This window comes from Pinus tabuliformis, chromosome X (assembly GCF_031772625.1).
Source record: "Pinus tabuliformis cultivar Carrire ecotype Pingquan chromosome X, CPIR1, whole genome shotgun sequence".
Taxonomy (NCBI): Eukaryota; Viridiplantae; Streptophyta; class Pinopsida; order Pinales; family Pinaceae; genus Pinus; species Pinus tabuliformis.
The window spans coordinates 734,987,938-735,060,026 of record NC_142308.1 but is presented as its reverse complement, the minus strand read 5'-3'; the positions used below and the strand labels follow the sequence as shown (position 1 = coordinate 735,060,026).

The window sequence follows — 72,089 nt, the reverse complement described above, 5'->3', positions numbered from 1 at the left end:
CTAGCCTGGGTTTAAAATGCATAAAATGTACAATATTGCATTTTGTAAATAAATTAGTTCAATAACGCATTCATTTTAAATATTAACCCGTAGCGAGTTTTTCTAACATTTTTCCATTTTTAGTTATGCAGTCAAATCATTAAGTATCGGTTTAAGAAATATACTCCAATTTCCAAATCAATTACTAATCTTAAAAACCCATAACATTCAAGTGGCTGTAGTTTAGAAACTTAAATTCATAAAAATAAAACCAAAATAAAAATTGATGTTTAAAATTAAATTTTAAATTAATTAATATATTAAATATAATTAATTTAATTAAATTAAAATTTAAAACAAAAAAAACATATAATAAAAAATTGTTCCGATCGCATCGGGGCTTTTAATCGGATCGGAGGATTTAAGCACAACCTATTTAACAGAGGCCCCAACACCACACTTCCCTGATTGCGAAAAGGCATTGAGGCATTTCAAGGTACATGGCAAGTTAGTTTGATTTAATATTAAAAGAATTTTTTATTACCCGATCGGGAGATCGGATCGGAAGCTTTTCAATGTGCCAAAGTTTGTGAACCTCCATATCCCCGATTCCCGGATTGCGAAAAGTCAAAGGGGAAAGGGGCATTAACCAAGTTTTTAAAAATTCATGTTTTGTTTCAACTCATTCGTACGAAAGAGTTAAAAGGAAATGGGTTAATGGGGTAATATTAATATAATATGATAAATAATATTTAATATTAAAATTAATATTTTATGATAATAAATTTTATATTAATTAATTTAATTAATATATAAAATTTAATTAAATTAATTAAATGAAAATTTAATTATTATTAATTAGTTATAAATAGTTAATTAATTAGTTATATTAATTAATAATGTTTTATTAATTAATTAGTTTAGTTCATAATTAATAATTAAATTAGAATTCTAATTTAGAATTAGATTTTTAATTAAAATTTTGATTTTTAGCCGAGCAATAGAATTTCCAGATTCATGCCAGATTTGACCCATCAACTTTGGAGGCTCATAAATTGAGTTATACTTGGCCAAATGAGGCCCAAAACGGCTCATTGGAAAGAGAAAATCAAAGAGAACATTTTGGAGGAGGTTTTACTAACATATTTAATCATTTATTGGGTCAAAAATCAGGCAGAAGATCAGACTCCGAATTTTGAAAACAAAATCAATTTTCTGAGTTATTTTCTTCATTTTCAATTGTCCAAATCTCTTCTAATTGCATATCCATTAGTTCATAATATCTTTGGCCAATCAAACCATCCCATGCATCAATTGAAAGCTTACATTTTATTTTCAAGTATTTATTTAAATAGAATTTGAATGGATTTGATTTAATTGCCAGAAATGATATTTTGATTCCATCTTAATTTATTTTGATTTCTTTTGCAGGAAAACAACGGAAGAAATATGGAGAAAATAATCTCAATCAATGAGAATGCTCCAGCAATTGAAGATTAGGATTTTTGAGCAAGTAAAATTGGATTTAGCAAATTTCTCTTCAATAAACTCTTCTTTCAAGAAATCTTTGACAAATATTATAAATAACAGATTGCAGAATGTAATTTGAGGGCTGCTCTCCTCTGCAATGCTAGACTTCTAAAAGCACTACTGTAATAGGAATTTAGAGTTGTAGGATAGAGGAGAGAAAATCTCAGATCTGGGGATTATTGAGGATTTTTCCTTTGTATCTTGAATTATGTATGAGGGGTAGAGTTTTCACTATTGTGGCTTTAGCTTTGAAGGCAGAAGTTCAAGCAATGTAAAGGACTGTTGGAGACCAAGATTAGAGAAATGGATGCAATAAATTGGTATTTTTAATACTACTGTTTCAAATATCAGTTTCATTTTTATGGTAACAGGAATGTCTAATTTTATTCATGTTTTTGCACTATTGTCAATATGGGTAATTTGTCTCAATCTTGTTATTAGGTATCTCTGTTCTTATGAATTAAAATCTGATTTCTGAATAACTATTTACTGAGAAATCTGTCTTATAAAACTGATTTATTGAATGGTAATGTGTTGTGAACTATTTCCACATATCGTTATTCAACTATTGGATTTACTGATTTGATAATTAATATCATTTTTATGAACTACTTCTTGAATGTTGTTGGTTTATTATTTCAGTTAAGAGGTCTCAATGGGATGTGTTTTGGTAACTATAATATCAGTTAATTGAACTGCTTCATTAACTTGATATTCATTATAAACAAGACATATTTAAATCTCAATACTTTAATTATCTTGCTCTTAGTTGGGTTAGATCTATATCTACCTAATTAAGATAGGATTTAGATTAGTTTCTTTTGCTTGCATCATAGAATAAGCTTGCATTTCGAGTAAATTCTACATTCTTTTAAGTCCTCTCCTCAAAGAGGCAAAACTTTAGTTGTGGCTTGGCTGAACCCAAATCAGCTTAAGGGTCATTCTCTTGCCTGATCAGCAAGAAGAAGTGATCTGATATCCCTGTCCATTGGTATGTAAAGATACATCATAAACCAATAGCAATAGGGAGAAGGTAACTGGACTTAGTTAAACCAGTCGGAGCTACCACACCAAACGGAAAAGGAGCTGCTTTAAAGTCCGGACCGGGTGGTTATCCCCCAATGTTGTTGCAGCGATTTTCGAGGCATCAACATTTTTGGCGCTAGAAGGAGGACCTGAGAAATTTGTCTATTGGAGTCTTTTCAATTTTAACATTTTGTTTATGGCTCCTCTTAAGCTTCCAATTTGGAGTTGTATCCATGGACGTGTATCCTCCAATACCCCACCCAAAGTGGTAAGACTCTTGTCTCAGATAAAATTCAATGGTAAGAGAAATTCTTCTGCTTTTAACCATGTCTTTCAATTTATTCAAAACATTTCAAATTATGATTTTCAAGAAATTGATGAAGGCATCTTATGCAGAATTTTTACCCTTACATTTGCGGCAAAAGCCAGAAGCTGGTGTAGAACTCTTCCAGTTGTTTCAATCCACAGCTGGGATCAATTTGTTACAATTTTCATGTGTAAATTTGACAGCTATGATTATGAACAGGTATGTGAAGAAATTGAATATCTACGTAGGTTTGAAAATGAGTCTGTTAATGATTTTAATATTCGATTTCATTTGAATTGCTTAAGATTTAAAGATGAAGATAAGCCTACGGAAGAAGTATCATTAGATTGGTTTGAATATATTTGTTCTCTTCCACCCATTCCCAATCCATATGAAATTAATTCAAGTTTTGTTTCATCCCCTTCTAATATAAATGAGAATCCCAATATGGATGTGTAAATAAATTGTGATGAAGTGGTTTCACAAAGCTTGAAAAATATTTCTATTCAAATGCAAGAAGACAACAACAACAATTTTGGACAAAAGCCGCCTTGAAATCTGAAAGCTACTTTGAAGTAAATTCGTAAAATCAAATCACAAATCAGCAAGTACAACCAGCAATCAAAATTCAAACTGTTGTACAAATTTCTGAATTTCTCCATAATGAGCAAATGCCAAAATCAGATAAGCAAAGCAGCGTTCTTCAAGAAAGCATACGCACACAAAGGAATGATCAGCAATCTGAAATTTACAATGAGCATAATGCACAAGAGTTCTCAAACAGAGACAATTTTAAATGCATTGTTTCAGGTTCACATTTTTCCCTTTATCCTGATATTTTCAATGATGGTAATATTTTTCCTCTTGGTATTAATGATATTTTAGAAATTAAAGAGGATGATTTAAATGAATTACCATTAAATTTTTATCAAGATAAAGAAACAATAATTGATCATTTTTTTGCCACTAATGAACATGAGATTTTTGTTCCTCCTTGTTTTGGTATATTGGATGAAATCGAAGGGAATTCCAGGCAATCTTGTGAAGTCATTTATGATGATTACTCTGACATTGAGGATGTTGATTTTTATTCTTCTCAAGAGAATCCTCATGATAAAATTCAAATAACATCTGAGGATGAAGAACGCTTCAATTTAGGAATTATCTCAACTAATCCTCATTTTAGAGCAGCAAATTATCTTCATGATTTCACCATTCAAGAAATCATTCCAAATTATGATTCATATGAGGATCAAACTCTCATTCCTATTCAAAATCATAATTCGTTTTCTATTTCACAAGTTGGAATTCGAAATTACCCAAATTTCATAATTCTAGCCAATCCTTGTGAAAGAGAAATTATTTCAAAACAATCCCAATTGTGCTGTAACATTAGTTGTACAAATAGTGATTTCATTTTAGTTTTTCTTTCACAACTATTTTTTTTAAACTTAGATTTATTTTCTGATTTTATTTTGCAAAATTTTCACACTTTTTGTTGGCATATTGAACACCTTACTATCAAACACTCAATTGGTGCATTGCCCGATTGAGAAATTGAAGTTTCATATTATAATCATGAGCATCAAAAGATATCAATATTTCAATTTCAATCAATGCTAATGTTCCATCAAAAGCTTTTATTTTTTCAAAGGAAATGTCAACAAGAGAATCTATTTTTGCAATCTGGCCAGCAATTCAATTCAATTAATAATTTTCCATTTCATTTGAAAGATTTTCATCCATTTTTCATTAATTCATTTGAAAAATATTTGGAAATTTTTCTCTCAAAGGAGATTGTTAATAGCTTAACATTTGTACATAACACTAACAATTTTTTCCAGGCTTTTGAATTTAAAAACTCATATCCACAATTCGGTCTGTCATCTCCTCTTTTAAACGTTTCCCAATCATTAATGAAAATCCATCCAGATTTTTGTGATCCAATTGGTATTGAATTGGAAACGAAATTTCATGAGAAAGAGATTTTAAATCAGTTACTAACAATAACTGTACATTTTGATTTCATATTTAATTTTCTTAGTTTAATTAGATTTGTATTTTTATTACTAACATTTGAACTGTACATAAATGCAGCAATTAAAATGAGAAAATGGCTACACTGGAAAAATGACTATACCTAGTCATTTTCATGTATATGGTTAGAATAGGAGTAGAATTAATTTAGTTAGCTTGTTTTATGTAGTTAAATTATTTGCAATAGTTCTGTAGATTAAAAAATAAAACAAAGCAATCAGCGTTCTCATACATGTTCAGTGGAAACATTTTTCCTTATCAGAAAATTTTAATTCTTGCTTTCCTTTTTGAAATTTCTTATAGCGATATCTCTACTCTGCCTATTTTGAATAATGTCTTGATTAAATTCAATTAAAGTTGCACTTGGTATCGATTGCCTCAAAGCCACTTTTCTTCATTTCGGGATTTTCTTCTAAGATTTTCTTTTTAAATTTATATGGTAAGGATTTGAGGATAAAAAAGCTTCATGACCCCATTATCCCATGAAATGTATGACTGTCTATGATAAGCTTAATTCTAATTCCATCATTATTAGTCAGTCCAACCTTTCACGGTAATCATATGAAGTTCATATTATCTTCCTCGGAATTTGCTAAAAGCTGACCTTAAGGATGTCCATTTTGCCAAGTGCACACATTCAAATCTGTTTTGATATTTTTCCACAATTAGTGGCTTAATCTCATTCTAATCTTTAGTTGATTATTTGATGCTGCAATACGCATCATATTCATTCACTAAAGACATTATTGAACAGTCGCTATAACAATATGCATTCTTCTCAAGTTATTCAGAATAAGCAGAGGTAATAAATTGTTGTCTCAATTCGAAAGGGAAGTTTATTTTTATATTTATTTCTGATAAATTTTCTGTTTTATGAACATGAATAATTGATTTCATTCAGGCTGATTGCACACTTAGAATTAGAATAAATAATGAGATGATTTTAATCAAATGAAGAATTTGAAGATTCATAAGGTAAAATTTGCAGACAATTTCCTTTCAGGTATGCATTTGCAAGTTCGTTCTCATCTCTTATTAGTTTCTCTTTTCCTTAGTTTATTTTTTATTTGTGTTCTGTTTTATTTGCAGGTTTTCATTCGTGTTCGAAACATGAAGTAAGCAGCAAACCCATTTCAAATTGCAACAGGTTCAGGGAAATTTTATTTTTGATTCATTAGAATTTGAACATTCTTTAACTTTGCTTTTATTCACTTAGAAAACACAATTGAAATTTCAAGGAATATCATAAGACCATTCGCATCATAAGGTTTCATCGGAAGTAGTTCTTAGCATTTCTTTTGATAACAAATTGTTCATAAAATACCTCCGATGTATTATCTTACTCATATGCCATATCGCATTTCGCATGTCAGAGCTTTGGAGTCAAAGTATACTTCCATTATTGTGAATCAACAATAATCGGCTTTACCGATATTGCGATGAACACATAATCCCGGACCCGATATGAAATTCAAATCAAAATCATAAAAAATATCGTGTCCGTTCAATCGCAATAAAAGTAAGGGCATAACTTTAAAAGGACCGATGTCTCAGATCCGATATGTTATCGAATTTTCACCATAAAATTATCAGGTCCACTCTTCATCGCATATCAGCGTATTGAGAATTGTTACATCATGCGCTTAATATTGTTGATCGCAATCACCGATTAGCCACGTCATTCATCGCATATCGGCATCACAAGAATCATATTGTGTTACATCGGGTGCTTAAGATTGTCGGTCGCCTATTAGTTATGTCATCCATCGCATCGTCGATATCACAATCGCTTCCTTGCATCTTTATTTATGGCCATATCACTATCCCAAATTTGCAATGCGCAATGTGCAATGTGCAAAATACAAATCGTGAGATGCAGTGTACGATCTCCAAATTGCAGCATGACTGTCCCCAATTTGCGGTATAACAGTTTTTCAATAGTGTGATCATATTTTCTTCGCATGATCTCATATCTGCAATTTGCTATTTCAACAGCCGATGCAATAGCTTCCAATGCATGCCTTTGAGCCATTAACATTTAATCGATATATGACATAGCAATAAAAGTGAAGTCTTGCAAATTAAACTTGAAGCATGGAGAAGAAACATGTTATTTGAATTATCCAATACGGCGATATGTTATTTTAAAAGCAAGCTTGGGAAACCATTATGGGAAAAAAACAATTGTTGACAAAATTGCAGCATACAAAAATCATTTCAATTTCTTATACATTTTAGAAATATATAATTCCATAATTAAAAATGGAATTCAAGACCTCTCTATATTCATATTCGAATTCTATTATCTTTGATTTGGTCTTGATTTTGGATTTTATAAAATCATTGAGTTTATATGAAACTTATAATATTTTGAGAAACATTCGTTACTGCAAATTCTCATTCTCATTTCTGATGCATTTCTTTTAATTTCAACTCCCTTGAGCATTAAGCATTCCATTTTTACATTTTACTGCTTGCTTTAGTGTAAATAAAATAAATAACAATTTTGGGTTGCAGGATTTTGGTTAGTTTGACTTCTTTATGTTTTGAATGCTAATTAAAATTAGAAGTCAGCTAGTTTGGAGAAACTGATATTTTCAGGTAAGATCAAAAGAAATTATCCAATGGTAAGATTCATGTACCCACTTTCATTAATTTCCATTTCGTTGCTTTAGTTTCAGTTTTGTTTTTCTAATATACAAATCTGTTTTGCAGCTCTTCATAAAAACTTTCAATCCTCTGTCGGATCATATTCTTGAAGTCCATACTCTTCTACTGGCTTTATTTCAAGAGGCAGCGATAATCCTCATTGAAACAGCTACACCAGGAAGTTTCTGAACCTTTAGTTCGTTTCTTTAAGCATTCCTTTTTAGAAAATGATTAAGATGATGCTTGGAAACAAGAAGATTCATATCAGATAGAAAGTATTCATTGTGGCTGAATTTTATAATCATTGTTATCTAAAAGCCTAAAACATTCACAACTCTGCAAGGTATGTTTTTCTAAATTTCAACGTAAGAAGGAATGATTACATGCTTATTTTCTTTTTCTTCATATTGTTGGAGACATTGGTATAAACATTCTTGTTTGAGTTTATCTTGCGAAACTTGGATTTTCCTTTCCATTTTTAGAGATTTCTTTGTTTTTATTTTTGTTCGCTGATTTCTTTTCTCATTTTAGCATAAGAATTCTTTTCCTTTGGATTTCAGTTTTGATTTTGGTGACTTTGCCATTATTTATATGGAAAGCCTATTTGTTACCTAACAATGGTCAGGATACGTGGAGAAAAATTGTTAATAGTCACCTATTGGCTTTTTCTTAAATCTCTTAGTAAAGTTTGATTTTCTTATTATAAAGGTAGACATACTTAAGGAAGAAATTACCAATTTAGAGAAGTTGGCAAAGTATCATAAAATCTGAAAATTTCTTTTTCATCAAATTGTAATCATTTTGAGATTTCAAAATTTTATTAAGATCTTTCAAAGTTTTATTATCAGTCAAGAAAAGTTATTTATAACCAAGTAAAGACACTTTACAGCAAAGCACCTTTAACTCTGAAATTGTCATTCTTAACTCTTAAGGAGTCAATGATTCTCCCTGTCCCAAAAAGTCTTATTTTTCTAGAGTATAATCCAGAAATATATTTAAACTTAAAAGATAAGAGGTCTCATCGTGAGCCTGCTTACCATGATCATAGGGAGAAAATAGGCTGACATTACCAACATTGCTAAACAAACCAGGGTAATGGCTTATGATTGCAAACAATTATAAGACAAGGGGTCTCATCACGAGCCAGCTTGTTCAGTCCGATTATAACCAGTGAATGGCATTGTCAACTATCTGGCCACCAAACCAGGACAATGGCTTTTAAATATTTATAATAAAAATAAAAACTAAAAAATTAACATATATATATGGATTTATTTCTAGATCAATAATTTTTAAAGAGATGGGATTCTGAATCATTGATGATTAAAAGGTAACCCTATCGAAACTATAGATGTTTGCTGGCAGCAATGGCTCTACCTATGACAAAGGAGTATATTTTAAAAGCTAAGCTGTAAAGTGACCCTTGCTTTATCTCTACAAGTAATTAATGACTGATAAAGAGTTTTGAAATATTTTAATGTATGAGGAATTTTAAGAAAAATTACAATCAGATGATTCTTGCTTTTATTCAGACTAATGAACCTAGTGAAGCATTTCAAGTATAATTTTCTCTTCTTTAATTATTTCTACTTTAATTTTAGGAAAATCTTATTCATATCAAACAGAGATAACTGGTTCTTCTCCCGTGTGTCGCCATTGTTGTGGTAAAAATACAACCCCCCCATTATTGATGTGTTCACTTCAATAATGGGGACCCTTTCTATTAAAATTTTGGCTAAACACCTTTTTGGATTTTTATTTAGTTGATTGCCCTACACTTTTGTTAATTTTTTGTTTTCTTTGAATTCTTGTTTTGATTGCTTTGTTAGAATCAATTTTTTATAAACTTCCCATTGACGCTTGTTTCACCTCATTTGGTCAGCTGGTTTGAAAATGGAACTCCTTTGAAGTCTCATCATTTATCTAGCCTGAGTTAAAAATGCATAAAATGTACAATATTGCATTTTGTAAATAAATTAGTTCAATAACGCATTCATTTTAAATATTAACCCATAGCGAGTTTTTCTAACATTTTTCCATTTTTAGTTATGCACCCAAATCATTAAGTATCGGGTTTAAAAAATATACTCCAATTTCCAAATCAATTACTAATCTTAAAATGCCATAACATTCAAGTGGCTGTAGTTTAGAAACTTAAATTCATAAAAATAAAACCAAAATAAAAATTGATGTTTAAAATTAAATTTTAAATTAATTAATATATTAAATATAATTAATTTAATTAAATTAAAATTTAAAACAAAAAAAAACATATAATAAAAAATTGTTCCGATCGCATCGGGCTTTTAATCGGATCAAAGGATTTAAGCACAACCTATTTAACAAAAGCCCCGACACCACACTTCCCCGATTGCGAAAAGACATTGAGGCATTTCAAGGTACATGGCAAGTTAGTTTGATTTAATATTAAAAGAATTTTTTATTACCCGATCGGGAGATCGGATCGGAAGCTTTTCAATGTGCCAAAGTTTATGAACCTCCATATCCCCGATTCCCGGATTGCGAAAAGTCAAAGGGGAAAGGGGCATTAACCAAGTTTTTAAAAATTCATGTTTTGTTTCAACTCATTCGTATGAAAGAGTTAAAAGGAAATGGGCTAATGGGGTAATATTAATATAATATGATAAATAATATTTAATATTAAAACTAATATTTTATAATAATAAATTTTTATATTAATTAATTTAATTAATATATAAAATTTAATTAAATTAATTAAATGAAAATTTAATTATTATTAATTAGTTATAAATAGTTAATTAATTAGTTAGATTAATTAATAATGTTTTATTAATTAATTAGTTTAGTTCATAATTAATAATTAAATTCTAATTCTAATTTAGAATTAGATTTTTAATTAAAATTTTGATTTTTAGCCCAGCTACAGAATTTCGAGATTCATGCCAGATTTGACCCATCAACTTTGGAGGCTCATAGATTGAGTTATACTTGGCCAAATGAGGCCCAGGACGGCTCATTGGAAAGAGAAAATCAAGGAGAACAATTTGGAGGAGGTTTCACTAACAGATTTAATCATTTATTGGGTCAAAAATCAGGCAGAAGATCAGGATCCGAATTTTGAAAACAAAATCAATTTTCTGAGTTATTTTCTTCATTTTCATTTGTCCAAACCTCTTCTAATTGCAGATCCATTGGTTCATAATATCTTTGGTCAGTCAAACCATCCCATGCATCAATTGAAAGCTTACATTTTATTTTCAAGTATTTATTTAAATAGAATTTGATTGGATTTGATTTAATTGCCAGAAATGATATTTTGATTGCATCTTAATTTATTTTGATTTCTTTTGCAGGAAAACAGCGGAAGAAATATGGAGAAAAGAATCTCAATCAATGAGAATGCTCCAACAATTGAAGATTAGGATTTTTGAGCAAGTAAAATTGGATTTAGCAGATTTCTCTTCAACAAACTCTTCTCTCAAGAATTCCTTGACAAATATTATAAATAACAGATTGCAGAATGTAATTTGGGTGCTGCTCTCCTCTGCAATGCTAGACTTCTAAAAGCACTTCTGTAATAGGAATTTAGAGTTGTAGGAGAGAGGAGAGAAAATCTCAAATCTGGGGATTATTGAGGATTTTTCCTTTGTATCTTGAATTATGTATGAGGGGTAGAGTTTTCACTATTGTGGCTTTAGCTTTGAAGGCAGAAGTTCAAGCAATGTAAAGGACTATTGGAGACCAAGATCAGAGAAATGGATGCAATAAATTGGTATTTTTAATACTATTGTTTCAAATATCAGTTTCATTTTTATGGTAACAGGAATGTGTCATTTTATTCATGTTTGTGCACTATTGTCAATATGGGTAATTTGTCTCAATCTTGTTATTAGGTATCTCTGTTCTTATGAATTAAAATCTGATTTTTGAGTAACTATTTACTCAGAAATCTGTCTTATAAAACTGATTTATTGAATGGTAATGTATTGTGAACTATTTCCACATATCATTATTCAATTATTGGATTTACTGATTTGATAATTAATATCATTTTTATGAACTACTTCTTGAATGTTGTTGGTTTATTATTTCAGTTAAGAGGTCTCAATCGGATGTGTTTTGGTAACTATAATATCAGTTAATTGAACTGCTTCATTAACTTGATATTCATTATAAACAAGACATATTTAAATCTCAATACTTTAATTATCTTGCTCTTAGTTGGGTTAGATCTATATCTAACTAATTAAGATAGGATTTAGATTAGTTTCTTTTGCTTGCATCATAGAATAAGCTTGCATTTAGAGTAAATTCTACATTCTTTTAAGTCCTCTCCTCAAAGAGGCAAAACTTTAGTTGTGCCTTGGCTGAACCCAAATCAGCTTAAGCGTCATTCTCTTGCCTGATCAGCAAGAAGAAGTGATCTGATATCCTTGTCTATTGGTATGTAAAGATACATCATAAACCAATAGCAATAGGGAGAAGGTAACTGGACCTAGTTAAACCAGTCGGAGCCACCACACCAAATGGAAAAGGAGCTGCTTTAAGGTCCGGACCGGGTGGTTATCCCCCAATGTTGTTGCAATGATTTTCGAGGCATCAACACGTCCGTATATGCACAGTTTCCATATATGCGCAATTTCTGTATATGGAATATGCGCATCTGCAATGCAGATACATGAACGACGTGCATATACGGAAGATATGCACATACATGAAAGTTAGGGATATACGGAAGACAAGCGCATATCTTCCGTATATGCGTAATTTCCGTATATACGCATATATTCCGTATATGCATAGTTTCTGCATATGCACAATTTCTGTATATGGAATTTGCGCATCTACGATGCAGATACATAAACGAAGATATGTACAAATTCCATATACAGAAATTGCGCATATACGGAAATTGTGCATATACGGAAGATGTGGGCATATACAAAAATTGGGCATATATGGAAGAGATGTGCATGTCTTCTGTATATCTCTAACTTTAGTTAATGTGCATATCTTCCGTATATGCACGTCGTTCATGTATCTGCATCGCAGATGCACAAATTCCATATACAGAAATTGCGCATATACGGAAATTGTGCATATACGGAAGATATGTGCATATCTTCCGTATATGCACAGTTTCCATATATGCGCAATTTTTGTATATGGAATTTGTGCATCTGCGATGCAAATAATTGAACGATGTGTATATATAGAAGATATGCACATACAGTAAAGTTAGGGATATACGGAAGGCATGCGCATATCTTCCGTATATGCCCAATTTCCATATATGCGCACATCTTCCGTATATGTAGAGTTTCTGTATATGCGCAATTTTTGTATATGGAATTTGTACATATCTTCGTTTATGTATCTGTATCGTAGATGCGCAAATTCCATATATAGAAATTGCGCATAAATGGAAACTGTGCATATACAGAAGATATGCGTATATATGGAAATTGCACATATACAGAAGATATGCGCATGTCTTCTGTATATCCCTAACTTTCCCGTATGTGCATATCTTCCGTATATATATGTCGTTCATGTATCTGCATCGTATATGCACAAATTCCATATACAGAAATTGGGCATATACGAAAACTGTGCATATACGGACGATATTCGCATTACGGAAATTGCGTATATACGGAAGATATGCACATATCTTCCGTATATCCCTTACTTTCATGTATGTAAATATCTTCCGTATATGCACGTCATTCATGTATCTACATCGCAGATCCGCAAATTCGATATACAGAAATTGTACATATACGGAAACTGTGCATATACGGACGATATGCACATATATGGAAGATATGCGCATGTCTTCCGTATATCCCTAACTTTCTTGTATGTGCATATCTTCCATATATATACGTCATTCATGTATCTACATCGTATATGCGCAAATTCCATATACAGAAATTGCGCATATACGGAAACTGTGCATATTCGGAGGATGTGCGCATATGCGGAAATTGGGCATATACGGAAGATATGCGCATGTCTTCCGTATATCCCTAACTTTCCTGTATGTGCATATCTTCCGTAAATGCACGTCGTTCATGTATCTGCATTGCAGATGCGCAAATTCCATAAACAGAAATTGCGCATATACAGAAACTGTGCATATATGGAAGATATGCGCATATCTTCCGTATATGCGCAATTTCTGTATATGGAATTTGCGCATTTGCGATGCAAATACATGAACGACGTGCATCTACGGAAGATATGCACATACATGAAAGTTAGGGATATACGGAAGACATGCGCATATCTTCCATATATGCCCAATTTCCGTATATGCGCATATCTTCCGTATATGCACAGTTTCCGTATATGCGCAATTTCTGTATATGGAATTTGCGTATCTACGATGCAGATACATAAACGAAGATATGTACAAATTCCATATACAAAAATTGCGCATATACGGAAACTGTGCATATACGGAAGATGTGCGCATATACGGAAATTGGGCATATACGGAAGATATGCTCATGTGTTCCGTATATCCCTAACTTTCCTGTATATGCATATCTTCCGTATATGCATATGTTTCATGTATCTGCATCGCAGATGCGCAAATTCCATATACAGAAATTGCGCATATACGGAAATTGGGCATATACGGAAGATATGCGCATATCTTTCGTATATGCACAGTTTCCGTATATGCGCAATCTCTGTATATGGAATTTGCGCATCTGCGATACATATACATGAGTGACGTATATATATACAGAAGATATGCACATACAGAAATGTTAGGGATATACGGAAGACATGTGCATATCTTCCGTATATGCGCAATTTCTGTATATGCGCATATCATCCGTATATGCATCGTTTCCGTATATGCGCAATTTATGTATATGGAATTTGCACATCTACGATGCAGATACATGAACGACGTGCATAGAAAGAAGATATGCACATACAAGATAGTTACGGATATACGGAGGACATGCGCATATCTTCCGTATATGCGCAATCTTCGTATATGTGCATATCGTCCGTATATGCATAGTTTCCGTATATACGCAATTTCTGTATATGGAATTTGCGCATCTGTTACAGGGAAAAGTGTCTATATAAAACTACTCTATCCCACTAAGGTGTGACAGCTGCCTTAGAAACAAACAGAGAAAAACTATTTCCGTTTTTCCTTTATGAATTATAGATAGAGAGGAACAGAGAGACCAATCTCTGTCTTGCGGTAATCTCCTGATTTGATCCCTCTCTTCTTTGATAGTCTTCAACTACCTGCTCCCTTGCACGCCCAGCTTCACAAAGTACCTGTAAGATCACAGAAGCATAGCACTATACAAAGACATGGATCTATAATCATAAACAATCTATGATCAGATGTAGATTGACTATACAAATGTAGCAAGCATCAATGACACAAAAGCATGGAGGAAAACTTGAATAGCTTTTATTGATAAACAAGAAAAGAGCCAAGAGGAGTTACAACCAGTTGTTCTAACCCAGCATCAGCCTCCCAGCGAAGAAGCCCCTCTTCACCTCAAACAAAGCTTAGATCACCCAACAATCTGATGTTTGTCTCAAGAACCAACAACAATTCCTTACAATATGAAAAATTCCAGCCTCCGGATCTCTGGGATGAGGGATCCATATATAGATATCTGTAAGGGGGATGAGTCAGCTTGTGATTTGATTAGTGTCCTCCCTCTGATAGTTCTTGCTTCCACTTGGAGATTGATGGTCTCTTACTCATCCTTGGTCGAATTCAGTGAGGCAAGTGTCACAGGGGAAGATTCTGGAAGCTTCCATTGCCTCTCCACCTCGCGGAATGACACTGCCATTTGTCATTTTTCGCCCATCGCACCCCATAGAAGGGATTTTTGAAATGCAACGCACCCACACAATGTATTTAGGTGAGATGCAATGCACTTAGCCAGTGGAGCAGCTGAAATGATTATGTTTTGACCAATTCTGAGCAGTTTTTCATGGAGAACTTCTGGGAGAAGCTGTAATCTGTTGACCTTGTTCCTTTAGGGGTTAGAACAACACTTTTACGGACTTAGGAGCCCTTGGTTTATGGACATTTCATGCTTGGGGTTGTAGGGCCCAAAAATGTCTATAACAGTTGCCCCCTAAAGCATGAGGTCGTTGATCTTTTGATGTTGGGGGAAATGCTTTATCATGAGGATCTGAAGTTCTTTCAATGCTGGGAGGAGACCTGTAATAAGATACAATACAATAAATTATCTTCATAATATTTTCATGATCTAGCTGAGGCGGGCATTCCCATGCTCAGCTTTATAAATTCATTTTCATGTACATGGGATAGACAATCGTTTGAGTGTAGACTGATGATTCTGATAGAGCCATCATCCTTTTGATTGGATGATTATCTGTGCAACAATGATGTACATTTGATGTCTTTATTTTCCCTGAATATATATCGCAGCCCGAATGGATGAAACTAGATCTGGGGTCTTCAATCTCGTTCGATCTTCACTCGGAGTGCAAGTCGATCCATGTGAGAAATGTTCTGAAGTCGAACATGGAAAGACATCGCTTGATTACCAGTCAATGATGTAAACTGTTAACAAGCGCGAGAAGAATCACCGATAATGATAATGACCCTCAAGGTATTGCAGTACAGTTCATGTGGTGTGAATAAAGGACTTGGCGTCGAACACCACGCAAAATATTTCGGTCGAAGGCCATTGATGTAAATCTGTCGCCGGAAGTGAGAAACTTGCCATTGAGGCATGCAAGCTTCAAAGTACAGAATGGGGTGTTCCTAGATCAACTTCTTGGATAATGAGCTGATGTCGACAAGAAGTGATCCGTCACAGAAGGGCCTTGATGAATCCCACATCAATGACACGGAACAGAGCAAATGATTTTAATGGAGGTGAAAACGATCTGGTGATATAAAGTTCAGGGTGGCGGTCATGAAAGAATGGAGTATAAATGTATGGTAGTGGGTGAGACACAGGTGAATTCTCTGAATGACTTATCTTGAACATATCGGCGACACTGATGTGATGGATTGGTAGCATTAACCCCAAATGTGGATAGTATGATGGGAACATGGTGATGTGACCGGTGAATGAAACAACCCAACCCGACTCGGACACGGAGTGGAAGTGTCATGTTCAAGAGCGACTTGCTACCAACAAAGTTTCTTCGAGTTTTCTTCCCAATTTTCCCCAGTCATTGCTAACCAGTATCTCTTTATTTTTGTCAAGATTGAGGAGGATAACATATGCTTGTTCTATAGTTTTCCCTTCGGGCAAACCCATCGCTATGTTTTAACGAGCCTAGCGATAGTGAAACTCGTTCTCGTCTATAGACAAGTTTGTCGCTATTACACTTTTAATGAGTTTAACGACAAAGATAACTTGGTCCTTTTCAATTTTAGAGAATCTGAAAAGGAACGTAAAGGTAACTCCAAAATTCCTTTTTCGTCATCTAATCCCTTAAGTCCGAAAAAAGTATAAAACAATACAGAAGGGATGAATTTTCGATACTTTTAACGTGCCAAACAAAACAAGCACTCGATCTTTTTGTGTAATAATCCCTCAGGTCCAAAAAGATTAAAATCTAGAGGAGGGATAGCGCTTCCTGTCCCTTTAACGAGCTGGAGAGGCCAATGGCTCGGCAATATTTTCATATTTTACGAGTCAGTTGAAAAGAGCTTAAAGGAGACTCGTCTTTTGAGGAACGAGTGATAAAATGGGTAGCAGCTGATTCCAGGTAAGGTTTGGAATTTTCAAATCACGGCAGTGTCACAAGGATGGCTAGTGAGATCACTCTTCGCAATTGTTCCTCAAAATGGGTAAACAATCAAATGGGGGTGAATGATCGGCCAATGAAAAAGTGGAGATGACGGTGCAAACGCGACCAAGGCTTTAATGGCTGAAGTACTACATTCACGATGGTTATTTACCAGGGGAATAGTTCATTTTTAACAAGCTTAAACGCGGGGGGAAACATTTTCTCATGGCTTATGTTTATTTTTTAACGAGCTTTAACTATGCGCTAAAACTACTCGATTGAATGGTCCCTTTTTTATTTTACCATAAATAGCTTTGTTCTTTCAAAGATTGTACTGTATTTTCAAATGCTTCATCAAACTAGTCAAAAATGAACAATATATGTTTGAAAACGACTTAGAACACTAATATTTTACTTTGAACTACGTAAAAAGTAATGAAAAAGTGTTTTTACCTCTCATTTTACCATTTCATTTGAACTTTGGTTTGTTGGAGCTTTGGAGGTGCTTTCCCCCTTTGATTTTCATCAGCTAATTTTGGGAGATTCTGTGGACGATTCTCGGCACCCTCTGGACCAGGTAGGAGCTAAACCTGAGCTCTTTCCTTTCATGGTTTCCATTTTTCATCCTGAGCTTGATTCCTAGTTTTTCTGAGCCTTTGGGGTTTGAAAAACTCGTTCTTCTTTCAGCGCACCCTCTGTGTATCGAAAGGTGCGTTGAATGTTGGCTTGTCTAAAGGCTATCTGACATGCAATGCACCCAGAGCACTACTATAGGTGCGATGGGCGCAGAGAAGGAATCCTGTGCACAATTTTTTATGGAAATTTTGCCTGTTTCTTACCAAAATCAGGGTCTAACTCTTCTCTTGTTTATTTTTTAGAGATCTTTGGAGTAAGATGACCATTACATGGTGAGAACGTGAGCATGAAGAAGAGGACATGCTTGCCCTACATGATCCGGTTACAGTAAACGCACTGCGGAACTGTGGCTTGTTGAAGTTTTTCCGCATTTCTAGCATGAGACAACAGATCAACTTACTGTAGTATCTGCTCGATGCTTGGGATCCTACCAACCAAGTTTTCCAGATCAGGGGAAAATCTATCCCCTTTACTGTAGTAGACATCTATTTCTTGACTGGCTTGTCGAGGCGGGGTGCCCCCATCTCTTTATCAGGTTCGGCCCGAGGAGGCGACTCTGTGAGGGATTATGTTCGCCGGTACTGCAGAGAAGGATCTCAGCCGAGTAAAGACGGCAAGATCATCATCCATGATGTCACTGACAGGTCCCTCAGGACTATTCTATTTACTTTTGGTAGGATGGCCGGTGGTGCGACTCTTCATGTAGCCAACCGATCTTATATGCAGTATGCCTTGGAATGCCTCCAACCGAAGGTGTTCAACTGGTGCGATGCAGTACTTCTTATGATGAAAGAACAGTTGACCAAGATAAAGAGCGGGAGGTTGAAGAACTTTGGGTATGGTTCTATTCTGACCGCCTTTGCCTTGGAGAAGATACCATTGATGCAGCCGCAATATATTGCACTCGATTTACCTTCACCTACTGAACCACGTATGCAGAGATGGGTTGACCATATGTCTAGGCATGCTGGTATGTCTCAGATTTCATTTTCTGATACCTTCTTTAGGTGGTTTGATCGTCAGGAGATGGTTTATTCCAAGTATCCATATGCTGGCATGGACTTCTGGGGTAATCCAGATCTAGTACTGCCGGATGGCGAACAGTGGGGCGCCATTGGTAAAATCTTTGACCATATTCATGTTTATTGTTTTTCATTTATAATGTCCTTGTGCTTTATTCTATCAAGACTTTAATCAAACTTATGTGTACATGCAAATGTTGGCCCTGTTCGTCTAGTAGCTCGCCTGAGAGTACTAGCTGTCGCCCCAGCAGGAGAGGCTGTCGGAAGGGCTATTCTTCACGACCTCGATGTGGCCGAGACTCTCACAGCATTACAAGAGCAGGTTGAGGGCCTCACTCTTGGTATTCCAGATGTGAGGACTGATGAGCTACCTTTGAGGTTACAGCGGCATACTACTGGTGTGCCAGAACGATGGACTCGTCTCTTACGCATGATCGCACAGGCTGTGACTTGCTATCACGAGCATCATTAGACTAGGGTGCCCCCTAGCATTTTGATTTTTTGGTCACTTGACCGATTTTGTCTTGGTTACAGAACATTATGTGTAAACCATAAACAGTTATATATATTTTTGATTTTCGGAGTTTTATTTTGGTTAAGTTACATGATCCAAATGCAAACATTGATGGTATGTTTCTTTTTATAAATGTTGCAAATGTCTATCTAACACATAATTTGCTAATGAGTCAGTTAATGTGTTTAAGTTTCTAGAAATATGTTGATATTGAATAAAATCAAATTGTCTTTCCAAAATCTTAACCCTTAGGAACATGTTATAAATAGCTGGATTTTGGACAGAATAGATACCAGTGAGTTGTAGTATTACAAGTTGTGAGTCTAGCCTGACAATTATCCGGCATATGCCATGTGTGATGGCATCAGAGAGAAGTTCTATCAACGCGCTATATTCAACGATGTTATTTGTTGATCGACCAATACATACCCCTCTGAAACTTAGTAACTCGCCGCTTGGATCAAAAATAGCCCAAGCTGCGGAAGATAGGTTCCGCGAACTACGACTCGCTCCGTCGGCATATCCAACACGACTCCAATAGGTTTGACATCTGCAACAAATGTAAAAAGTGGATTACTTGATTAAAATAAACACTTTAGCGAAAACAAAAACATAACAAAAGCATACAGGTTACCATTACGCATAGTAACGCTTGAGGTACAACCCGTTATGAGGTTGCGCCAGTGGAATTCCATCATAATCCATTAACTCATAGGCTCCTTTTGCTAACACCCGTTTAACAATATAGGGGCCCATCCATAAAGACTTAAATTTACCTGCTCCCAATTTATCGGATTCTTGGTCGTAAAGCAAGACCAAGTCACCTTCTGAGAAGACACGGGGTTTGACATTTTTGTCGAACTGCGCCTTGACTCGTTTCTTATGGGCTTCGTTAGCCAAAGCGGCATCACAACGGGTTTCATCCAATTGGATTAATTCCAAGAAACGAGCTTCTTCTTCTGAATTTCTGGGGAGGAGATCAATTGCGAGTTTGAGAGACGAGATTTCGCACTGGATTGGTAAGACTGCTTCCAGGCCATATACCAGTTGGAAAGGTGTAAACCCGGTTGCATTCCTTACCGATGTTCGGTAAGCCCACAAAGATGAGTACAGGATTAGGTTCCATCTTCTCTTGTGAACTCCAATCATCCTTTGCAGCATGCGTTTCAGGACCTTGTTGATTGCTTCAACTTGTCCGTTGGCTTGTGGATATGGAGTAGAGCTGTCGTGAGACAACCCTAGTTTGGCAGCTAATTCGACCATCATGTGACTGCGAAAATGTGATCCATGATCTGTGACTATAGCCTGTGGTACGCCGAATCTGGCGACTACATGATTGAAAAAGAAGAGGGCAGTTGTTTCACCAGTATTATCTAATGTAGGCATCGCCTTGGCCCATTTGGTAAAATAGTCAACTGCGACTATGATATACCTATGCCCCCCGGTCGAGGTGGGGTTCCATGTTATGAAATCGATGCCCCATTTGGTGAATGGCCCAACTACAACTATTGGCTGTAGAGGTGCGGGTGCTCTTGTGGTTTTGCTATCAAAAATTTGACAAGCATGGCAACTTCCGACTGCAGTTATGCAATCTTTGAACATTGTTGGCCAGAAGTATCCTGCTCGTAAGATTTTTTGCGCTGTAGCATATCCGGATTGATGGCCCCCACACACACTTGAATGACAATCATTTAGGACTTTTTCGGCCTCCTCATGGGTGAGGCACCTTCTCAGAACTGTATCGATACCACGACGGTAAAGTGTATCACTGACGATCATGTATTCTTTTGCTTGGTATCGATTAGATTTTTGTTCGGAGCGGGAGGTGTTTGGCCTGTATTTTTGGGTTTGGAGATAAATGATTATATCCCCATACCACTCATTGCTTGAAGATATTTGGACTTAGAAGGAGAAGATGATGCCACCTTCAAATCCTTTAAACTTTCTTGTGTGGTGGTCATTTTCCTGATAAACAAACTTTCGTCCACGATTGTTTCTTCGGATGTTTCATCGTTGGACGACAATGGGAGATCGCACAATAATTCTGCGAAAACTAGAGCTTTCTTTGACTTGGATTTTACAAATTCCAGATCAAACTCTTGCAGGATTGCTATCCATTTTGAATATTTTCCCCCCAGCAACTGTCGCGATAATATATAAGTCATGGGGTTGCAATCTGATAGAATGGTAGTTTTCCGAAAAAGGACATAGTGTCGAAATCTCTGTATCGCTTGAACAGCTGCGAGTGCTAGCTTTTCAACGTAAGAATATTTTCTTTCTGTATCATTTAAGTTTTTACTTAAATAATATATAGGACGTTCAATTTCATTGACTTCTTGAACTAAAACCATTGCGATGGTCGTATCCGCTGCAGCCAGATACAGGTTAAAGTCTTTTTGATAATGAGGAGCGTACATTAATGATGCTTTCATTAGGGATTCTTTTAAAGCATCAAAGGAAGATTGCGCAACCTGATCCCAGACAAAGGGTACTTCCTTTTTCAAAAGACGTGTATAACCTTTAGCAAGTTCGGCGTAATTTGGAATGAACCTCCTCAGAAAGTTCGCTTTCCCTTGGAATTTCTGAATCTGAAGCAAATTCCAAGGTGGAGGCAAATTTATGATTGCCTGGACCTTACATGGGTCGAGACGAATCCCGTCCTTTGAGACTACAAAGCCAAGTAAACGACCAGAACTGACGCAAAATACACATTTTTGTGGATTGAGTCGTATTTTGTAGTGTCGGCAACGTAGAAATATCGCTCTTAAATGTTGTGGGTGATTAGTCCGCTTTTGTGAATGAGCCGGAAGGTCGTCGAGGTATGGTTGAACGATGTTTTTGATGTCATGGAAGGCATAATTCATTGCCCTCTGAAACGTCGCCCCTGCGTTCTTTAAACCAAAGGGTAATTTTCGATATGCGAATGTGCCCCACGGACAAATAAATGCAGTCTTTGACTGGTCCTGTGGGCGGATATTTATTTGATTATACCTGGAGAATCCATCCATGAATGAAAATATTTCGCATCCGGCGCATTCATCAATTATCTGGTCGATGAAGGGTGTAGGGTAGTTGTCTTTTGGACAAGCTTGATTTACATCCCTATAATCGACGCACACTCTAATTGTTCCTTGTTTTTTCATAACAGGGACAATATTCGATACCCAATCGGTTAGAGGAACCGGGTAAATGAAACCAGCATGGAGAAGTTTTTCAACTTCTACCTTAATGGCAACGGCTTTCTTGGGGTGCACCTGTCGTAGCCGTTGTCGTACTGGTTTGACATCCGGATACATCTTAATTTTGTGTTCAACGATACTCGAGTCAATGCCTGGCATTTCGCTATACGACCAGGCAAAGACATCTTCGAATTCGCGAAAAAGAGCGTCATATATTTCCAGTTCTGAATAAGAACAACATTTGCCAACATAGATATTCTCTACAACATCTGTTTTGGTCGAGATATTTATGGCTATAGTCTCTTCAATGTTGGACAAGTTTCGCTCGGAATCCACTGTGTTTACAGTATTTGATAGAAAACCAAAAACTGAAGGATGATAAAGGTCATCTTGAGTATCTTCTCCACAATCCGGAAGAAGGGAACGATCATGGGAATCATTCCATGGTGCCCCTTCAATTACCATTGATTGGACAATTCCTTCGTCGGTGACATGCACTCGCGACCAAGGATATGAAAGGGTACAATATTCTTTAGACCTATCTATCCAAACGCTTGATGAGCGTTGATTTGGGTTTGCCTCCCATGCTACGAACACTGATTGCTACAATATTTCCGTTGGGCTTGGGGGCAAAACCATTGCATGATCCATGTCGATATCGTTTTCTGAGATCTTTTTAGAAGATATCATATTGCAGGTTCCTACCGACGCTACTTCCGCCAGGCTGATTGGAGGTGGAAGGGTGAAAGTTCCCATTAGTATAGGATCTTTTAGTAGGCCTACTCCGATATTTTGAAGCGAATGGGGGCTTCCATGGATCATGGGAATGCTTCCTGTAACTTGAGAACCATTGGGGAGGAAGTTTTGTTGATCGACGATTGTAATCCCTCCTTGAAAGGGAAATGCAATCTTCCTAAAATAGGTCGACACAACAGCCGCCATAGCATATATCCATGGTCTTCCTAGTAGGATGTTGTAATCGAGATTTCCATCGATTACTTCAACATCTATTTCCATTGTTTTCCCTCCTAGCTCAACTTTCAAGTTACTTAGAATACCATATGGGGTATATGTCCTTCCGTTGAATGCTTTTAATGTCGTCGAAGATCGCAACAAGGTTGGAGATCCTAAATTTTTCCAGCAACTCATCGACATAATGCATGTAGATGCTCCCTCATCAATAATTGTTCGATGAACAATTTTTTTGAGGGCTTTCATGTGAACAAGGAAAGCTAGTTGAGCTGGTAATTGAGGATCGTATCCTTTATGGTCGAAGGATACAAGATTGGAATCCTTTGGGTCTATCCCACCAATGGCTGATAATAAAGCCTGCCTTTGGGATGGGCAATTTTGTAGTACTTCAAGAGTCGACATAGTGGATGGCGATTGGGCCAAATCTTCCACTATATTATAATGCTGTGCCGCTCTAGTGCGGGAATTAAACGTCGACTTGTGTACTACTCCCTTTGGCAGTTTTATTGTCAATTCAGGAATGATGGGCGGCGCAACTTTTGTCGAAGTTGTTGTCGAACTACTAGGTTGAACTTGATCCTTGTTGTTCGACAACTGTGGATTCCCATAATATTTGTTTCTTGTCGATATCAAAGGATCATTTTGCTGTTTTGAAATCGACAACATTAGCACTTGAGACGGGGAAGCATTTCCACTTTCAACCAGATTTGTTCCTGGATTTGGAAACGGATCAGTTAACACTGCGGAGGTTTTTGAATTCTTGAATAATTTCTTAAGCTCAGCTATGTGTGGACAATTTGCAGTCCAATGATCCTCATCACATATAAAGCATGGATTTTTTGGTTTCTTATCTCCAGGACGGTTTGAAGAATATTTTTGAGGTGATGATTCCTCCTGTTTCTTCTTCTTCCCTTTTCCTTTCTTCTTGCTTCCTAGTTGTTTGGTTTCTTTGCCTTTATCTGTCGATACGGCATTTACTTCCGAGGCAAGAAGTTCACCTTTTGCATTTTGACCTGAAATCTTACGGCCTATTTGGATGTAGCCTTTGTCGAATTCGTGTCTGTTGTGCCAATCACGCCATCGCCGGCATGAGAGTCATTGTTTGATTTAGGAGGAAGAGGAATTGAGAATTCCGGTCTAGGGGTGTCAGGTATTTTATCGTAGAGCATGCCGGACTAAGTGTAAATCAAGTCCAAATATTGCGCACGAGTGATAACTTGCTCTTCTATTACGACCCCCCCCCTTTGCCACATCTTCCGTGATGGAAGGTAGTAATGACTTGATAAACCATTCAGCTAAGAGCTGATCGGGAACATAAGTTTTTACCATTCTACGACGACGTCGCCACTCATGTATATGATCAGATATGTGTGTGGCCGTTGTCTATTTGAAGTTGGTAAGAAGTTATGTTCCCGTTTCGTACCTTATTGGTAACTGAAAATGGGTTAAAAAGGTTGTGGCTAAGGTACTAAAGTTGTTGAACGAAGCTCTAGGCAATTCGATGTACCATTTTGTCGCTGGACCCATTAACGTCCTCTGAAAAAGGCGAAGTCTTATCGAATCATCGTTTAGGGTGTTTGATGAACACCATAGATGAAAGGTCATCACATGATTCGATGGATCTTCACCCGGATTTCCATTAAATTTAGGAATATCTGATGGAAATTTATGTGGAATCGCTGGCCACCAAGGGGCGTAAGCGATTGGATCATTTTTTAATCGATTTAAATCAGGTAACTCTAAAGTTGCCACAAAGGGTAACTGTTGATTCAGGTTAGGCGAAGCATACCCAGGATAAGATGGGATTGCCTGAGAAGTTGGTCTTTGCATACCGGCATAATGCATTTGATGCTGGTAACTTTGGTAAGGTTGGTGGGCATGACCATTTTAAAATGATTGATTTTGACCGTTTTGAATATACGGTTGTCCACTATTTGCAAAGATTTGTTGCTCAGAACCTTGGTATACTTGTTGGAATTGCGGTTGTTGGTATTGCACTAGCCATGGTTGTGAAGCCATGTGCTGTTGCCCGATACTAACAGTTTGACCAAGATGAGGGATAATTGTACCCGTCTAAACCTGTGTCATTCCACCAGTCGACGATTGTGGTTGAGTCGCAGGGTCAAGGGGATGTTGCATTACAACCTGAGAAACCTAAGGTTGGCATACAACAGGTAGTGCTTGAACTTGCGACACCGTCACAATAGTTGGCGTGCTTGGTATATTTGACATAGGTAAGAATTGTTGCATTGAATATACAACTCTTGACTGTTGAGGTAGTATTGGTACCCAACCGCTTGAGGTAATTCCAGTATAACCCGAATGTTGTTGTGAACTCCCGTATGGATACCCTCCCGGAGGGGATAATGAAAGGGTATACTGCCCCCCATACGGTGGTAATCCAGAACTCAAGGGAATGGTTTGCCCTTGAGGGACGGACTGCCCAAATTGACCTCCAAATGGATCAATTTGTTGAGACTCAACATAAGATTTTCTGGATATTATTCCGGATGAACAAATAGGAACAGACCATACTGTCGAAATGGCCCCTGAGTGGGCTCCTTCTAGCGGTTGAGAGCTAGTTAGGACAGATGGTATACCGGCGAACATTGTTGGAGTGATAGCAGGGAGTTCTGTCGTCGCTGTGTCAAATGACACAATCTTATATGTTGACGGTTGTTCAGACATTTCAAGTCTATCCAAAAGATTATTTAGCGATTCTACAGGAGCTTCCACTGGTCGTAGACTAACTTTTGATGAAGAAGGATATAGAGTGATCCCGACTCCAAATTGCGATGGAGTACTCGTTGGAGGATCTTCCACAATCTCTTCTATGGCAATCAGACCAGGTGGAAGGGGAAGACCGTTAGGTCCGTAGAATATTTCTGGTGCCGAAGAAGGTATGGAATCGGCAGCGACAGATGTTTGAGGAGCAAGACTCTCTGAACCGGTTGAAAATGGAACTGGTTCGGTAACACAAGTGTTTACTCTCAGAGTAGGATCAGTATCACTGTCCTTCTGTGGCTGCTGAACTTCTTCTGTAGAGGCAGGGGTTCCAGAAATGTTTGGAGTAATCGGAGTCTCTGATGTTGTTGGAACACTTGTTCTAACTTTAACAGGAGATTTGGAACCGGTTAAACGAGTTCGCTTTGTCCGTACTAGCTTCGATTCCGGAGACAAAGACGGCTGACTCGTAAGCCTCCGCGAACGACGGGGTTTCAATTGACTTTCTTCCACGATTGCGGATTACTCGATCAACTAAAATAAAGGGGATGTATGTTTCCGAATTAAATGAATTTTAGACGCTTTGACTCTAGTCTCCTTCGATTTTTAATGAGCCTAAAGTGACAAGTGCTCAGATGGACCTTTTCTGTTAAGGAGTCTAAAAAGGAGCAAAAGGGATTGCTCTGGAAATCTAGGTAGAGGGATTACCAAACCAATCGCAAAATTGCAGAATACTTTTTACGGTACGGCAGTCAATCTTCCCGAATGCTGTGTTCAGTGCATTACGATCGATAGGGTGGCAGACACGGCTTCCTATGGATAAAGGATTAAGCCTATTGGGGTCTCCTAAAATATACTTGACGGTACGTGGCAGCACAAGTCCATACTGGCACTTATCGTCTGAAAGTGGAGGAATCACCCAACCATCAGTGAGGACAATAGTTACCAGGCTTTACGACGTCGGAATACGTCTCTATCCTAGACTTCTAAATGTTGTGCGTTAAGTTCCAAAGCGTTGTTAGATTCATTGAATTTATTTTAAGTTGATCTTGTTTATGAAGTTTGCCTTTCAGGTTCACTACGAGATGTAGATGTAATTCCTAAAATTCAATCTAAGATGATAAACAACTTTTTATCTTCTTTGTGCAATGAAAATCCTAGCTACTAGGGAAAAGAAAGACAGAGTTTTTTCACAAAGAGCAAAGAGCACGCTCTAAATGCACTTTCCTAAATCAAGCTAATCAGACTGTCTATATGCAAATGCACATGCATGTATTTGTTTTCGACTTTCTTAGTATATGAATGCTAAAAAGAAAGTTGATGTACAAATCTGAATTTCTTTTCAAGCGACAAATATCAACAAGTTTCTTTTCGAAACCAAAAATGGAGACGATCACAACACCTTACGATTTTGAAACGAACACTTGTTCTTGACACTAGAAAATTACAAATTCAGACCAAAAGCAATAGTAACAGGATAATCGACCATCAACAGCAATGAAACTCTTTCCTATGATTGAAATCGACACTTGCGACAGTTTCAAATCAAAGGACGACAATACGATTATGCTACTTTTGCAAAGGAGAACTGTAAATGACTCAACAAACACACAAAAACATATGCAGTTCTTTTGTACAAAGGAGGCGGAATAACAACAAGGAAAAGAGGTTTCAAACAGAAATATACTGATCACAGGTAGCAAAATTCAGGAATAGAACTGGAAAGAATGAATCACAAAAGCCACAACTGCACAGAGCTAGTCTGATCAACGCACCTGTAACACAGAGAATCTGAAATGCAGCGCAGGTTGTCCACTCGGGAAGTGCACTGAAATTCAGAATCTCTGAACAGTACCTGCGTTAGGCCATAAACGAAACTCTGTTCAGGTTCCGGGTCACAGTTTGCAGTTCAGTTCTTGGGTTTTGGCTGAGCAAAAATCAATCAGTAATGCAACAATCAGGGGTAGATCTAAGGAGGATATAAGAGCTATCACAAGGGCAATCAGATGGTTTGTGAATCAGTTATTTAAATCATAAACAGATCCAGTAGATGGATTGAAGTAGCAGTTATCTACTTTGCATTTGTTATGGCAAATGCAGTTCGAATGCTACCTGTAAGTTTATGAAATAGACAACAAAGAATGATAAACAAACAAATTAATTATCTCCCCAGCGGAGTCGCCATTTTGTTACAGGGAAAAGTGTCTATATAGAACTGTTGTATCCCACTAAGGTGCGACAGCTGCCTTAGAAACAAACAGAGAAAAGCTACTTTTGTTTTTCCTTTATGAATTATAAATAGAGAGGAACAGAAATACCAACCTCTGTCTTGCGCTAATCTCCTGATTTGATCCCTCTCTTCTTTGATAGTCTTCAGCTACCTGCTCCCTTGCACGCCCAGCTTCACAAAGTACCTATAAGATCACAGAAGCATAGCACTATACAAAGACATGGATCTATAATCATAAACAATCTAGGATCAGATGTAAATTGACCATACAAATGTAGCAAGCATCAATGACACAAAAGCATGGAGGAAAACTTGAATAGCTTTTATTGATAAACAAGAAAAGAGCCAAGAGGAGTTACAACCAGTTGTTCTGACCCAGCATCAACCTCCCAGCAAAGAAGCCCCTCTTCACCTCAAACAAAGCTTAGATCACCCAAAAATCTAATGTTTGTCTCAAGAACCAACAAAAATTCCTTACAATATGCAAAATTCCAGCCTCCGGATCTCTGGGATGAGGGATCCATATATAGATATCTGTAAGGGGGATGAGTCAGCTTGTGATTTGATTAGTGTCCTCCCTCTGATAGTTCTTGCTTCCACTTGGAGATTGATGGTCTCTTACTCATACTTGGTCGAATTCAGTGAGGCAAGTGTCACAGGGGAAGATTCTGGAAGCTTCCATTGCCTCTCCACCTCGCGGAATGACACTGACATTTGTCATTTCTCGCCCATCGCACCCCACAGAAGGGATTTTTGAAATGCAACGCACCCACATAGTGTATTTAGGTGAGATGCAACGCACTTAGCTAGTGGAGCCGCTGAAATGATCCTGTTTTGACCAATTCTGAGTAGTGTTTCATGGAGAACTTCTGGGAGAAGCTGTAATCTGTTGACCTTGTTCCTTTAGGGGTTAGAACAACACTTTTAGGGACTTAGGAGCCCTTGGTTTATCGACATTTCATGCTTGGGGTTGTAGGGCCCAAAAATGTCTATAACAGCATCTGCGATGCAGATACATGAACGACGTGTATGTACGGAAGATATGCACATACAGTAAAGTTAGGGATATACGGAAGACATGCGCATATCTTCTGTATATGCGCAATTTCCATATATGCACATATCTTCCATATATGCATAGTTTCCGTATATGTGCAATTTCTGTATATGGAATTTGCGTATCTACGATGCAGATACATAAATTAAGATATGTACAAATTCCATATATAGAAATTGCGCATATACGGAAACTGTGCATATATGGAAGATGTGCGCATATACGGAAATTGGGCATATACGGAAGATATGCGCATGTCTTCTGTATATCCCTGACTTTTCTGTATGTGCATATCTTCCATATATGCATGTCGTTCATGTATCAGCATCGCAGATGCGCAAATTCCTTATACAGAAATTGCGCATATACGGAAACTGTGCATATACAGAAGATATGCGCATATTTTCCATATATGCACAGTTTCCGTATATGCGCAATTTCTGTATATGGAATTTGCGCATCTGCAATGCAGATACAGGAACGACATGCATATACGGAAGATATGTACATACAAGAATGTTAGGGATATACAGAAGACATGCGCATATCTTCCGTATATGCCAAATTTCTGCATATGCGCACATCTTCCGTATATGAAGTTTCCATATATGCGCAATTTCTGTATATGGAATTTGTGCATATACGATGTAGATATATGAGCGACGTATATATATAGAAGATATGCACATACATGAAAGTTAGGGATATACGGAAGACATGCGCATATCTTCCGTATATGCGCAATTTCCATATATCCGCATATCTTCGGTATATGCGAAATTTCTCTATATCGAATTTGCACATCCACGATGCAGATACATGAACAACGTGCATATATGGAAGATATGCACATAAAGGAATGTTAGAGATATACGAAAGACATGCGCATATCTTTTGTATATGCGCAATTTCCGTATATGCATAGTTTTTGTATATGCGCAATTTCTGTCTATGGAATTTGCGCATCTACGATGCAGATACATGAACGACCTGCATATACGAAAGGTATGCACATACAGGAAAGTTAGGTATATACGAAAGACATGCGCATATCTTCCGTATATGCGCAATTTCCGTATATGCACAGTTTCCGTATATGGGCAATTTCTGTATATGGAATTTACGGATCCAAGATGCAGATACATAAACGAATATATGTATAAATTCCATATACAGAAATTGCGGATATACAGAAACTGTGCATATACGAAAGATGTGCACATATACGAAAATTGGGCATATACGGAAGATATGCGCATGTCTTCCGTATATCCCTAACTTTCCTGTATGTGCATATCTTCCGTATATGCACGTCGTTCATGTATCTGCATCGCAGATGCACAAATTCCATATACAGAAATTGCGCATATACGGAAACTGTGCATATACGGAAGATATGCGCATATCTTCCGTATATGCACAGTTTCCGTATATGCGCAATTTCTGTATATGGAATTTGTGCATCTGCGATGCAGATACATGAACGACGTGCATATATGGAAGATATGCACATACATGAAAGTTATGGATATACGGAAAGCATGCGTATATCTTCCGTATATGCCCAATTTTCGCATATGCGCACATATTTCGTATATGCACAATTTCCGTATATGCGAAATTTCTGCATATGGAATTTGCGCATATACGATGTAGATACATGAATGACGTATATATACGGAAGATATGCACATACATGAAAGTTAGAGATATACGGAAGACATGCGCATATCTTCTGTATATGTGCATATCTGTCGTATATGTTAGCTTCTGTATATGCGCAGTTTCTGTATATGGAATTTGCACATCTGCGATGCAGATACATAAACAACGTACATATACGGAAGATATGCACATACAGGAAAGTTAGGGATATACAGAAGACATGCGCATATTTTCCGTATATGCGCAATTTCCGTATATGCGCATATCATCCGTAGATGCACAGTTTCCATATATGCGCAATTTCTGTACATGGAATTTACGTATCTATGATGCGGATACATGAATGACGTGCATATACGGAAGATATGCACATATAGGAAAGTTAGGAATATACAGAAGACATACGCATATTTTCCGTATATGCGCAATTTTCGTATATGTGCATATCTTCCGTATATGTGCAATTTCTCTAAATAGAATTTGCGCATCTACGATGTAGATACATAAATGAAGATATGTACAAATTTCATATACAAAAGATGTGCATATACGGAAACTGTGTATATATGGAAGATGTGCGCATATATGAAAATTGGGCATATGCGGAAGATATGCACATGTCTTCCGTATATCCCTAACTTTCCTGTATGTGCATATCTTCTGTATATGCACATCATTCATGTATCTGCATCGCAGATGCGCAAATTCCATATACAGAAATTGGGCATATACGGAAGATATGTGCATATCTTCCGTATATGCACAGTTTCCGTATATGCGCAATTTCTGTATATGGAATTTGCGCATCTGCGATGCAGATACATGAGTGACGTGCATATACGAAAGATATGCACATACAGGAAAGTTAGGGATATACGGAAGACATGCGCATATCTTCTGTATATTCCAAATTTCCGCATATGCGCACATATTCCGTATATGCACAGTTTCCGTATATGCATAATTTATGTATATGGAATTTGCGCATATACGATGCAGATACATGAACAACATATATATATGGAAGATATGGGCTTACAGGAAAGTTAGGGATATACGGAAGACATGCGCAATTTCCGTATATGCGCATATCTTCCGTATATGCACAGCTTCCATATATGCGCAATTTCTGTATATGGAATTTGCACATCTGCGATGCAGATACATGAATGACATGCATATACGGAAGATATGCACATACAGAAAAGTTAGGGATATACGGAAGGCATGCGCATATCTTTCGTACATGCGCAATTTTCGTATATGCGCATATCATCCGTATATGCACAGTTTCCGTATATGTGCAATTTCTGTATATTGAATTTGCGCATCTGCGATGCAGATACATGAACGACGTGCATATGCGGAAGATATGCACATACAGGAAAGTTAGGGATATACGGAAGACATGTGCATATCTTTTGTATATGCGCAATTTCCGTATATGCACATATTTTCCATATATGCACAGAATCCGTATATGCGGAATTCCTGTATATGGAATTTGCATATCTACGATGCAGATACATAAACGAAAATAAGTACAAATTCCATATACAGAAATTGCGCATATACGGAAACTATGCATATACGGAAGATGTGCGTATATACGGAAGATATGCGCATGTCTTCCGTATATCCCTAACTTTCCTGTATGTGTATGTCTTCCACATATGCACGTCGTTCATGTATCTGCATCGTAGGTGCCCAAATTCCATATACAGAAATTGCGCATATATGGAAACAGTTAGGGATATACAGAAGATATGCGCATATCTTCCGTATATGCACAGTTAGGGATATACGGAAGATATGCGCATATTTTCTGTATATGCATCGTTCCCGTATATGTGCAATTTCTGTATATGGAATTTGCACATCTGCGATGCAGATACATGAACGACGTGCATATACAGAAGATATGGACATACAGGAAAGTGAGGGATATACGGAAGACATGCACAATCTTCCGTATATGGCTAATTTTTGGTATATGCGGACATCTTCCGTATATGCACAGTTTCCATATATGCGCAATTTCTATATATAGAATTTGTGCATATATGATGAAGATACATAAATGATGTGCATATACGGAAGATATGTGCATATCTTCTGTATATGCGCAATTTCTGTATATGCGCATATCCTCCGTATATGCATAGTTTCCGTATATGCGCAATTTCTGTATATGGAATTTGTATATATCTTCGTTTATGTGTCTGCATCGTATATGCGCAAATTTCATATACAGAAATTGCGCATATACGGAAACTGTGCATATACGGAAGATACGCGCATATACGGAAATTGGGCATATATGGAAGATATGTGCATGTCTTCCGTATATCTCTAACTTTCTTGTATGTGCATATCTTCTGTATATGCACGTCGTTCATGTATCTGCATCGCAGATGCGCAAAATCCATATACAGAAATTGTGCATATACGAAAACTGTGCATATACGGAATATATGCGCATATCTTCCGTATATGCACAATTTTTGTATATGGAATTTGCACATCTGCGATGCAGATACATGAACGACGTGCATATACGGAAGATATGCACATACAGGAAGGTTAGGGATATACGGAAGACATGCGCATATCTTCCGTATATTCCCAATTTCCGTATATGCGCACATCTTCCGTATATGGACATTTTCCGTATATGTGCAATTTATGTATATGGAATTTGTGCATATATGATGCAGATACATAAACGACGTGCATATACGGAAGATATTCACATACAGGAAAGTTAGGGATATATGGAATATATCCGCATATCTTCCCGTATATGCCCAATTTCCATATATGCGCATATTGTCCGTATATGCACAGTTTCCGTAACTTTCCTGAATGTGCATTTCGTTTATGTATTTTCTTTGTAGATGTGCAAATTCCATATACAGAAAGTGCGCATATACGGAAATTGTGCATATACGGAAGATATGCGCATATCTTCCATATATGCACAATTTCCGTATATACGCAATTTATGTATATGGAATTTGCGCATATCTTCGTTCATGTATCTACATCGTATATGCGCAAATTTCATACGCAAAAACTGCGCATATACAAAAATTTTGTGTATACGGAAGATATGCGCATATACGAAAGATATGTGCATATTTTCCATATATCTCTAACTTTCCTGTATGTGCATATCTTCCGTATATGCATGTCGTTTTTGTAATTTGAAATTATTTTAAAAATTGGCATTTTGAAAACCAATATTACTACTTTCAAAATCCAAATTTACACTTCAAAACAGCTAATATTAACATTTAAAATAAAAACTCATAATGTTTTAGTTTAGATTTTACTTATTATTTCAAATTTAATAAAATTAAAGTTTTAAAATTAATAAATATTTTTGAAATCAAAATTCACAACTCCATAATTAAATTTTTGAAATTAATAAATATCTTTAAATCAAAATTCACAACTTCATAATTACCATGGACACTTTTCGAATTGAAAAACTTATTTTTGAAAGTGAAATTCACTTTTTTTTTTTAATTTAAATTAACAACTTTGAAATCAAAATTTATATTTTTGAAACAAAACATTACACTTAACGCTTTAGAAATCAAAATTCGCAGTTTGGAGGTTGGAGGTTTGAAATTAATGGAATTCACATTTTTGGATTCCACATACATACTTCTATCCATCAATATTTCCACTGTTAAAAATCAAAATTTCACTTTAGAATATTAACCATTTCAAAATTTAAATTTACAACTTTTAACTTTATAATTCCTTACTATTTCAATTGTAATTTTATTTTGGTAATCTTAATATTCCCTCTTCTCCAATCACACCATTAACCCAATAAAACAAAAAAAATCAATAAAAGTTAAAGAGGTTAAATAACAAGTACATGTTTATTAAATGGGTTGATTCTCACATGTAAAATCTATGGAATATGAACATAAACTATAAACTATAATTCATATGTAAATAAGTAAATGAATATTCTAGGGTTGAGGATGTGAAAATATATTTAAGCTTTCATATTTTTTTCGATATATATTTTGTTTATACTTAAGAGTCGTTATTGTATGGTAGCTTATGATAAAAATATCTACGGTTACATATTTGTTAAGAAACTTGGTAAGAATATTTTTAAAGTGATATTGGATTGTAATGTGTGGTTATTGTTTTTTTATCTAGTATCAAGTTTGAAAGGCATATGTATTTTTAGACAGATTAATCTTGAGGTGCAAGGTATAAGTCTTAAGATTACATTTTAAATATCAAATAAGATATAAATATAAAAGTAACTTAACTTATAAACTTGATAATTTTTAAATAATAAAAGCAAAATCCATTACAACTATTCATCAAAAGTAATGTAACATTGATAGAATATAACATCGTATCCACATAAGGATTTAAAATTCAATGAAGATATTGTCATAAACACAAGTATACATTTATGTATTTTTATTCAAAATAGGTCCAACTATACATGTTTCTTTTTTACAAAATAGAACTTCATTTCCAACATAAATAATGGAATTTCATGCCCATAAATGACATAATGGAAAAACAACATCATGATCGATCTAAGGTATGGGTCTATAAGTCACCCTCGTCCCTCTTGGCACTCCCAGGTGGATTTCCAAATTGATATCTCTGCAAAAAATTACAATAATCAATTAGTTGTAAAAATTGAAAGGCATATAATCAATTTCATTAATTCATGATGATATTTTGATCAAATACTCATTCTCACCGTGAGGATTTGAGGCAATGGAGAAGACAACCCTTCCTGGGTAGATGGCGGAGCACTTGGTGACGGATATAGGCATGGTTCAGGGGTGCTGGATAAAGGCATGGTGGATGTGAAATAGGGAAAAGGTAGTGGGTGTGGGCGATGATACACCCCCACCGGTTGTACGATAGTGGGAGTCACTGTAGGCCAAGGGATTAACCTAGGGGGGAAATTGGAATGTTAAGGGTGGACGATTCAAAAAATGAGAATGGTGGATGACTAAAGGGTAGGGGTGAGCATTGGGAAGGTATTACAGAGGTGGATAAAGGCATGGTGGATGTGAAATAGGGGAAAAGGTAGTGGGTGTGGGCAACGATACACCCCCACCGGTTGTACGATAGTGGGAATCACTGTAGGCCGGGGGATTAACCTAGGGGGGAAATTGGAATGTTAAGGGTGGACGATTCAAAAAATGAGAATGGTGGATGACTGAAGGGTAGGGGTGAGCATTGGGAAGGTATTACAGAGGTGGTTATAGGCATGGAAGAATTTATGGAGGAAAAAGTTGGTGGGTGTGGGCAATGATACATCCTAATTGGTTCAACAATAGGGGGGAGCACCCTTGGGGAGGATATTGGGGTGTTAATGGCTGAAGCAGTGTTCCCAATGCTAGGTCTTTTTTCAGTAGCATGTTCATCAAATAAATGAATTCGACAATTTGGAATGTTGTGAGATGTGGGTCCCTCAGCTATAACAATAAAAATAGTTCATATAGTCATCCAAATGTGTTGAACATGCTAATATATCGCATTTAACGTAAAACAATGAATAGCATGAAATTTCCATACCAATATTTGGTATAATAGAATCTTGCATTATCTCAGGCGCGTGGTCCGCATTTCTTTGTTTTTCAAAAGATGACTCCAATTGTTCATCCATTCTTTTTTCCTTGCATGAACTCATCCAACCCTTTCAAATTGTAGATTATTTGTCCCTGATTTTGACTTGCGACCACATCGCCTCTTTTTATTTACTGGACTCAAGAAACTATGTTTTCTCTTGGTAGTGATCTTCGATGGAGTTATAGTATTGAAAAACATTTTGTTGTATTCTTGACATGCTTTGTCTACCAAGTTGTTCAATGCATATGCCTGTTCCAAATTTGTAGGTATTATGGATCTCAATTTCTCAAGGGTTGATGAGTTAACACGTTTCATCTCATCACGTTTAGAGAATGCACTATCTTGTCGTACATTGGTCGATTCAACATTGTATGAGAAATTCTCTAAATTATCAATGCTTGTTTCATTATGATAATTCAGATTGGGAGGAGAATCAAAGCATGGCGAAAGCTCTGTTTAGATTTCTGGGACCAATATAGGTGTTTCATTGAAATAAAATAAAATTCTAGGCCTTTCTTTCCCGGGATCAGTGACACCAGGTGCTACATTTTCACCCAAAATAGTGTTACTCACTAACATCTCAACTTTCAATACTTGTTTACAGATATTTCCATTCAGGGCCCAATTGCAATTGCAGACGTGTAGATTAGAACCCTTATATATGACATTGTACCAAATGTCACGAGTATCCTTATTTTGGCTACGAACCCAATAGTCATTACTCTTTTCATCATGCACACAATCTTCATTTGGGATTTTCTTAGCTCTACACTTGGATGAATTCAATTGTTCCTGTATTTTTCTGGGTCATACAAAACCAGCTTCTTTTAAACGATGCATATGATTGTAATATAATACAACCTTTGTCAACAAAACATAGATTAACCAATCAACCCTTCTATGGCATGCATTGTTCTTCTCACATAGGTACCTTTCCTTGATATACCGATGGTAAGATTCAATGGCATTGTTCGTATCTTGATTTGAATGTGGAAAATTTATGTATGCTTTTGCCCACATATCTATAGAAAGAAATTTATTAGTTATATATTAATAAGTATACATATGACATGAAAAATAGAGTCATTAAAACTACCAATAAGAAGCTTACATATTTTGTTGTTGGCTAACCAAGTATTTCTAAAATATTCCAAAAATCTTTTTTGTTCACTGAATTCTTCAAATAAGCTTTCAACTTTCTTTCTCACAGATTCATCATCTTTACACATGTGCATGATTTCTCCTAAACCACAAAAAATGCTTATTTGGTTTTCCCTCCCTTGGACCTTGTTTCCAACTTTTTTCAACCATGCACGACGAACATGCCACACACATAATAATACTTTGCACTTGATTGAAGACCTGCAATAACATAATTTTTAGAGAGATTAGACATTAACAATATTTTTTATGCCTCTTGTAAAAATAATAAATGCATCACCTCAATGCTTCAATTTCGGCAGTAGCATCATCTGTGATGAAGGCAAGAACATGCCAATCTGGTCGCTCTTTGTTTCCAATTGCAAGTAAGGCCAACATCCATTTAGAAAGATCAGCTATAGTATTGCGTGATGATATCACCCAAGCTATTGGAACCCCATTGTGATGTTCGTCGAAAACCATTAAGGTGTAAAGTTGATACTGCATTACAAAAAATGTGCATAATTATATTTATATAAGATACATGCATTAATATGAGGTTAAATAAATGAATCGGATTTAGGATAAATATGTACTCACCCCGTACTTATTTGTACTAAAGGTTGAATCCATTGAGATAATATTATTGTGAGAGTATTTCCACATCATTGAACACATCCACTTTGTTTGTATGCCTATGATAAAAGGGATATTTTCAACAAGATCTTGTTTTTGGTAGAAGAAAAAACTCTCTGGGTTTTCCTTATACCAACACTCTACACTCTTTGGATCACTTTGATCTTTAACATACTCTAGCCTTATGATATCATTGTAAATGTTACTTATAACTTTTTTTGTCATGTATGTATCTCAAGGTATCCCTATGTATAACTCACCAGATCCATCCTTCACATTAGAGATGAACTTGTCCCATATCATTGTAACATTAAAACCTCTTTTAACGAAATGATGGACACTAGATCGCATATCCCAACTTAAATGTGGTGCATAATTGAATCTCATGGACCTATTGATTGCATCTGTCCCATGAAAAATAACATTGGATTTATCAATATGTCTACATGTAGTATATATTATTACAGCATCATCTGGTCTCATTTGAATTCGTCGCACAAAGAAGTGACATTGGCAACCAACTTTAATACTTTCATGTCGATTGCAGTTTGTCTTTCGATTTGATGATGCACTCCTAATTCTCCTTGTCGACTGTGGACCATATGAACACCAATAACTGTACGTAAAAAAATTACTACAAATTAGATATAATATTTATGCATATTGAAAAAATTATACGTATCTTGAAAAAGCATATAGAGACTCACACACTGTACTCCAGGAATGTTGAGTAATTGGTGTGTTTGATATCCTCTATTTTGTTACTTCGATGATTCTTAAGAAGAAATTGAGTGGGTGCACTTTCATTTGATTCCTCTCCACTTATGAAATCATCAAGGCGACAATATGGAATAACTGCAACTTAGTCCCCCTTAATCTCTGTCCATGTTAAGTCTTCTGCTGAAAATTGTATCATATCTTCCGGGTCTTCAACTTCCAACTCGTTAATCCTATCACACTTATTCATTCTTAATATACCTGTACAAATTGCATTGAAAATAATTTAGTTTGAGTAAATATTATGGTCTTGATCAATGCATAGCGTACTAAGCATGGAAGTCTCATTTTTTAGTAAATATTTTATACTTTTCATGTAAACCACTTTGGGATTAAGTAATATTCAGGGGATCTTAGATGACATTGTACAATAACTAAGATCATAAGAAATTGGGTCATTAATAAGCTTAAATATCTCTGACAAATTTAGACTAACCCATGTATGACATATGAATTCTTTCTGGAGGTGGGGCCACCATGTTATTGTCGAGGGGCGACTTGTGATGAGTTGCTGAGTTGGAATGGGTCAAAGGGAATTGCCTAACACTGACACATAAGATGGTGCGCTAATGGGTCCCTTCAAATAGGGATGAAAGGGAGAGACATAAAACCTGTCCCCAACAAACCCCCCAATATCAAGAGTAAAACCACTAAATTTTTTTGTGAATTAAGACAAGAGGAAATCCACTCTATTAAATCTTATTTGAGAAAAAAAGACACGGTGGTGGTGACTTAGTAATGTTATAGAGTAGGATAGGGACTCGACTAGGATAGAATAGCATCAACTAGCTCAAAAAGTCAAGACTCACCAAACCACACCTCATTTTGCAATCTAGTTCCTCTAGCTAAAAAGACAAAACCTATAACCATCATCCTTGAAGAATAAAGGGTGGCATTGATTTGCATATATATTGATCAAAGAGTTTTTGAAGGAGGACCTTACTTCTATGCAGCAGCTAGACTTTACATGCGGCCATGGATGATGAATTTTGTTCCAGAACGTGAAACTTTTACTTCAGTATCAGTCTGGGTAAGGCTCTATTCTCTACCTCTTGATTACTGGAAAAATGAATCATTAACCACTATCGGCAATAAATTAGGTTGTTTTGTTAAAGCTTCTGAAGCCACAAGAAAAGAAAAATATACTTCCTTTGCCAAAATATGTGTGGAAATGGATTTATCGGGAGCTCTACCGGATGAGGTGATCTTGGAAGTTTTTGATGAAGAATGGGTGCAAACAGTAGATTATGAGCACATTCCATTCAGATGTCGCAGATGTCATGAACATGGACACCTTTTCAGAGATTGTCCACTCAGTAAAGTAGTAAGCAAGAGCAAAAATAACACAATGAAGGAAACATACAGATTTCAGAAAGTGGTGAATCGTGGAAAGGGTAGCAAAAGAGGACCAAAACAACATCAAGATGAAGGTCAAAAAATCAGTGAGAACAAATTCCAAGTGCTTGAGGAAGATGAAGAGATCTCAAAAGAAGATCAAGCAATGGAAGGAAGTCTTGCGGACAAGGAATCTGAAGAAAACCAGGAAAACACACAGGACATCGATTATCAGAAGGAAGCCATAATGAGTGATGCAGAGCTGGAGATGGATCAGTAAATAACCCAAAATGAGATGGACCTGGAGGATCATGAACTACAAGAAATTCTTGATAAAGAAAACCTAGATCTGGAAGGGTTTTTGATACAAGGAACCACGGGAGGAGTAGATTCGTTACCACAAGAAAAACTCAATAAAATAAAATAGTTTTTTATATGGAAATCATAGGCTGGCCACTAAAATACCTAGAGTCAGTCAGATGAACATCACTATTCATTGGCATGAGTGCAGTGGATACCATAGTTCTTTAATTAATGGAGAGCCTCTCTTCTTTTCTGGGATCCAGGTTCAGGCAAGAAAGTTGAGCAGGCATGGAAGGAATCCTTGTTTTACCGGCAACTAGAATCTTTACATTTTTGGGCCTCGTAGAGTAAAACCACTTCCTTGGCGGTTTTTGGATGTTCGCATCGCTCTAAAGTGGGAAACGGTTTTAGCGATTTTGCAGCGATCCCATCCAACATCCTACACGTGGCAGAGAGAGGGTTTGGAAAACCACCCTCCATCGCACACTAACGTCTGGTCCGCTTGTTCGGTGCGATATTATGCTCTTCCGTTGGATTTCTCTATGTGGATCAATGGTCAAGATTGTTCGTATCAAAGGGACTCTGCCGGGGACTGAATTGCGGGAGATCTCGCGGGCTACCGGGGGCTGGTGGCAATTTTGGGTTATTTTGAATTCGGGTCCAGATTCACTATTATCTTCCGTGCATGTTGAGCCTTGAGGTTGGAATTGGTGGATTTCGGGAGATTCACATGCGCGAAGTTTATTCCACCATTCGGACTCGAAATCCGTTTAGTATGGTTTCTATTATTTCATCGGGTCCGTTTTTGGAATCTAAGAATATGCCTTTTTTGGCTCCGATTTGCGTCTCATCTGTCAGAACTTTGCAAACGGATTGGCCGGTTTAGGCTTTTGTTTGTATTTTGAAGGTCTCACAGTTAAATTTGTGGGCCCGTGGCCCAGACTTGGTACCCAAGCCCTGAGTGGATAGTTGACTCTATGTCCCTCAGGTCTCTTTGGGTAGTTGTATTATATGTAATTTGTTTCTTTGTTTCTAATGAATAGAAGGTACAAATCTTTCTTCAGCAAAAAAAAGAATTTAAGTTAGTCATCCCCATAATATCATTGCTCACCCTAGCTTACATACTTAATATTAAACAATGAACCAACTTAACATAAGCTGATGCACCCCGCATCTTTGCTTTATTAGAAGCTTAAGTTAGAGGCTTATTTAGCCTAATAACACCCCTCTTTTTTAATTAAGTAGATTATGGAGAGTCCTTTACCAGATCTCAAGGTATGTGGTTATAGATGATAATGAGTCATTGAGAAAGGTAACTTTTAAGTGTAAAAGCATAGGTTGAGGCTTCTCGAGTCTAATAATACCCCTCATTTTTTCGTTTTTTACATAAGTAGATTGGAGAGGTCTTCACCATGAGATGTCATGGTATTGAAAGTTGAGAGTGAATTTTTCAAAAACTAATATTAAGTTTAAGTTATTGTGAAACAATATATAAATTATTGTAGATATTCACCCGAAGTAATTTATTATAGCCTACATTGTCATTTTTGAATTTTTATTATTTAATTTATTTTTTGAATTTTAATTTTGTTTATTATTTTATTATTCAAATATTTGAAAATAATTTTAAAAAATAATAAGTAAATGGAAATATTAGTTATATGATTTAATAAAAGATGTAATTTATAAAATATGATATCAGAGAAATCTAATTAAAAAGCAGACTTATATTCTATTATATTTTATTTAATTATGAAACTTTACATACAAAAAATGAGTATTTATTACAGAGTTTTTTTGACATTGTATTCTAAATGGTTCTTATGTTATGCTCTTAAATCTAACTCTTAGATGCTCTACTCTACCACGAGACAATACAATGCTAGAAAGATGGAACCCCCTCTTTCTAGTGACCTGGTGTTTAACATAGCTTGATAATGATTTCAGATTAGGGTTTTCACATGTCTCAACACTTCGTTAGTGTTAAATACATATAAATATTGAAACCCATAAAAGAAAAAAATGTAAGTGAATATAAAAATCATATAATTTAATACAAGATATAACTCAGGGGATATCATATAAAAGAAAACCTAATTAGAAGGTGAGGCTTATACTCTACTCTTTTTTATTTAATTATGGAAATACAAATACAAAGAAAGGGGTATTGACTATCGAGTTGCCTATGACATTGTTGTCTATATGGTTGTTGCAAATTATCTTTCTCCTTTGTTTTGATCTCAAATCCCACTCCTAGATGTTGTGCTCAACTATGTTTTAATACAATCCTAAAAAGATGGAACCCCTTCTCTTCCTAGTGACGTAGTATTTAACATAGCTTGGAAACTATTTAAGGTTTAGGGTTTTCACATTTTTCAAGCCACTATTAGTGTTACGATTTTGGACCTTTTAGGATCTTCTTGAATGTCCACGCGTGACTAAGTTCACATATCTAAGTAATGGCGTTGATGCAGCGTCCACTTGGTACCACTGTATGAACAAGTTAGCTGAACTTGTGTGAGGCATAGCTTCTGCATATGAAATTTGATTGAGGTGATTTTCACATTGTTTGAAAGCTAGAATTGGTGTGTAAAACGAAATCAAGAGGCAGAGAGCTATGCTCATAAAGCTTTCACTCATTTCATATCCAAAAATAACTTTAGAGGGATTTAAATTCTAAATCTCAAAATTAAGACATATCATAAAATATGTCACAAAAGATAATTCCTCCAATTTTTCTACCCAAAAAATATCAAAATAAATAACAAATTATCCAATAATTCATTTTAAATCAGTTAAAAAAAATGTTTCATTTCAATTTTTATTTGTAGAATTTATTTTAATGTATATTCAGGTGAAACAAAAATTGGAATGTTTTGTGTAGCATTGTCTTGTTATTCTTAATATGAAAAAGTAAAGTATTTATGTATTCTTAAAATGGAATGTGTGTCACTTTTGTGGTGAGGAGAGGAATGTGTATAAAAAGAAATTACATACATAAAGCAAAATGAAAAATAAAGTGTTACTTTCCCTTTAAGTTAAGCTATGTGATCAATCAAACAAGGAAAATATTTTAGTTTTTTCTACGTATGATAAAAGGTCTTATGAAGACCTATTCGTCCTTTCCACTCTATAAGTAACTGGGCCTTTCGGAGATATCTTTTGTGACGGGTACTGGGGCTACGTCCCGAAAGAACTGGTGATGCTTCCAGCAGCCAAAAAATGACGGGTACTGGGGCTACATCCCGAAAGCACTGGTGACGCTTCCAGCAGCCAAAAAATGACGAGTACTGGGGCTATGTCCCGAAAGAACTGGTGATGCTTCTAGCAACAAAAAGAATCAACCAAGGTATTGAATGAGGCTTTAGTGCTTCGCACACCTCCACCTATAGGGAAAGATGCCCTAAAATTTAGCCAATAGGATACCTTCGTCTCACGGAGGCAGTCGAGTCTTTAGCTTCTTGGTAATCGGTTATTAGTACTGAGCACTATACAGGTTGGGTAGCCCCATATAGGACCACACGCACTGAGCCTAGCCGAACCCCCTCTGAATCGGGTCTCTGTGATGCCTGGGTTGTCTTTTCCGTGGACTGATTGAAGGATTTGAAGCACCCTAAAAGACAACTTCTATTTTTCAAAATGTAACATGACCATGGCGGCTTATTGGATGCCTACCCCCGACAATCCTAACCTAAACTATAAATTATTTTGTGGCCCATGTGGGGAAATTTAGTTTGTTCAAGTTATGATTGCTTTTACGTGTCTTCCTTCACTTATGGTGTGAAAAATTAAGCTTAAATAAACTAAGTACAAAAGGTTTTTACACTTGATTCCCTTTGTTCAAAGTTTAGAGTAGCTTAGTGTGTGTAGTGAAATGTGTGTGTAAGTGACATAGTGAACATACAAAGTTTGTAGTCATGTGGATATTTGATGATCCTTTTCAAATTCGTCTACTTACACTAAATTATGTTTGTTCCTTACCTGCAAATAAAATAATGTGTGGTTGATGGGCCACTTACTTCCTTCCTATTACACTATGTGAGCCTAGAAAGGGAGATGAAAAACTAAGTGCTTTGAGAAAGATTTCAGATGCAAGCCCAGGATCGCCTAAAAGACGCAAGGGAAGCAGGGGCTACTCCCTTTCTTTAATAACACCAGTTCCTAGTCCCAATGCTAATGAAGTAAAGATGCTTTGGTTAGTAAAAAATATGAGTGAATTATGGGCCACTTACTCCTTTGCTAATTAAGCTATGTGACTTGGTAAAATAGCAAAACAAATTGAAAAAATGTGTGGATTATGGCCACTTACTTTTCCCCTTAATTAAGCTATGTGTGAAATGTAAAAATTTTAAAGTAAAGGCTAAGTAATTGCCCTACTAATACTGATTATTAAAACAATCTGAACTATATGGAAAAAAATTGCAGAGGTGAAGGCAATTCACTAAAGGTTGCCAGTCACCCACGAAAGAAAAATTACAATGATTGTTTTTGTTCTCTGTAAACCGTGGGGTTAGGCTCTGCACAAGTGAGCGAACCGTGTGTCAATCTGCAATAAAATGATAAGTGTTAAGCCAAATTATAGATATTAAGAGTGAGAATGATTATAAGCAATATGCATTATCAATGTTCTAAATTTAAACTTATATGATTAAAGAACAACGTATTTTATAAATGATACTATACTATAAATAATTTGACTAAAATTTACAATCTCACTAAAACAAATTAGTTTGAAGAACTAAAGGAAAAATTTATACCTTTACCATAAATTCAATTAAATTAAATGACATCCTAAGCAAGAACACAAGGCCATGTGCAAGAAAATTAAAGTAGAGTATAAAGAAGCATGAGAGTACTTTGTAAAATAAATGTAGAGATAAAAAATTATACTAATTATATGTTATTAGTCAATCCAAAATGCATTATGCAATATTTTTTCTCAAAACTTTGGAAACGAGTGGATATATATGGTAGGAATGTAGCTTGAATACAAAAGAGGAATAATCAAGAGACCATGTCTACTAGAACCATTGTCCATACCAAGTGAGTGTTGGGAAGCGGCCATAATGGATTTTATTAAAATTATACCAAAGTATGAAGGAACAAATTTCATTACGGTTTTGGTGTTTTGACTTACAAAGTATGCCCACTTTTATATAAAAGAAGCATCAAAATGGTTTCTAAAGAACAATCTGCGAAGGAAGAAAATCACTGTCAAAGTAGAAACCCACCATGAAAAGCGCTACAGAGATGATGAGCAAGAGACAACCTTTAGAATAGTCTCATTCACCCCTTAATACTCACTCAAATTTATTATGACACAAACACGTAACACATAAATGTCAAATGTAGGGCAAAAAGGAAAAAAAACGTAATGGTGTGATGTCAATATATCCAAAAATTGATATATATATATATATATATATATATATATATATATATATATATATATATATATATATATATATATATAAGATAACTATCTTCGTCAATAAGAGAAAATTGGATAAAGCCACCGTATAAGATGACTCATCAATAGTATAATGATATATCTTATACATCGTTAAATAAATAAATCAGAACAAGATCCAATAAGACCCTTGGATAGTTGGTTCACTCATATTAATTTTGAAGCGAAAAATATTCAAATAATAGAATTATATTTTTTGAGGCCTAGTTTAAAGAGATAATTATTTAGTATGACCCGTAATGAAATTGTAATGTTACATCATTTAAATTATATATTTAAATATGATATAGATTTAATACATTAAAATTTTTATGATATATTCCATTAAATAAATTCAATAATTTAAAGTTATAATTATCTCAATTTCACATGCTGAATTAAAAAATCTGATTAAATATAAAAAATAAAAAAAAATAAAAAAAAAAAAAAAAATTAATGCATCAAAAAAATTATGATGCATTCCATTAAATAAACTTAACAATTTAAAATTATAATTATCTTAGTTTCACACAGTGAATTAAAAAATCTTAAAAAAAAATAACAGCATTAAACTACATTTCATGTTAAAATTTATAATGAATTATATAAAAATTAAATAATTAATTTTTAAAAATTAAAAATTAAAATAATTGTTATTAATTTATAATGATTAAAATTAATATTAATTTTAGGTTTCATTTTATAGCCGACCTGTGCTGCTCCTTTATTATTCCCTCATTAGTATTTATTTCTTCCTTCTGGCTCTTCTTTTATCATCTTCTATCATCTTTCTCTTACCCTGATGATGGATCCCATTTGGGATTCGAAACGTTGATGTAAAAATTCCATTACTGTGGGTTCTCCGGTCAAAAATTTAAATAGCTCAAACCACAGATCTCTGAAATCCTATATAAATATCATTAAACTCATCATAGAATTTAGGTAAAGAATTAAAAAATTTAAAAAAGAAACAACTCGTAAAATTTAATAATTTTAATAATTACTTTTTTAATTTTGGACAATCTTTTACAGTATTTAACAAAGGAGGAATTGCACAATATGAATCCTTAGTATCCTATCCATGTTGGAGAGGGGAAAAAAATTTGTTCAAATTTCTAGCATTATTCTATTGATTGCTCCTACTGATGGGGATGAACAAAAATGAGTCTAATCCTATATCTAATATAATTCTATGTATAGTATGCAAAACTCTCAATGTAAAAAGTGTATGTATGAATTTGGGGTAATACTTTGAAAAACTGAAGGCACTGTTCTTTTTCTTGTAAACTTCACTTGATTTGTCTGTAGATCTTCGAGTGTACCATCCACCATAGTTGTAGACTTTTAGTGCCAATACTAACCCAAAAATGTCTTTGCACCATCCACACTAGGGAAATAAGGTGGTTCAAAATATATCTGACGCAGGGCATCACAAGCACCTAGATATGATGGACCCTTCATTTCAATCCTACCCATTGTTGTTACTACCAGCTGCTAATATGAGAAGAAAAACCTTTTCACCACGGCTTCTATTGCATGGAAGGCCAACATAACATGTATTGATGCAACATGGTAAGTACCTAAAGTGTTATGTGAGCGAAGTCCATGTGAATGAAACAAATGCATAAGTGCCTCCTGGAGCCTTGGTCCACCCTTTGGATCAACCTCAACACCCATGACTTTGGGCACCAGATGCCTTAGTTCCTTCCATGCATTTGTAAGGTCTCTAGGGGGGGCAGACCGAAGGCAATATGCGCTTGCAAGCGTACTAGTGCTGCTAATTGCCAACTGGTGTTTAAGGCAAAGGAAATCATTTGGGTCCATCACTAGAAGCAAACTCACAATTTCTGTGAGCATGTTCCACATCCTTTCAACCATCCAATAGTCTGTGGATGCTCCTACAAAATCCCCAGAGTCTATTCTTTCATATACTCTCTGCAACAATTCTTGGCCTACAAATACCCAGGCCTCAAAGATCTGGAGGACATTGAAAAGTTTGGCATCTTCTGGATTATGGAACTGTTTATGTTGTTTTAAAGAGTGCAAATATCTTGGCTTGCAGATTCTATCATATTCAAGGAGAGGCTTACCTGACATATTTGGTTCCCCTAGACCTAAAGTGAAGGGAGTCCTCTGCATATGGCCTTCAATGGCAAGCCATATTCTAGAAACCATAGCTTCAGCACTTTTCCATGTACCCAAACGAGGAAGTAAGCTCTCTTCACTTGTTCTACTAACCATAGGTAAAGCACCAGGTCTCTTCCATACCTCATGGAAAACTTTCCTAGCAAGAACACCACTACTTACTGACAACTGAAGAGTGGGAACCTGCATGTCATTTTCACAAATCATTGAAATCAACTCAATCTGGGAACTAATTAAGGATTCAAGCCTTCTCTTCCATTCCTCTTTGTCAATGTAAGTCCTTGTGTCACAGAGGACAGATGGAACAAACCGAAAAGTAATCTCCAATGACTGTAAGGCAGCCTTTACCAACCCCTCTCTAGACCAACCAGGCCACTCCTTGAATTTCCACATGGCACTGAACTCGTGGAGATGTACATACTACTCGTAACCCACACACTCCATGGGGGAGGGCTCTATGGACTCTTCAACAAAGGCAAAATAGGATGCCATTTATTTACATGACATATTTTTTCCTTGCAAACATAACCAGGAGAGTAAAGACACTAATGCTCTCCATATACCATAATCTAAAAAGAACAACATAATAATAGAATAAACACTAAAATCCATTTTAAACACTAAAATTTTGAAAACTGGAATAGAATAAAATGTTCTTAAATCCTTGATATATTTAAAAAGTTATATATAATATCTTACTGCATAGAAAACATATCTATTTGTTGCAACTCAACTTTTTCTATAGATGATAAAAACTTAACAAATAAATAATGAAAGAGTTAAATAATGTCAACACATAAATATATATTTTTTCAGTTAACAAAGTGAACAGATATAAGCTAAATATACGGTGGTTGGTGCACACATAAATACATCTTAGTGAAATAGAATATACAACTTTTATTTTTGCTCCCCATGCCCTGTAGCATGTATGGGACAAAAAGTTTCGGTGAGGAAACTTTAATTTTCGTCTCCCTAACCCTGTAAGATGTATGTGCAAAAGTTACAAGAAGACTCGTACAAGCAATTTAGTGGATATTTGGTGTTTCCTCAGTTATGTTGTTCACAATATGCTAGATGAAAGGCTCAGTTGGAAAATTGATTGGGGTAAATTGAAGCAAAGAGGAGTTGATTGCGGCCTTTTCAGACCTGGTTATGAAAATTGCCTAATTGGGTTACCCTGCCATGGAAAGAATCTCATCCGGCTTATCCCTATATATGCTATCAGGTTTTGGTATAACTACATGGTTCCCAACAAAGCCAACGCCTCATTAATAAACCTTCTTTACAGTCCAAGTTGGCAGAAGAACCATGGAAAGATCAAGCATGCATGGAGGTGGAGACTGAGACGGAGGGGGGAGATCAGTGCTGTGAAAAAAAACCTACATTGGTTCAATGGATTAGAGCAGGCTTAGTTGAATTTGGGTTTGTAACAGTGGGGTTATACCCAAATGAAGATGGGATTATCTGTTTGAGGGGAGGGGAAGCTTAACAGAATTGAGGTTGGAGGAGTGATCTGGACGTTGTTTTATCCACTGGGGTTTCTGGTCAAACAGTTTGCGGGACAACAGAAGGTAGTGATCTTTACGAGGGGTTGTACATTTAGATGGAGAGTGGTCGCTGTTGATGATGGTACAGACGCTGATAAGGATGTATTGTTGTGGAGCGAAGGCAAGGAAGGCCTGCTAACAACTAATTTTGTACTTAATTAGCCAGGCGATGGATGACCGATGGTCCTATCGAGGGAGTGAAAAAGGAAAGGGGGAATAATAGGTGGTTATGCAGAGTCACGAGCGAAGCACCATCCTCTCTCTATCTGGATTGCTCTTTTCTCGGACTGGACATTGCTGGGCATTTGGGAGGCACTTTCATGATTTACAGGATTATGATATAAATCTCATGGTCTTCAATGTAATTCAAAGCACAATTTGGCGCAAGACAGAGCGTTACCGGTTTCGAAGCGCTGCAGGGGATCACCTTCTGTAACGTCTATTCGCCGGAGCTCTGCCGTGTTCCTGTTCGATGGTTGCACTCTTTGAATTGCCGGGATTTGAGCAGATAACCTATTGAGGACGGTCTTTTTTTTTTTTTATCGATAAGACTAATTCTATTAAGCAGTAAAATATTGTACAAGAGGATACATTCCAGTGATGCAAGAAACCGGCAACCGGAAATGATAGGACTATCAACCTCGGTTCCGGGAAAAGAGTGAAGCAAGCAAGGAGCTACAACTAGTCACTGAAAGCTTATGAAGCAATGAATGCTACCCTAAAAGAGTAGGGGTTTCAACACGAAGCTTTTTCCCTTTCCTTTTTTTGACTTCAACCCAACCACTTTGGGGTGGATGGGCGATTACAACTTGCAGATTGGGGTCCATCACAGGGGGGCTCTCCTTTTCTGAGTCCGAGGAAGAGGACAAATGGACACGTTTCTGAGCAATTGCTGTATCAGAAGCAGGTGCCAGGCCATCGGTGGAAGGGGCCACAGAGTGAGGGGCCTGATTCAATTCTTCATCGCTATCTTCATCTTCAGAACTGGAGGAATCAGAATCCCCGACTGGAGGGGGAGAGCATGGAGCCCATCGTTTGGACTTGGGCTTGGAGTCGTTGGCCTTGTTCTTTTTTGCCGGGCGAGATGTGCAAGTATTCTGCAAATGCCCAGATTGTTGGAAATGTCGACACCGAAATGCAGTGTTCTCGTAATCCAGCGTCTGGGTCCAGATAAAGTCATTTATCTTGAGATTGATTTTTTCTGGAAGACCTTTGCTTAGGTCTAGCTCCGCACACACTCTTGCATATGAGTATAGACCTTTAGATTCCCGCCACAAATCTCCATGGATGAAGCTGCCCAATGTGTCTCCTATAGCTCTGAAGACACGAGTATTCCATAGATGAGCAGGTAAGTTTGGAAGCCGAATCCATACCGGTGTCTTGGTAATGACTGCAGTGGCTGGATCAAAATCTGGGAACCAGGGAGTCAAAAAAAGCCCTGCAGTTCCCATGAACCAAGGACCCTCTTCTAAGGCCTTTTCATAGTGCTTAATGTTATCAAAGAGAACAATGAAATAACCTTTCGAGCAAAAAAGGATCTTACAATGATGTGTCCAGTTTGCATGGATCCATGCATAGAGATCCTGAGATCGGGGCCACAGACCATTAAATATGCAAATGATGGCTCTTTCTACAAATTCTTGATGCTGGGAAGCCAGTTCTTCATGCATGAGTTCAACAGAGGGAACTTCTTCAACTTTTTCAACCAAGAAGGCCTTAGATTTAAGGGCTTCCGGGGGTTTGGGGATCTCGGAGTGGACAGCGTCCTTGTATGAGAAAGGCCGAGTGGAGGAAGATTGTCCCGCTGCACCTCCTCTCAAACGAAGGGTAGCCACCACCGAGCTGTTCCTGGAAATGTTGTAAGCAGATAGGGATAGAGGGTTTTCAAGTTGTTTACCTTGAAAGAGAAGTCGCAGAAGGCTAGATGGGATCCCCATTTTGCGCTCTAAATTCAATATGAGGTCCTGCACCAGGTCTGAAGGGCGAACCCATTGCATGATGGTCCTGCCTGCAGGCTGCGAAATCTGGATCTGAAAGGAGTCAGATGAGGGCTTTGACCCCATGCATAGCTCTGGATCTGGCCAAAGCACGGGTTCTTCTGCCTTCTGGTTTACCAGATCTAGCTGATCTTTGTCCGATCTGAAATAGAGACTGCGATTCGGATAGAAAGTGGTTGCCTCAGATCCATGCATAGACCCTGCGGATGAAGCAATTTCCGGATCTTTCTTGCTTGATTCCCAGGACGGCACGGAAGGTAGCAAAGCCAGAGCCTTGGCCTTGGAATTTTTAAACTCCTGCTGCTGAGGGATCAGCAATCGAATCCATCGGGGGTTGCACTTCCGAGCAAGCGCAGCTGAGGCCCAGTCGTTGATAGCGAGAGCGAAATGTGCCTTCCTTTTTACTCCTCGCAGGATCCAGTCGGTGTCATGGCATGCATGGGGTGCTGCAAGCTGCTTGGCCCCCAACCTAATCTTCACTTCCCTTTCTTGAATGTTGGCCTCGCCCTTAATGATTTTTCTGAGAAACGTGAAGCGACCAGAACAGGGTGTGCCGAAAGGGGGCAGGGGTTCAACATCGCGTGCAACCCAACCCTGTATGACTGATCCAACCTCGCCGATTAGTACAGCATCTTGAACAAAGATAGGGTCCGTTCGAAACCTTGCAGCTCGAATCCTTTGCAGCGCTGATCCATGACGACGCAGATTCCTGCTTCTCTGGGCGGCGGCAGCACGCTTAGTTCCCACTGTAACCCTAGCCATCGCGCTCCTTCTGCACACATGCATGTTACTAAGGATAGGATTATATGATAATGACAAGTAGTCCTGCAAACTCAAATAAGAGGTGTACTTCGAAATATCTATTGAGGACGGTCTTCAATGTAATTCAAAGCACAATTTGGCGCAAGACAGAGCGTTACTGGTTTCGAAGCGTTGCAGGGGATCACCTTCTGTAACGTTTGTTCAACGGAGCTCTGCCGTGTCCCTGTTCGATACTTGCACTCTTTGAATTGTCGGGATTTGAGCAGATAACATATTGAGGATGGTTGGTAAGGAGTTTATGAGCCTCCACGCTGGGTTGGTAAACGTCATTAACACACCAAAGTGGAGGCGGGCAGGAACACGGCATCGCCGGAGCTGGAGGCGGGCAGGAACACGACATCGCCGGAGCTGGGTGACCCGTATTCGCCGGAGGTTGGAGATGGATGCATGTAACATGCATGATCCATGATCATGCCCGAGATGTAAGCGAGCAGTGACGTCAAGGGGTTGTCATGTCAGTGTAAGGACATAGCATTTATAATGCTATAGAGGTGGAAATAGGAGTTGCCTAGGCACACCGATGTACAACTAGCGCTTATTCAAGAAGTTTCCATTTAACTTTGAAAAAAGGTTATAATTTAAACCATAGCATTGTATTATAACTATTAAAAGTTCGACATAAAAACAATTTATTAGGATATATAAGAGTTTGAAGGGTAATTGTTAGCAAACATCCAACGGATTAAATGAGACATTAGGGTAGTCAATTAATATCAATATTGTAGTTGGGTGGGAATGGCGCCCGGTCACTAGTGTTGTTGTAAATATATGTTCCCTAGAACCGCCAAGGACCGAGTAATATAAACAATAAACGCCAAGGATAAATGATCCGCGGGATTACGTTATGACTAGGCTTAAATATATTATTCTATGCCAATATTTGAATACCCAACATGTGATTAAACCAACGAAGGACACGGATGATTTTAGCACATTCGCAATATCATCTAACAATCGATATGGTTAAGTTTTACGGTTGGAGAATATCAAGGATTTGACATATATGTTTTATTAATTAAAAAACTCTTACAGAATATCTGTTAAAGACTAGTCGGTTCCAAACACCTTAGGAAGCATGGATATAATGAACATGCCGAGGTCTAAACATAGCATGTATAAATATTTTCATGAATGTTTAAATTGTACTTAAACTTGGTATTCCCATTACACGATTTAATTAGTCAAAGAACGTGCAAGGAATGAGAAAGTCTAATATAGAACAGACCCATGCAAGGCCTTGACCAATAATATTTATTTGCTGTATTAAGATAAACCATGGAGTTAGTCAATGCCAATTAAACGTTATCTTAAGCTCACACACAAACTGAATCTCTTGAGAATGTTATGAAATGCCATACGAATGAAGTTGAAGCTAAATTTAGTAAAAAAAAAATTATGGGTTTAGGTGTTACATATATTTTCAATATTAGAAAATATATTTTTCATATCGAATATAAAAGTATTCTTTGTATTAAAAAAAAAAACGACAAGTATATATGTTTCGTATGGAATATAAAAATATTATATATATATATATATATATATATAAATTAAAGTTGAATATTTATATTTAATTAATAAATTTATGTTAAAAAAAAATGTTACACCTTGATTCTTTCTATATTTATTTGATTCTTTCTATATTTATTTGATTCTTTCCATATTAAATGGATCCAAAATAAGATAAATATATATTAATTAAATATATAAATAAATTTACCGTATCACAGTGATTTAAATTAATATTTTTTACTTGTAATTTTAATATATTTTCATTAATAGAATTGAGGTTTATGTGATTTATAATATTTGCAAGAAAAACTTTGGCGTAAATCACATCTAGACATACATTTGTCGACGTATTTCGAACCAACTAGTGTGGTTCATCGTCAGGACAAGTTGAAGAAACAGATCCAGCTTAGCATGATAAATACTCTGAGCAACGTCTCCAACGGCTACATTGACTAACGGCTAATTTTGACCTTAGGAGCCACGTCAAATTATTATTTATTAATTTAATATTATTATTATTATTATTCTTATTTTTCTATGGAAATAAGTTAAATTAGGTAAAATGGTTGGTTTTAAAAAGGAATTTATTTATAAAAATTAATATATATATATATATATATATATATATATATATATATAATAAAATTATAATATTAAGTTATTAAAAGTTAGGATTAATAATTTCAATGGTTGGTTTTAAAAAAAAAATTATTTATTTATTCAAATTATTTAATAATTAATATTGGTATTATACACACACATATATATATATATTAATTAAAATCATAATATTAGGTTTACGAGTATTTTTATTCAATAATAATTTAATGGTTAGTTTATTTTTATGGAAATTAATTAAAATAAAAATAAAACAATTTTAAGATTAAAGATATAATTATTTATTTATAATTATTTATTAACAATTATATTATATATATTATATATATATATATATATATATATATATATATATAAAATAAATGTTATAAAATTAAGTTATTAAGGTAAAAGTTAGGATAATAAGTCAAATAATTTTAATGGTTAGATTAAAAAGAGAATTTATTTATTTATTTAAATTAATTTAATAATTATTATTAAAATTATATATTTATATTTATATTTATATATATATATATATATATATATATATATATATATATATATATTGATGATGATGATGATGATGGTTAACGTCCGCTGAGACCAAATAATGGTCTATGGGACCTAAATAAACAAATTATCTGTTTTGATTTAAGATTTTATTCCTATGCTCAAAAAGCTTGGAGAGAAGCCTCCCAAGCTCACTATAATTTTGACATTGTAAAAGGCTAGGAAGGTGAGTATTGTAACAAAGATTGTGAAACTGAGATCTAATGTGGTTATACGCGGGGCATTGAGGAAGTGGTTTTCATCCTCGATGTTCCTATTCTCACATATATGGCAGATCCTTTCTGTCCATGGCGTTTTAGGAAATGCCCAACGGTAGAGAAAGATATTAATTAATTATTTTTTTTTAATTTATTTATTAATAATCGAATATATATATAATTTAAAAAAGTAATTAAAAAAAATGTAAGGCTAGTTTAAAAAGGTAATTTATTTATTTAATAAAATTAAATATTGATAATTATATATACTATAGAATTATGATGTTTATTAAAAAAATAAAAAATAAAAAATAAATAAATTAATTAATTAATCAATAGTAAAAAAAACAAGGCAGAAAAATCGACTAAGAAGAGAGTGCCGGAATCCAGCACCTACTGATTTTCCAACCATCATCTCTATTGAGATTGTTCGGCCTCTTCTCAATCTCAATAGCTTCCCCCAATTTACGATGGTGGAACTGAGCAACCTTGGCAACCACCTTGGCCTCCTCAATACACACCCGATGCTTGGTCTTTTCCACATGCTCAGCGAATGCTGAAGACTTGGATCTCCCATGTCTTAGGTCCGTTGCATGTTCGCAGATCCTTTGATGGATGGAGCGACCTGTTTCCCGAATATAGGGGGTCCCACAAGAACAAGGGATCAAGTAGACCCCCTTCATGTCCTTAGGGTTAACGGGATCTTTCACATATCGGAAGGAATTGCGAATGGTTTTGAGGGGCCTAAAGGTTGAAGGAATAACATACCTTTTAAGGATCCGAGCAAACCTTTAGGCCCCTCAAAACCATTCGCAATTCCCTCCGATCTGTGAAAGATCCCGTTCACCCTAAGGACATGAAGGGTGTCTACTTGATCCCTTGTTCTTGTGGGACCCCCTATATTGGGGAAACAGGTCGCTCCATCCATCAAAGGATCTGCGAACATGCAGCGGACCTAAGACATTGGAGATCCAAGTCTTCAACGTTAGCTGAGCATGTGGAAAAGACCAAGCATCAGGTGTGTATTAAGGAGGCCAAGGTGGTTGCCAAGGTTGCTCAGTTCCACCATCGTAAATTGAGGGAAGCTATTGAGATTGAGAAGAGGCCGAGCAATCTCAATAGAGATGATGGTTGGAAAATCAGTAGGTGCTGGATTCCGGCACTCTCTTCTTAGTCGATTTTTCTGCCTTTTTTTTTTTACTATTAATTAATTAATTAATTAATTTATTTTTATTTTTTTAGTAAACATCATAATTTTATAGTATATATAATTATCAATATTTAATTTTATTAAATAAATAAATTACCCTTTTAAACTAGCCTTACATTTTTTTTTAATTACTTTTTAAAATTATATATATATATTCGATTATTAATTTACTATAAGAAGGTCATCAACCCCATCCTTGAAGATCAAAAGTATCTCTCTATTCTAACTAGCTCAAAGAAGAAAATTAATATAGCAAAGATTAGAACGAATTCTCATGAGCTCCATAGTGAAACTGGCCACTGGGCAGTTCCTAAAACGCCATGGATGGAAAGGATCTGCCATATTTGTGAGAATAGGAGCATCGAGGATGAAAACCACTTCCTCTTAGAGTGCCCTGCATACAACCACATTAGATCTCAATTTCACAACCTTTGTTACAATACTGACCTTCGTAGCCTTTTACAATGCCAAAATTATAGTGAACTCGGGAGGCTTCTCTCCAAGTTTTTTGAGCATAGGAATAAAATCTTAAATCAAAATAAATAATTTGTCTTTTTAGGTCCGATAGATCATTATTTGGTCTCAGCGGACGTTAACCATCATCATCATTATCATCATCAATAAATAAATTATTAAAAATAATAATAATTAATTAATATCTTTCTCTACTATATATATATATATATATATATATATATATAATTATTAAATTAATTTAAATAAATAAATAAATTGTCTTTTTAATCTAACCATTAAAATTATTTGACTTATTATCCTAACTTTTACCCTAATAACCTAATTTTATTATATATATATATATATATATATATATAAAATTGTTAATAAATAATTTAAATAAATAAATAATTACATCTTTAACCTTAAAATTATTATTGAATAAAAATACTCATTAACCAAATATTATGATTTTAATTTATATATATATATATATATATAGATAATACCAATATTAATTATTAAATAATTTGAATAAATAAATAAATTTTCTTTTTAAAACCAACCATTCAAATTATTAATCCTAACTTTTAATAACCTAATATTATAATTTTATATATATATATATATATAAATTCCTTTTTAAAACCAACCATTTTACCTAATTTAACTTATTTCCATATAAAAATAATAATAATAATAATAATAATATTAAATTAATAAATAATAATTTGATCTCGCTCCTAAGGTCAAAATTAGCCGTTAGACAATCTAGCCGTTGGAGACTCTGTTTAGACTATTTATCACGCTAAGCTGGATCTGTTTCTTCAACTTGTCCTGACAATGAACCATTCTAGTTAGTTCGAAACGCGTGGATAAATGTATGTCTACATGTGATTTACGCCGAAGTTTTTCTTGCAAATATTTTCATTAAATTTTAAATAAAATTATAAACGAATTAAAATACAAAATATTTAATTTTTATGAAAAGAATTTTTAAACTTTTAGGGAGGTAAATGAGTTAGCCATTGTTAAATTATTCTTTACTATACAGTTGATTCAATCTCGATTGTGTCAGGTTTATGGAATATGCAATGCATAAGTTAAATTGATAACTATTAGTATTTAGATTAAGTTAAATTGATAACTATTAGTATTTAGATTATAACTAGTATAGATTCGTCTTAAATACGGATTTAACATAAGTGAGATGGATCCAATTTCTTAACGTTTTTTTTAATGAGTCGACACTATTTAAATGTTTTGTATCAATTTTTTTATGAGCTGAAGTTATTTAAATGTTTTGTATAGTTATTTAATTTTTTAATTTTTGGTTTTTTTAAATTTTTTTCTTTTGGTTTACATGAGCAAAATTTCAACATCACGACGAACAACCTTACACATCTTACTAGGTTCTAGAATGACCCTCTCACGCTGTAAAATTTCAGAATCAGAAAAATTTAAACAAATTAAACCAATCATTTGAAGATATAAAAGTCAATTTTAGAATTAAATTAAATTGATGACTATCATTATTGAGATTATAATGATATTGACCAATGAAAATTTCACACTATAAAATTTCATAATTTTATTTATTTATTTTTTGAGGAATAAAAAGACGTTGTTAATAGAATATAAAAAAACCAGTATAATAAATGCATGTTGTGAGGTCCCATGTGGGCACTTCCAAATATAGTAGAAAGGCTTATAAAAATAAAACGTATACTCATTCCAAATCTAATATGAAGAAGTAATGAGAAACAAGCAAAATAACATTTGCAACCAGAAGTGATAGTCCTTATACTTCAAAAAAAAATGAAAATAAAATAGATATAGTTTAAGTAGGTATTGTCATGGAGCCAACATCCATGTGCAAGCTACCCATCGAGACTGTGATGAACATTCTGCCAAGAGGGTCATCCATCTGCAAGCTACCCTTCCAGAGTGTGATGAACACTCTGCCATGAATGTCAAGATGGCCAACTTGGACATTTTATCTTCAGTGGTATTGAACTTCCAGTGAATGTGTTGGAACTGGTCTTGCTGAAAAAGAGTCTTTGAGAAAGTTAATTAGACCACTCATAAAAAAAAAAAGTTAATTAGAGAACTAGAAAAGCTTTTGGATGACAAACTTAATAATTAAAAAAAAAAAAACTATTTTATTTTATAATAAAAAAAATTGAATTTAAATAGCTTTAAATTTTAATAATAAAAAAAATGTTTTTTTAATTAAAGTATTTTTTCCCTCTTAAGTTTTAATATAACGGGAAAAAGTTATAATATGAAGTTAATCATTTCTAATAAATTAAAAATCATTTAATTATTTTTTATCTCGTAATGGAAAATTAATAATTTAGTGATTTATAATAATAATAAAATATTTTATTTTATAATAAAAAACAACTAATTTAAAAATTATAATATGTAATATATTATTTTACTTTTATTAGGCCGATAGGCCTTCCTATGCATCAACAATTGTCAACACTTTCACTCTCCTCCGTTGGATCAAGTGAGACACTTTCAACCGTTGATTTGAAGTGTCATGTGGCAAGCATGCACTGCACTTTCACTGCTTTTTCCAAATATTGGTTAAGTTGTCTTCTTTTCACCTCCGAATTCTACTGTGCATTGAACCTGACCCTGTTATGCAAAAACTACATAGAGTTCTTCTGCATCACTTTCCTGATCGCCTTTGCTGTCAACTACGGTAAAACGAGCAGATCGCCCTAGCCTAGGCGACGCAATTTGCAACGAAGGACAGGATATTTGAGAAAAAATTTAATCTATTAGGTACTGGGGACAGAAACGATACTCCCCTGCTGCTGAAAGTACAGATTGTCTTCAAGTTTTATGCCAGCGAGCGCCGATAGTGCCAGGGCTTGTTGGCGACCATGGAGCTTTAGAGCAGACATGATCTGATCTCGAGGATGTATAATTCTATAGTTCCTTGTAAGGATGAGGTCAATATCGAGGTTTATATTAATGAGGATGGTATGGATGATTTCGTATTTGCGCTGGCCATGAAGAAGGCTGCCAAGAGTATGCACAAGGATACCAGGGATCTCCAACAGTATGCCAGCTTGCTTAGGCCACCTTCGAATCGGAAGTGGCTCAGCGAGGAGCTCGTTGGAATTCCCTAGTTTAACCTAATATTATCAACCATTTAAATTGGTGTATTTTTTTCTCATTGTAATCAGCCCTGCCTCTGCAATTGCAAGTCTGTGGCACCCTCGCATATGTTTCTCAGACTACATGGATTCAAACAGGAACGGTACGAGACAACATATTATTCGGATGCCACAAGGAGGAGCAGAAATATCAGGCGGTTATCTTAAAGTCTTCGTTGTACAAATATCTCCTGAATTTTTCCTTTGGTGATCTGACTAAAATAGGAGAAAGAGCTGTCAATCTCAGTGGTGGCCAAAAACAGCGGATACAGCTTTCCCGTGCTTTATATCAAGATTCTGGTATTTATCTTTTGGATGATCCTTTCAGTGTTGTTGATGCTCATACTGCTACTAGCTTGTTTAAGGTTAATATGGTCATTTCCTTTTGATATAAAAGGTTTTGAAATTATTATGTAGCTGGTGCTAATTTTGTGCATTGCAGCTTTCTATAGCAATGCTTTTCGTTTTTCTTAGCTTCCTAATAGACATATTTTGATGTGTAGGAATATATAATGGGAGCACTTGTAACACACCAAGTTGATTTTCTCCCGGCATTTGATGCTATTATGGCTAGTAAACAGTTATCCTAGTCATGTGGAAGTTGTTTGCTTGCTTGTAAACATCTTTTGGCAAAGTTTTCTGATGGATGGCACATTAAAATATTTTATGCAACTTTGACATATAATTTAATGCTAATAGTTTTGACCACTTTTTTTAATTTCTACACTGAAGTTTCTCTCTTTTGCAGCTGATGTTGGACGGTGAGATTCATCAAGCCAGGCAATATCAGGAACTGTTATTCTCAAGTGAGGCATTTAGGGACCTTGTGAATGCAAACAATAACACTGTTGGTTCCAATGAATCAGCAGCGACAAAGCCATCCACAAAAGATGAACCTGTCAAGGAAGAGAGAGATATTCAAAGCAGCAAGTCACAGTCAGAAAAACTGATTTCAAATATAGCTTCTAACGGGGTTCAGCTAGTTAAAATGGAAGAGAAGGAAGTTGGGGACACCGGTCTGAAGCCATACATTGACTATTTGAAACAGAATAAAGGTTTCTTATATTGTATATGTGCTAGTCTTGGTCATCTTATATTCTTGATTGGGCAGATTTTAGGAAATACTTAGATGGCTACTAAGTTGCAAAGTCCTCAAATCGGTGTATTAAGGTTAATAATAGTGTACTCAGCCATTCGGTTCACATCTATATTTTTCCTATTCCCTCGGTCACTTTTCACCGTTCTTTTGGGGCTTAAGCCATCAAAATCCTTCTTTTCTGAGCTTCTGACTTATTTATTCTGAGCACTGATGGCATTCTTTGATGCAACTCCATTGGGAAGAGTTCTCAGCAGAGTAAGTCATTTACGTAATTACGATAGGCTTCATTCTTTACGTAATTAAGTCTTTGACAAAAAGTGAAATTTAACATACACGAGGGTAGAAAGCTACTGACATTTATCTTGTCGACCTCCTTTTCCAGGTTTCTTCAGATTTCAGCATTCTTGACGTAGACATTCCTTTCAGCTTTGTCATGTGCATGTCATCTACCATGATTTCTTACAGTAGTCTTGGAGTTGTGGCTGTTGTGACATGGCAAGTTTTGTTTGCAGCCATTCCATTGATTTATTTGGCCTTTCGACTCCAGGTAAATCACTAATTCACACAAGTTTCTTGAGAAGACTCTTTACTTGACTGCCAATATTGTGAGAGAAATTATAATTGATTTTTTGTTTGTTCAATTTAATCAGAAATACTATTTTTCTTCTGCTAAAGAATTGATGAGACTGAATGGTACAACGAAATCACCTATTTCAAATCATTTTGGCGAGTCCATAGCAGGAACAATGACCATTAGGGCTTTCAGGGTTAAGGATCAGTTCTTCAAGAAGAATTTAGACCTTATTGACAAAAATTTGAGCCCCTTTTTCTACGGTTTCTCAGCAAATGAATGGTTGATCCAGCGTCTAGAGATGTTAAATGCAACTGTTATTTGCTCCTCTGCTCTTGCTGTGGTTCTACTCCCAAAGGGCAGCTTCAATCCTGGTATGAAGTTGAACAATGAAACTAAATGTCAACTGTGGGAGATTTCTGCTATTACTGGACACTTTTGTATATAAGTTAATCATGCCTAACAAATTGAACTGGTGCAGGTTTCGTTGGGATGGCCCTATCTTATGGTCTATCATTGAACATATTGTTGGTTAAAAGTATTCAAAACCAATGTACACTTGCAAACTACATTGTTTCTGTAGAACGCATCAAACAGTATATGCACATTCCTAGTGAGGCACCAGCCATTATAGAAGATCACAGACCATCAGATAATTGGCCTTCGCGTGGGAAGGTGGAGTTACATGACTTGAAGGTATCTGAGTTGTGTTTTCTAAAAAGATGAATGTTCAAATTATAAATTTGAATGGTTAATGATGTTTTCAATCAAATATATTTGATACGTGTGCAGATTAGATATAGATCCAACAGTCCCCTTGTTTTACGGCGCATTACATGTGCATTTGAAGGAGGGCAAAAGATTGGGATTGTTGACCGAACGGGAAGTGGGAAAACCACTCTCATTAGTGCTATTTTTCGATTAGTTGAACCTGCAGGGAGTAGAATCCATAGATGGTTTGGATATTACCTCTATTGGGTTTCATGATTTGCGGTCACGCCTTGGGATTATTCCTCAAGAGCCAACTCTTTTTCATGGAACTATTCGCTTCAACCTAGATCCATTATCTGAGCACTCAGAGTTAACAATTTGGGAAGTATGTAAATTCTATTCAACATAATCTCTAACTGAGTTTATCATATGTAGAATGAAAAAATAAATAATGCCATGAATTTATTTTCTGCTTTGATTAAGGTTCTGAACAAGTGTCAACTTGGAGACATTGTAAGAGGGAAGGTGGATGGCTTAGATGCACCAGGTTATTTTTGTAGTAAATATATATTTTTGAATGCAATAAAATTCTTTGACATGGCCATGAATTTGGCTGTTAGATTTGGAAGTTTTTTGTCGCTCTAAAAGATCAATAAAATGCAGTGGGGAGTGATGGAGAGAATTGGAGTGTTGGGCAAAGACAATTGTTTTGTTTGGGACGTGCATTGCTAAGGAAAAGTCGAATCCTTGTTCTAGATGAAGCAACAACATCAATAGATGATGCTACATCTGCCATTCTCCAAACAATAATTAGAAAGGAATTTGCAAGTTGCATTGTAATTACTGTTGCACACAGGATACCTACTGTTATAGACAGTGACATGGTTGTTGCCATCAGTGATGGTAAGGCCCTATCATTCTATCTTATTTTTGTGTTGTATGCATGGATTGGTTTCATCTGAATTTGTTGTACTCGAGGAAATGGGCGGTACTGAAAGTAGATCTATTCACCTATATCTAATTTGAACTATTATGATCTTGAATTCATGCATGTGAGATGGTGGAGTGTGATCATCCATTGAAACTGATGGAGAAAGAAGGATCGTTATTCAGGAGGCTGGTGACAGAGTATTGGTCCCACACATCAAATGCTCTTCTTCATGCAACAACCAATAATGAATAACCTTTCGATCTCTCCTCCTAGACCATAAGATCTTCGCTCGATGCTTTAATCCTTAGATGATGGGCTAATTGTACCATTAGTGACCTTACGTTGATGGTCGCTAAATTGATGTATTTTCTTGTCAGATAAGATCTCATTGTAAAGCCATTTATTTACAATTAGCTCATCCTTATTGTAACCTGCATTTTTTATGCACGAGCATCATATTAGATATTTTTTCCTCCACTTAGAGCAGCATTCTTCTTCTCTTTGTGATATTTGATTTAGGGAATCTGGTTAGTTAGGAAGTTATGCCAGGGTGTCCTTAAGGGACAGATGTAGCAAATTTGTTAGGATTAGGTGGAAATAGCTTCTAGAAATAGGGACAGATGTAATTAGGGGAGACGTCCAAGATAATGGAAATGATGGCAAATAGAGAGGTAGGAGGGCTTCTGAGTTTGTAGAAATTATGTGTATGTTTGTCTGTATTAATGCAATTGTTGGCTTGAATGTAGCTAGTATTATCAACGAACCCACAGCTGCAGGAATAGCTTATGGCTTGGACAAGAATGGTGGAGAGAAAAATATTGTTGTTTCTGATCTTGGCGGTGGCACGTTTGATGTCAGTGTTCTGATTATTGATAACAGAGTTTTTGAGGTTTTGGCTACAAACGGTGATACCCATCTTTGAGGTAATCTGTCTGAACTCTGTCTGGCAGTTTTACATTACGAATTTGAATACGTGCACTGTGGTTATCATTGACTTTTTTGGTTGGCTTTCGAGCTTTGAACTTACCGGGATGTACACTAATATGTAGGTGAGGACTTTGACCAAAGGATAATGGAATATTTCATCAAATTGATCAAGAAAAAGCACGGAAAGGATATTAGTAAGGATAGCAGAAATAAAATAAGACATTCAATGTGTTCCTTGTAATATAGATATAAACAAAACATCTAAAGAAAAGTAATTGCACGATGATCCAGTCCAAGAAAACAAGGTTTTACACAAACCAATTAACTCTTCTAGAAATATTCAACAATTCCAATTTAATAATTCTATCGGCCTCTCTTTGTACCTTTTGGGACAATTGCTAGTTATATCTACTTTCTAGTTAAATATGGAAGACATGTTGTAATGTCTTATTATGTTATGTTATCTAAATATTTTGACCTAGTAAAATTACATAAAAATAAAAATAAAGATAAAATAAACTTTAAAAAGATAAAATAATTATTAATTAAACAAAGCAAATCAACATAGAACAAATTGGTACTCTCCAAATTCATATGATGGCCATGGCAATGAGACAACAAAAACAAGTGAAAGTTAAATATAACTTATTATACCAACTCTTAAGGCTTCAAGCAATGGTAGCAAAGAAAATGGACTAGTTTGAAAGGCTAGGACAACATATTGTGACCTTGCGAGAGGTGCTTCAAATTCTGAAAACGAGTGAATAGGGAAACCTAGATCTTAATCAAATTTGGGAGGAAACCACAAAATGACCAATGCATTGATGTAAATTTCGCTTTAAATTAGGGACTTTGGAACATACTTCTCCGATTTTTATTTTTATTTTTTTTACATTGGTGAATTTCTTTATTATAAAGATACATTAATAAACAATGCCAAGTTGCATGAAATTCTTATTGTTTTAATATTATTACTGAGTGCAAGGTAACAATATGGATTACTCTTATTCACGTTGTAAAATATAAATTCTCATAACACCCTTGTGGCTTCATTATTACTATGGTCCTTATGCATTTACATGAATTACGTTTAATTATACTCTTGCTCACTTGTAGATATATGTGAGTACCTCCTCCCATGCAAACCTAAGGTTGTCATTGATGATGTTTGACTTAATCCACATGGTGCACTAGCTGCTGGCATCAATGTCTAAGGGTTTTTTTTTAATGTTTCGGTTCTATGGATTAATGCTTCTGCTTCACGGATATTTCCCATTGGAATCTGATAATCAAGTCTCTATACATGTGGATGACCATCAATGCAGAGTTATTAACACCCCTCTTTCGAATTCTCTAGACTTGCCTAGAGAATTATGGTCTTGGGAATTAACTCCACCTTGGGAATAGAGATACAAAGTCCTATCAAAGGTCCTAATCTAGGACGTGGATGTAATTCTAAAGTTATGGGAGTAAATACCTCCCCTCCCACGACACCGTGTTTCTCTTCGTTGCACCCATTCAATTGCAGGAATGAGCTCTGCAACAAAAAAAATTCTATTCGCAATTTTTTTCTTTTTTCGGGTTACTTCAACTCACAAAGGTGAATTCCACAACCGAGTCCATACTAACCACATACCATTTGTATTAAATCACTAGATAATTTTTTTTTCTTTTTCGCGGAATTGTATTTAAGCCAGGTTTGAATGTTTCCCTTTGCTTTTTTAATTTTATGCTTGCACATTGGGTAAGTTAGCAAATATGGCAACGGTCATTTCAACGTTTCTCGGAAGGAACTAATGTTTGGAGGAGAAAACCTACCCCGCCCTCAATGTTGTATTATTGTACGTATAGTTCAATTCATCATGTCAATCTTAACTTCCAGGTGTTTTTGTTGACTGAACCCTTCTTCCATACACGTAGTTCTCTCAATAATTCTAATTTCTTTTTATTTGTGCACGACGCAATGGTTACGGTCGTCCTCTCAGGTAATGGTTATAGGTAGGCATAGACCCTAACCCTAACCCTATTTCACGATTTCCTTAATTTATTGGTTGGCACAACCTTGGTCTTCTGACGAAACCTTTATTGGAATTTACACAGATTAGGTCACATCCCTGTGAGCACGGATTCAACTTCGCATATAATGCTTCCAGTTTCTAAGAGAATCCCTCTTTACTATTTTCCACTCCAGGTGTTTGACAGGTCGAAACCGAAAATGAATTAGGGTTTACTAATTTCCTTTAAAGAGTTGAATATTGTGACACCGCTCTGGTAAGGTTCCTGTCATGTATAAGTTAGAAAGCCAACTGGGTTGATGGCCACATGGCCTTGAGTTATTCACCCATTAGGGTTGGGTCGTTTCCCCTGGTTTAATGTATATAATTTAACTATTGAACTTTTCCATGGAAAATTCATTTTTATGAGCTGGGTTCCTTCTATTTTCTTGTATAAAATAAAATTTGTTAGTTTTACCTTACGACCTTTGACCACTAGTGCATATATCCAAGATAAAATTTTGATAAATATATAAATATAAGGAGGTATTTTGTTTTTCCTTATTGGTATAAATTGTGTTTCATTTAACTTGGGCATTTATCTACATAAAATTTATAGAAAATGTGTTATTGGTGTTTACCATAATTACGATTCTTAGTAAAACGTGTATCAAACTCTCCAAATTCGTTGTCTTTTTTTTTAAAAGGAAAAATGTTGAATCCATTTTTTTCATTTACACTATAAAGGGTTTTGATCTATTTATTCTATTCTTCTTTCTTTTTATTGTTACCAGATTAGAAAGACAAGTTGTATTCTTCTTTCTCTTTATTGTTACCAGATTAAAAAAACATGTTCTATTCTTCTTTCTTTTTTTGTTATCAGATGAGAAAAACAGGTCTCAAACCAACTGTTTCTGTAAAATTTCATCTTTTTATTTTGTGGTATCTTAATAAATTTGTTGATCACATTTATTCATTATTAGCACAACATGAATTTATATTTAGTCACATATCCTACTATGATTCATATGCCTGAATTTATTATTCACTGTCTATAAGGTCGATGGGACCTATTTCTAGGACCTGCCATATATCTTCTATTCTAAATATATAGGAATTTAGGATTGTTCCAAGTAAATGGATGGATATCTATTTTGTCCAGTAAAACTTAGAACTAACCTAATTCATCATCATTATGACCTCTTTTACTTTTCATAGTATCAGTATTAAAATCATAACATTTCACCACATAACAGGAAATACAAGTATACAGGGAAAACATACTTCACTTATTTGTTTTCCAATAATTGTGCTTGCCATGAAATCATAGTGGGAAAAAGGATGCTCCACCCAACTAATGAGAACTAGTATCCTCTACCAAAACTCCCCCTATGTCAGATTCACATCTAGAACAATTTTCGTGACAAAGACCATACCAGGTCCAACCCATGTCATTCTCTTACCTGACCAGGTCTAGTCTAGGATTTAATTGACCACACAAGGTTGAGTTTGGAATTCCACTAGTCAACCAACTCAAGGATTCCTTACTTGGGTAATGTCCTGCCTCCATCAATAACGCCCTGGCCGAGGGTATCAAGCTTAACAACTTTACTTTCCTCTCTTCCAGGCTTCAAGTTCACAAGGTTGCCTTAGGTGTTTTCCCCTGTCACCCTCTTAGCTCCCTTTTCCCTTAACTAAGACGATTTATCTTTAGGGAGAGGAATAATTGTGAGTTATGTGAAACTCTATTTTAGCATCTTTTCCCATCGTAATTTTCATGGCTTACCACATACAATATTTATTAATGAAATTTAGAAAAATAAGCATTTATGTTTATCTTTTATTCATCTCATACCATGGCCCACAGTCTTCCAAGTAGCTTTAACAAAAGTAAATTATAATATTTACAATTTACTAGGAGTATTACATCTTCCCCCCCTTGAACGAAACATTGTAGTCAATGTTTTCTAGGCCCTTAGAATAGGTTGGGATATGCCTCATGCATAAAATTTTCATCCTCCCAAGTTGCCTAGTCCGGGATAAAGTGCTTCCACTACATTATAACCTAGATTATATTTCATCCTCCCAGGCTGCCTAGTCCAGGATAAAGTGCTTCCACTACATTATAACCTAGATTATATCTCGCTTATGTAGCATGATTTCTCTTCGATCGAGAATGCACAAAGGCTTCACCAAGAACTCTCCATCTGGATCAACCTACATTCACAATTATTATAGTTGTTGTTAGTTTCCATTAATCATTAATTAAGAAACACATACAAAATCCTTTCACTTTATTCTTTACATGTACATCCTACCAATTAATTATATGAATAGGATCATAAATGTACTTCTTTAAAAAACATACATGGAATAGATTATGTATACATATAAGACTGGCAAGAGCCAATTGATAAGATACATCCCCACTTCGAGCAAGTATTCGGAAAGGGACACAAAATTGGGGAGCCAATTTTGCATAACTTCCCCACCTCAAGGTTGTTAGCCCCCTAATTTGCTCTATTTTTTCCATTTTCCCCTTCCTAAATCATAACCATTTACCACTGTTTTACCTCTCTTATACACCCTCATCTTTCACTAGTCCAAGAACGATGTCATATTTCGTATGAACATTATATTTCATATTTTTAACTCAACTTAGCATTAATTAATTATTTATTACATGATTTCTTGCTTATAATCACTCTTGTAACTTATCGATATCTCCAATGTTTATTTGGTAGTCAAGTGCTTACCATAATCGCTTATCCTAGTGCGGGATCGGATCTTGCACCAGTGCTAGCATAGCAAATCCTTGCAGTAGATCCGAACCTCCTTGATCACTGCCTTGTTTTGAGCAGCTTCAGCCATGACAAAAGGATCAATCGAAAGGCATCCGAGCTTTAGCCATGACAGCAAGATCGATCTAAAAGCAGCCAAGCTTGAATTTATGAAGAACGAATAGTTGGAGATTAGCTACAGCCATTTTCGTTGAACTGTCTAATTTTGAAGGCCGAGAAGATAAATTCTGCATATCGGTTATGTAATTGGTTAAACAATCTTTTTGGCCTTCGGCCAAAGATCTATATAATGAAGAATGTAAATAGGACGAGATATTTTTTGATAGAAGTTTGTATAGAACAGAGATACATCCAGAGAGGCGGTAACAAGCTTGTATTTTGTTATCGCCCAAATCAGGGCTAGACTATGTATTCACGCATGTATTTTCCTCAGTGAATTAATAAGAAGGGAGCTCTGTATCATGTTTTATAAATCATATTTCTATGTTTGAAAGATGATGAATTGATAAAGTATTGAGCAGCGTTTCTATTTGAAAGGGAAACGCGCTAGTTGGCTAGGGCCCAACCAACCTAGCACGTTTACCCTATTTCCTGTTTCTTGTAATTTATGTTTATATTGTCAAGTGTGATTTAATTTCAAGCACATGTATTCCTATTTGAGTGAAATCGGATCCGCTGTGTGAAGTAGTTAAATTTCCTTTTCCTACACCTGATTTCGGATTGGTTTTCCCGCCTGGTCCAAGTAGGAGAAATAAACCTGCACCAGTGCACGTTGGTGTGCTATTCATTTTCTACAGTTTATCTCGGATTGGTTTTCCCGCCTGGTCCAAGAAGGAGAAATAAACCTACACCAGTGCACGTTGGTGTGCTATTCATTTTCTGCAATTGATTTTGGATTGGTTTTCCCGCCTGGTCCAAGCAGGAGAAATAAACCTACACTAGTGCACGTTGGTGTGCTATTCATTTTCTGCAGTTGATTTCAGATTGGTTTCCCCGTCTAGTCCAAGCAGGAGAAATGAACCTACACCATTATGCGTTGGTGTGATGTAGCAAGCCTTTTTAGTTTATTTCCCACAATTTTCTTGCTTTCATTAAACACTTTATGACAGGATAAATTATATGGATTGTTTCTTTATTTCTGCACTCTGTCAAAATTAGAAACATTCATTTTTGTGTGTGCAATTTCATTTCACAATATAATAGCACTTGCAATAACTAAACACTTATTTTAAGAATTAAATGCTAAGTGCAAGAAGCTCTGATCCGGTACAAGAACTAGTTTCTTACCACGGGATCTGAGTGCTTCGAACCTGGAAAAGTTCAAGCCCTTGCAGGAAGAAAAACGTTTTTAGTAAAGACACCATTTATACCCTCTGCATAAATCTCTGTTCCTGCACTAGTGCAAGAAAACTGCAATAGTGCAGGACAGATTAGTGCAAGAAGGAAATCTCTACATAAGCAGTTTTGAAGGGCCCATATGATGAGACTGCTAAGTGTCTCTGCTAAAGAAAAAAACACACACTCAGTAGTTAATCAATAGTTAGCTAGAGTGATTGCCCCTTTATTTATAAATCCCTTTTGCAAATGCATTCTTGCTTGTTCTAGTCTTAGATTATTTTGATGGTTCAAGTTGCCTTTTTTTAGTTTGATTCTGTAATCTTTCCTTTAAATAAAGTAGTGATTGACATTAGAAATATTCATACCATCTCTGACATTCCCTGTGCTTCGTCTCTAAGTTTACGAATCCATCGGGTTGACAATTTAAGTGTTGAGGAATTTGCTTAAGTGTAACTCCTACACCCAACATTTTGGCACTGTTGCTAGGGAGGCAATTTGATTTGGTAAGAATTTTCTTATTATACAATATAGGTAATTTTTCCTTTATTTTTTGCAGGAAAAAAAAATTCTTTGAAGGAATTTTACTGGTGTTGATTGATTTCTGACAGCCTTTTTTTATTAGAAATTATTTTGTTATTTTTATTTCTTTCTTGAAATGAATGCCTAGAAAAGGTAAGGGTTCAAAGCCCACTAAGGGCCGAAAGAATTCTGAAAACAATTCTCCTGTTGGGTCTCCTTCTGTGAGTAGGAAGCTTAATCCAATTCAAACCAATCACTCAGGAACAGTCCACCTGGATTTTGTTGACAATAGTTTAGGTGTGGTTTAGTCTGTTGGGAGCAAAAGGGAAACAATGGCAGACCATGAAGATCATGTGGAAGGGACTAGTGAAAACCAGGTAAGTAGGGAACAATCCACTTTTGTGTTTCCGTCAGC

At 35.7% G+C, this 72,089-nt stretch overlaps 1 pseudogene; it reads left to right on the top strand.

Annotated features, from left to right (window-relative positions):
• The first annotated feature begins 60,543 nt into the window (after positions 1-60,543).
• On the top strand, positions 60,544-64,473 carry LOC149142025 (ABC transporter C family member 10-like; annotated as a pseudogene).
• The last annotated feature ends 7,616 nt before the right edge of the window (positions 64,474-72,089 follow it).